The following is a 72089-nucleotide window of genomic DNA, read 5'->3' as shown; positions in this document are numbered from 1 at the left end:
ATTGGTGGGTGAATTTATCCACCAATCATCAAGAACAACCCAGGTTGTTCACCAAAAATGGGCCGGCATCTAAACTTTCTTGCTTTTCAAATAAAGATACCAAGAGAATGAAGAAGAAAGTTGTTTAAAATTGCATGCTCTATCTGAATCACGAAAGAAAAAATTTGGGTTCAGTGTCCCTTTAAAGTGACATGAAACCCAAAATATTTTTTGTGTGATTCAGATAGAGAATACAATTTTAACCCCTTAGTGACCAGATCACTTTTCCATTTGTTGACTGTTTGGGAACAAGGCTATTTTTTCATTTCTGCAGTGTTTGTGTTTAGCTATAATTTTCCTCTTACTCATTTACTGTACCCACACATATTATATACCGTTTTTCTCACAATTAAATGGACTTTCTAAAGATATCATTATTTTCATCTTATCTTATAATTTACTATAAAAAATATTATAAAATATGATGAAAAATGGAAAGAAAACACACTTTTTCTAACATTGACCCCCAAAATCTACACATCTACAACCACTAAAAAACACCCATGCTAAATAGTTTCTAAACTTTGTCTTAAGTTTAGAAATACCCAATATTTACATGTTCTTTGCTTTTTTTGCAAGTTATAGGGCCATAAGTACAAGTAGCACTTTGCTAATTCCAAAACATTTTTTTTCAAAAGTTACATTGGAACACTGATATCTGTCAGGAATCCCTGAATATCCCTTGACATGTATATATTTTTGTTTAGTAGACAACCCAAAGTATTGATCTAGGCCCATTTTGGTATATTTCATACCACCATTTCACCGCCAAATGCGAGCAAATAAAACATTTGTTTAACTTTTTCACAAACTTTAGGTTTCTCACTGAAATTATTTACAAACAACTTGTGCAATTATGGCACAAATGGTTGCAAATGCTTCTCTGGGATCCCCTTTGTTCAGAAATAGGAGACATTTATGGCTGTGGCATTACTTTTTGGTAATTAGAAGGCTGCTAAATGCTGCTGCGCACCACACTTGTATTAGGCCCAGCAGCGAAGGGGTTAATTTGGGAGCTTGTAGGGTTAATTTCAGCTTTAGTGTAGTGTAGTAGACAACCCAAAGTATTGATCTAGGCCCATTTTGATATATTTCAAATTCGATCAAATAAAAAAAAGAAGTTAACTTTTCACTAACTTTGGGTTTCTCACTAAAATTATTTACAAGCAACTTGTGCAATTATGGCACAAATGGTTGTAAATGCTTCTCTGAGATCCCCTTTGTTCAGAAATAGCAGACATATATGGCTTTGGCATTGCTTTTTAGTAATTAGGAGGCCATTGTCCCGCCATCTTAAGTACTGGCAGAAATTCAGTACTAAAATAAAAGGCTTCTTTTCATTTTTGTTTTTAAATATATATATATATATATATATATTCTGCTGTGTAGGATCCCCACCTTAGCTCCCAACCTCATTGATCCCCCCGAAAGAGCTCTCTAACCCTCCCCCCACTAACTATTTTCCACCATTTTGTGTACTGGCAGCTCCTGCGCGCACCCGACAATAGTTTCCGACTGCTGGCCGGAAGATTGCCAGTGATGGACCGCCCACCCGACTCCCTGCAGCTGCTCCCACCCACCAACGATCGGCACCATCACTGGCCGATGCAGAGAGAGGGCCACAGAGTTGCTCTCTCTGCATCTCTCTGCATCAGTGTGCCAAAAAAAGTATTGCAGTGATGCTTCAATATCGAGGCATCACTGCAATACCTTAAAAGCTGCAGGATCGCTTCCAGAGCTTCAAACCCCAGATGATGTGCCAGGCACATCCTTGGTCGTTAAGTGACATCCTATGGAGGACGTGCCTGGCACATCCTTGGTCATTAAGGGGTTAAGCAGCATTCCAATTTACTTCTTTTATCTAATTTGTTTCATTCTTTAGATATCCTTTGATGAAGAAATAGCAATGCACATGGGTGAGCCAATCACACGAGGTATATATGTCCAGCCACCAATCAGCAGCTACTGAACCTATATATATCAAATATATATATATATGCTTTTCAACAAAGGATAGTAAGAGAATGAAGCAAATTAGATAATACAAATACATTTGAAAGTTGTTTAAACTTGCAAGCTCTATCTAAATAATGGGTTTCATGTCCATTTAATGTTAAAAGGGATGTTAAATCCACACTGTTATTTGTCTTATATATAGTTGTAGTCATAAAACACTCAAACAAAAATAAAAAAAACTTTATTTTTGCCTTCATGGAAATACATTTTTTTTTTTTATTCTACAAACTAAATTCAGAAACAAGGTTTATTAAAAGTTATCCGTGAACAGTATAATATATTTTATATTTTTATACTATGAAATTGTGCAAAACATACATAGCTATAAAGGACAACAACAAAAAAAAGATATAGAGCTGAGTCGCAGATACTTTGCAGAAATTTGGTGCATGACATATTTGTTTTAATATGTATATTAGGGGCCATAAGTGGTGGCATAACGGCTAGTATGGGAGGAGACTCCTCTGAAATATAGAGAGGCAGGGCAGCCAGAACAGCTGGAAGCATCTGGCTGAAATACCTCACTGCACAGGCCCTGCGCTTTCTGCAAAACTTTATTGAAGATGGTGTAGCCAATAACAGCAAGGGGACTCCACCCACAGCCTAATGGGTGTTACTGGGGCTGATGGGCACTCGTAGGAGCATTGATAATCCTCTATATACTGCTAGATATCAGTGCACTATCGATACTTGTCATAATTATACAGTGTGTTCATTCCCCCCCCAGTGTATTAATGTTCAGAATCATTATACAGGGCAGCCTGTCTGTTTTTTAGTGTATGGACCCTTAACATCATTATACAGTGCAGCATATACAGTATGTTATATATGTTATCAGTGTACAGGTACTCTATATTAATTATACAGTGCAGTATATATGTTATCAGTGTATTGGTACTCTGCAGTAATTATATAGTGCAGCATATATGTTATCAACGTATTGGTACTCTACATTAATTATACAGTGCAGCATATATGTTATCAATGTACAGGTACTCTATATTAATTATACAGTGCAGTATATATGTCATCAGTGTATTGGTACTCTACATTAATTATATCAGTGTATTGGTACTCTACATTAATTATACAGTGCAGTATATATGTTATCAGTGTATTGGTACTCTGCAGTAATTATATAGTGCAGCATATATGTTATCATTGTATTGGTACTCTGCATTAATTATACAGTGCAGCATATATGTTATCAATGTATTGGTACTCTATATTAATTATATAGTGCAGCATATATGTTATCAGTGTATTGGTACTCTGCAATAATTATACAGTGCAGCATATATGTTATCAGCGTATTGGTACTCTGCAATAATTATACAGTGCAGCATATATGTTATCAATGTATTGGTGCTCTGCATTAATTATACAGTGCAGCATATATGTTATCAGTGTATTGGTATTCTGCAATAATTATACAGTGCAGCATATATGTTATCAGTGTATTGGTGCTCTGCATTAATTATACAGTGCAGCATATATGTTATCAGTGTATTGGTATTCTGCAATAATTATACAGTGCAGCATATATGTTATCAGTGTATTGGTGCTCTGCATTAATTATACAGTGCAGCATATATGTTATCAGTGTATTGGTATTCTGCATTAATTATATAGTGCAGCATATATGTTATCAGTGTATTGGTACTCTGCAATAATTATACAGTGCAGCATATATGTTATCAGTGTCCACGTACTCTACATTAATTATACAGTGCAGCATATATGTTATCAGAGTATAGGTACTCTGCATTAATTATACAGTGCAGCATATATGTTATCAATGTATTAGTACTCTACGTTAATTATACAGTTCAGGTTGGCGAGGCCTGTTCTGATTGGAGCCTGTCCTGTGAAATCGCTGTATGTTCTTGCCCACCGTGCTGCAGCTCAGTTTCAGGGTCTTGGCAATCTTCTTATAGCTTAGGCCATCTTTATGTAGAGCAACAATTCTTTTTTTCAGATCCTCAGAGAGTTCTTTGCCATGAAGTGCCATGTTGAACTTCTAGTGACCAGTATGAAGAGTGATAACACCAAATTTAACACACCTGCTCCCCATTCACACCTGAGACCTTGTAACACTAACGAGTCACATGACACCGGGGAGGGAAAATGGCTAATTGGGCCCAATTTGGACATTTCCACTTAGGGGTGTACTCACTTTTATTGCCAACGGTTTAGACATTAATGGCTGTATGTTGAGTTACTTTGAAGGGACAGCATATTTACACGGTTATACAGGCTGTACACTCACTACTTTACATTGTAGCATTTCTTCAGTGTTGTCACATGAAAAGATATAATAAAATATTTACAAATATGTGAGGGGTGTACTCACTTTTGTGAGATACTGTATGTTATAACTGTATAGGTACTCTGCTCTAATTATACAGTGCAGTATATATATATATATACTGTATGTTATCAGTGTACAGGTACTCTACATTAATTATACAGTGCAGTATATATGTTATAAGTGTATACAGAAGGTATTCTGCGTTAATTATACAGTGCAGCATATATGTTATCAGTCTATTGGTATTCTGCATTAATTATACAGTGCAGCATATATGTTATCAGTGCATTGGTATTCTGCATTAATTATACAGTGCAGCATATATGTTATCAGTGTATTGGTACTCTGCATTAATTATACACTGCAGCATATATGTTATCAGTGTATTGGTATTCTGCATTAATTATACAGTGCAGCATATATGTTATCAGTGCATTGGTATTCTGCATTAATTATACAGTGCAGCATATATGTTATCAGTGTATTGGTACTCTGCATTAATTATACAGTGCAGCATATATGTTATCAGTGTATTGGTACTCTGCATTAATTATACAGTGCAGCATATATGTTATCAGTGTATTGGTATTCTGCATTAATTATACAGTGCAGCATATATGTTATCAGTGTATTGGTACTCTGCATTAATTATACAGTGCAGCATATATGTTATCAGTGTATTGGTACTCTGCATTAATTATACAGTGCAGCATATATGTTATCAGTGCATTGGTATTCTGCATTAATTATACAGTGCATCATATATGTTATCAGTGTATTGGTACTCTGCATTAACTATACAGTGCAGCATATATGTTATCAGTGTATTGGTATTCTGCCTTAATTATACAGTGCAGCATATATGTTATCAGTGTATTGGTGCTCTGCATTAATTATACAGTGCAGCATATATGTTATCAGTGCATTGGTATTCTGCATTAATTATACAGTGCATCATATATGTTATCAGTGTATTGGTACTCTGCATTAATTATACAGTGCAGCATATATGTTATCAGTGTATTGGTATTCTGCATTAATTATACAGTGCAGCATATATGTTATCAGTGTATTGGTACTCTGCATTAATTATACAGTGCAGCATATATGTTATCAGTGCATTGGTATTCTGCATTAATTATACAGTGCATCATATATGTTATCAGTGTATTGGTACTCTGCATTAATTATACAGTGCAGCATATATGTTATCAGTGTATTGGTACTCTGCAATAATTATACAGTGCAGCATATATGTTATCAGCGTATTGGTACTCTGCAATAATTATACAGTGCAGCATATATGTTATCAATGTATTGGTGCTCTGCATTAATTATACAGTGCAGCATATATGTTATCAGTGTATTGGTATTCTGCATTAATTATACAGTGCAGCATATATGTTATCAGTGTATTGGTATTTTGCATTAATTATACAGTGCAGCATATATGTTATCAGTGCATTGGTACTCTGCAATATTTATACACTGCAGCATATATGTTATGTTATCAGTGTATTGGTACTCTGCATTAATTATACAGTGCAGTATATATGTTATAAGTGTATTGGTACTCTGCATTAATTATACAGTGCAGCATATATGTTATCAGTGCATTGGTACTCTGCATTAATTATACAGTGCAGCATATATGTTATGTTATCAATGCATTGGTATTCTGCATTAATTATACAGTGCAGCATATATGTTATAAGTGTATTGGTACTCTGCATTAATTATACAGTGCAGCATTTATTACCATATAGTGCAGAGTATTGTGTTTATTAGTGTATAAATGTTCATTATCATCATTATACAGGGTATATCAAAATTGTTTTGAAAGGGCAGCAAATTGTGTTGTCGCCTATGTAGCCAAAAATCATAGCACCGGCCCTGCCCAGCATATATCCATTCCATCCTGATGCATGACATTCCATATTTGGGCTACATCACACATGTGAAATATAGATAGTTCTATAATGAAGTAAATAATTTTCAATATAATCACCTACTGTGTTAATATTTAGATCCCAGTGCCTAATTATGTTTTAGAAAAAAAAAAAATATTGTCTGTCCAGTCTACAAACTAATGTTATTCTGTTGTTAAAGTGTATGAAAAAAAGCTTTTAATTGCCCTTAAAAAGGCACAGAATTTAAAATTCAATTTTAATGATTTATAGTGTACAATTAAAAAGAAAAAGAAATTATGTTTATGATCAAATTTACCTCTTTCATTTGGCATTCTTTGTTCAAATCTTGATCCTTTTCATGTGTGCATATTGAGGAAGGCTTACACAAAGCATATTCATTGGGAATTCTCTTAAACCCTCTTAAAGGGACAGGAAACCTCAAAATTTTTTGTTTATGATTCAGATAGAACATGCCATTTCAAACAACTTTCCAATTTACTTCTATTATCAAATTTAATTAATTATCTTGTTATCCATTTTGAAGGAACAGCATTGCACTGCTGGCAGCTAGCTGAAAACATTTAGTTATCTAATCACAAAAGACAAATGTGTGCAGGCACCAATCAGCAGCTAGCTCCCACAAGTGTAGGATATGTGCATATTCTTTTTCAACAAGGGAGACCAAGAGAACGAAGCACATCTGAATTTAGAAGTGAATTTAAAAGTGTCTTAAAATGTCATGCTCTATCTGAATCAGGCAAGTTTAATTGTGACTTTCCTATCCCTTTAAGTGTGTGGAACAACACAAAGTTGTTATCTGCATAATGCCTAGAGTTATGACGACTATTTGTTGTCCATCTGTAGAAGGAGAGGAGCTTTCTGAGCTAATAGTTGCCCCACTGCACCCCAGGCAGCTATGAGGTGGTCAAGTATGTTCGTCATTACCAGGGAAATCTGGGCATTCAGTGATGTCACAAACCTGGGAAACCCCTAAGTTCCATGATGCCGCAGGCTAAGTTGTATCACATGTTTTTTTGGTTTTTTTTTAAAAACAACATAAAAAATAAACACTTTTGCCATCTAAACCATTGCCAGGGTTAAATGGATAATCCAGTCAAAATTAAACTTTCATGATTCAGATAGAGAATGCAATTTTAAGCAACTTTCTAATTTACTCCTATTATCAATTTTTCTTTGTCTAAATGTAGCCACCAATCAGCAAGCGCTACCCAGGTGCTGAACCAAAAAATGGGCTGGCTCCTAAGCTTTACATTCCAGCCTTTTCAAATAAAGATTCCAAAAGAAGAAAGAAAATGATAATAGGAGTAAATTAGAAAGTTGCATAAAATTGCATGCTCTATTTGAGTCATGCAAGTTTAATTTTGACTATCCCTTTAAGGAGAGAAATAGGGACATAAAGAGTTTAGAGAGGGACAGCAGAACACAGGTCCCAATTTAGGAATAGAAGCTTTATCCTGTGTATATATATATATATATATATATATATATATATATATATATATATATATATATATATATATATATATATATATATATATACTGTATAAATATATATATATATATCAGGGATGAAACTACAGGGGGTGCAGAGCACGCAATTACTACTGGGCCACCAAGGGTGGGGCCCCAGCTTCTAAAAAAAAAAAAAAAAATGTTGACCTGCCTGCACTGATATCATGTGAGTGTGATGTGATGCTTCACTAGTGTCTCTGACTACAGGGGTTAGTGTTTCTGTTTTACCCATTGGTGTTTATGTGCGTGTGTGTATGTATGTATGTGACTGTGTGTATATTTATACATGTATGTGTCTGTATGTTTGTGGAACCAGCAAAATACAGACCTTGTTACTACAGCATGGGGGGCGGGGGTAAACAGTGTTACTATACAGTTCCACTATATAGAGTACAGGGGGGCTGGACCATCTCACAGACTACTGTGGTCACTTTATAAACTACTGGAGCGGGTAGGGTCAGGCCAGCATTCTCACCAGCAGATTACAGACTGTGTCACTGACTCACTATATACAGTACTGGTGGGTTAAACAGTGTCACTATATACAGTAATAGGGGGTCAGACCATCTCACAGACTGTGGGCACATGGTACCTCCTTTTGCAGATATGTAATCTGATTCACATTTTTTTTTGTGTTAAATGTTAAAAAAAAAAATTAAAAAAAAATTATATGTATCAAATTCACATTTTTGGGGTGGGGGGGCCCTTCTCAGATTCTTGCACCTGGGCCCGATGGTGTCTAGTTATGCCTCTGAATATATATATATATACATAGTCCTCTAGTCCTGGATGAAACACATTGTAGCAGATCAGTAAAAAAATTGACTTTTCCTATCTTTAAAGGGACAGTAAACCTTAAAAATAATGTTATATAATTCTGCACATAGTGCAGAATTATATAACATTACATTAGCCAAACTTTTTAAATCATAATATTGCCTTTTTATTTTGAAAAAATATCGCTGTTTTACAGACCCGCTCTCTGGGCTCTGCTGAGCGGGTCTGTTGTTTTTACTGAGCGCATCGGGCCAGCTGTATAGTCACAGCCCGGCCCGACCGCGCCATTAGACACAGTGCAGCTCGCTCCCGCTGTCAGACAGAGCAGGAGCGAGCTGCACTGTGTCTAATGGCGCGGTCGGGCCGGGCTGTGACTATACAGCAGGCCCGATGCGCTCAGTAAAAACAACAGACCCGCTCAGCAGAGCCCAGAGAGCGGGTCTGTAAAACGGCGATATTTTTTCAAAATAAAAAGGCAATATTATGATTTAAAAAGTTTGGCTAATGTAATGTTATATAATTCTGCACTATGTGCAGAATTATATAACATTATTTTTAAGGTTTACTGACCCTTTAACATTGAGTGGACTAGTAACTTTTTCCATAAATCCAAATTTATTCTGAATCACAAATGTATATTTTCTTTGCCTGTAAGTCACAATATTATCTACTTGTGTCTTTGGTGGGGGATTCAGTTTTTTTCCCTTCTAATATGCAAAGATTTTTCTATATTTATTTAAAACAATAAATATTACATTTTCTGATTAAAGTACTGTACTATCTTTTTGAGGGTACTATATATACAAAAGTATTAAAAGTTATATAAAACTACCTTTAGGTTACAAGTATAAGCTGTATTATGACATGTAAATATTGCCTAAATGACATAAGATATTGTTTACACTTGGTTCCATCTATAGATAGATGATAGTGATGATAGATAGATAGATAGATAGATAGATAGATAGATAGATAGATAGATAGATAGATAGATAGATAGATAGACATACATCCACACACACAATATTACTGAAAGCATATCTAAGTAAGTTCTTTAAACAATATCCTTTTATAGGAGTGTTGAAAACATGCAACTTAACTTTTATACGATATAGTTTCCCTTTCAGAAGGATAAATGTGAGCCATAAATAGTTAATAGTATTTAACACAGTAACGTCTTCCTAATGAGAGACAATATATATTAGATTCATCTCTCACTCACTTTTGCTACTTAAATATGCTATTATGTTTTGAAGTAAGTGCTAAATACAAAACACACACACACACCTATTCTGATAGTGTTACTAATTTTGAAACTTGGGTAATTTCATCTAAAAAAGATACACATGTAATTTAATCAGCAGTGGTACTTCCTCTGATGGAACATTAGGTAACACAAAGGAGAGAGGCTGAATCAAACTTAGAACGCTATGGATATTATGAGTATATCCTGTTCTAAAAATACTTGTCTACAACTATATTTGGTTTGGCTGGATCACAATCTGCTTTCTAAAATAAACCCGTCCGTCTTGTAGTGAATGGGATCTGTGCTATCTCAATCCCAGAGAGCTAATTTTAGCAACATCATCTACGTCAATCACGTGTTTACCTGCGTAAGCACTGGGGTTCACTCTATTCCGCCCCTGGAACAGATTACAATACATTCCGTATCAGGATTGGATCCTGTGACAACAGGATGGTATCACATGGTCTATGTGTGTGATCTGTTATTGGACAAAGGGCGTGACTTCTTGCAGTTAATTTTGTGTTTACCCCCATCGCCTATGTCTTTTTTTTTTATATACAGAAGTAGTTTGCACTTTCAGTGTTTCTATTTACATCCAGCAATTTTAATGCTTAAGCACAAGCCATACTTGTGTTCAGCATAAACAGGAAACATTTTTTTTTATTATCTGTGATAAACACAGTTGCATAGTAGTTAGCATTGGTTTTGGCATTGGCAATATCATTCTGACACATAATATCACAGTTTTAATTAAAAATGACATATGACAATAGTTAAAGAAATATAAAAGTGCAAAAAGAAAATAATATGGTTGAGCATGTTATTATTTTACTATTGCTTTAATATAAATCTGACAAGAGAGATTGCACACAGTAGGATATGTAAATAGTCTATTGCAACAAAGGATACCAAGAAAACACAGTACATTTGATTATAGAAGTTAAAGGGACAGTATACCATAAAGTGTTTTTCCCTTAATGTGTTTCCAATTACCTTTTTTAGCATCTGCAGAGTATAAAATGTATCAGATTTGCTTTTTAAGGTTTATTTGGGTATATTAAATAGCTGATTTTGTGTTTTGAAGCCACAACCTACTAAAATGGTTTGAGCTTGTATGTATAATCAGTTCTAATTACTTTATCACATTGTGTAAATATACCTGCTTCTTTATCTTATATCTATCCATAAACTAATCACCAATACTTGGAGAGGGAACAAGGTAAAATTAACATTTTATTACCTTATCTCTTCTATACCCCACTGTGAGTGTAATTTCTTCTACTGGCTGTGTTAACACAGCTTGGCCTTAAAGGGACACTGAACCCAAATGTATTCTTTCGTGATTCAGATAGAGCATGCAATTTTAAGCAACTTTCTAATTTACTCCTATTATCAATTTTCTTTGTTCTCTTGCTATCTTTATTTGAAAAAGAAGGCATCTAAGCTTTTTTTTTTTTCAGAATTCTGGACAGCACTTTTTTTATCGGTTGATGAATTTATCCACCAATTCACCAAAAATGGGTCGGCATCTAAACTTACATTCTTGCATTTCAAATAAAGATACCAAGAAAATAAAGAAAATTCGATAATAGGAGTAAATTAGAAAGTTGTTTAAAATTCCATGCTCTATCTGAATCACAAAAGAAATAAATTGGGTTCAGTGTCCTTTTAAGGCCAAAAACTTTCAGAATAGGTGGGATACCACAGGCTAAATCAACTATTTTAAATGCCAATATAAGTGTAATGGAAACACCAGTAAACAATTTAATACACTCCAGCAGGTAAAATGGATCATTGGGAACAAATTAGAGTGGAGAACATTTTTGAGTAAACTGTCCCTTTAATTTAAATGTCTTCAAATGAAAAATGGCATGCTCTGTCTGAAGAAGGCATTTTCTATCCCTATAACTAATATAACTGTATATACTACTCATATTTACATAATGTTACAAAAACAGAGCCATTACTGTTGTCAAGTGTGGAACTGTTTTTTTTTCTAGCAAATTCTTATGTCTGCTTTTCCCCAGTAGTGCTAATGGCACACACAAAAATCGCACAGAGGGCTACTTGTGGCTGCACTGAACTAAATACAGTAATAAAGTTTTAGTATCATAGTCTATGAATGATTTTTCAAAACTTGTTACTGTATTAATGTATTATGTATTAAGTAGCTATATTGTAGTTTATTCCACCCCCCCCCCCCAACACACACACACGTGCGCTGCAGACTTTGTTTCTGATAAGCTGCAAAGGTGTGCAAATATGAAATATGCCCTCTATGCCAATAATGACATCATGTGAAACTGACAATGTGTTTTACAGTATATGATATGTGTATTAGGAGATAAAAAGATTTTGCTTAGTAAACATGCTAATTTAAGCATAGCATAGACCATTTAAAGAACATCATTAAATGGCCATAATAGTTTACATGCTCTAATTGATATACTGTAGTTTGTAATGTTAAGACTAGTGACCCTGCATTACTGTATGTTTAACCCCACGAAAGGGGTTAAATGCACAGTGGAAGTACCGCTCAGGACCAGAAACCGCTGCTGATCCAATCAGCAGCACTAGCTACACAGCAAAGTCGTACATGGAGGTACATGGAGTGTGGGTACTGAAAAACAAATGCAGCAAACAAGATGTTAATTTGTTTTAAAAATGTTTAGATCTGTCAGATATGATATTGTATAGTAAGACAACATAAATGTCTGACACACCAATTCCTTTACAGCAGTGGTGCCCAAACTAATAGTCGCAACTCAAATGAGGGTCGTGAGCATCCTCCTGAGGTTCGCGGATGGCTTTTGGAGTGTGCGCCCGCACACTCCAAACATGTGCCAATCGCGCTTGGATCCGGGAACTGCCGTGGAGGTGCAGAGTTACTCTCTTACCTCCTCCGCAGCTTCCAGTACCCAAGATGGCGCACAATAAGGTAGAGGGGGAGGGTTAGAGAGCTGTTTGGGGGGGGGGGATCAGGGAGGTTGGGGGCTAAGGGGGGATCCTACACAGCAGAATATGGTTTAAAAAACAAACAAAAAAAACTTATTTTAGTACTGGCAGACTTTCTGCCAGTACTTAAGATGGCAGGGACAATTGTGGGGTGGGGGAGGGAAGAGAGCTGTTTGGTAAGGATCAGAGGGTGTGATGTGTCAGGTGGGAGGCTGATCTCTACACTAAAGCTAAAAGTAACCCTGCAAGCTCCCTACATGCTAACTTATTAACCCCTTCACTGCTGGGCATAAAACAAGTGTGGTGCGCAGCATCATTTAGCAGCATTCTAATTGCCAAAAAGCAACACAAAGGGGATCCCAGAGAAGAATTTACAACCATTTGTGCCATAATTGCACAAGCTGTATGTAAATAATTTCAGTGAGAAACCTAAAGTTTGTGAAAAAGTTAACAAGTTTTTTTATTTGATCGCATTAGGTGGTGAAATGGTGGCATGAAATATACCAATACTTTGGGTTGTCTTCTAAAAAATAATATATACATGTCAAGGGATATTCAGGGATTCCTGACAGATATCAGTGTTCAAATGTAACTATCACTAATTTTGAAAAAAAAAAAGTTAAGAAATAGCAAAGTGCTACTTGTATTTATCGCCCTACAACTTGCAAAAAAAGCAAAGAACATGTAAACATTGGGTATTTCTAAACTCAGGACAAAATTTAGAAATTATTTAACATGGGTGTTTTTTTTATAGTAAGTTATAAGATATGATGAAAATAATGGTATCTTTAGAAAGTCTGTTTAATGGCGAGAAAAACGGTATATAATATGTGTGGGTACAGTAAATGAGTAAGAGGAAAATTACAGCTAAACACAAACACCGCAGAAATATAAAAATAGCTTTGGTCCCTGTGCTGTGGGGTTAGCGGACACAGGCATGTGCACTTAAAGATGTAAGGAAATTTTCACGCTGTCATATAATATTGAAATACACACGTTTTTGATCGGGCACGCCACATATGTAAATAAAATTAACTAAATGTCATCACAATAAAAACATACTCCTAAATTTATTATTTTACGCTGTGTAATCTCGTCTGCTTGATGAGCTCCTGTAGCATACAGTTAAAGGGATAGTAAAGTCCAAATTAAAGTGATGGTAAAGTTTAGCTGTTAACTAGCAATCTCTAGGCAGTCTGTCCATTTTTTAGCTTAATCGCTAAGTTTTTAAAAGTATAATATGTTTGTGAAGAAAATATTTTAATGTATAAAATCCTCTATTTTACCGGTAGTCGCTCCTACCATCTGTTACTTCCTGCTCCGATAACTCAGTAAACTAGAGGGCGGTCCCACCTGCTCCCTACGTCACCACTCTATGCTCGCTCCCGTGCTTAATCATTAGCCAGCTATCATCATTACCCAGTAATTTCATTAAAGTACAGCAGGTTATAAATATATTAAGACATAATTAAGTATTATGTTTTAAATACAGTGATGCGATGCACTCGTTCATATCATTTACCCGATGCCGCTATAAGGGATTCCCAATTGTGAAAACCACGCATGCGTAACACGGAAGTGCGCATGGTGTTCAATAGCATGAAAAAGGAAATCACGCATGCGCTGTTTATTTAGTGGGCGGAAGACAGAGTGACGGCCGCCTAATGGCCTAAATTTCAACAGGAGGATCGAAACACGTGACAAAAATGTAAAAAAACAACAAAAAAAACAGGATGAATAAAAGACGCTAAGAATCTTGCACTTATAACTATGTTTATATATAAAATTATAGAAAACGATGAATGAAACTTATGTTTGATTTAATCATTTGATGTGATAGTTGATAGTGAAGATCGTAACTTTACCTTCACTTTAACTTTCATGATTCAGACAGGGCATGCAATTTTAAACAACTTTCTAATTTATTTTTATCATCAAATTTGCTTTGTTCTCTTGTTATTCTTAGTTGAAAGCTAAACCTAGGTAGACTCATATGCTAATTTCTAAGCCCTTGAAGGCCGCCTCAGTTTTTCACAGCTAGAGGGCGTTAGTTCATGTGTTTCATAGAGATAACACTGTGCTCACGCACGTGAAGTTATTTAAGAGTCAGCACTAATTGCCTGAAATGCAAGCCTGTCAAAAGATCTGAGATAAGGAGGCAGTCAGCAGAAGCTTAGATACAAGGTAATCAAAGAGGTAAAACGTATATCAATATAACTCTGTTGGTTATGGAAAACTGTGAAATAGTAAATAAAGGGATTATCTATCTTTTTAAACAATATCATTTTTGGAGTTTACTATCCCTTTAATAAATTTAAGAGTAAGCTTTTATTATGATGACATTTAGTTAATTTTATTTACATATGGGGGTGTATTTCCATAACATATGACAAAGTGAAAATTTCCTAGCATCTTCAAGTGCGCATGCCTGTGTCTGCATTGAAATTTGCTACCTCCATATGCGCATGTTTGTCATTACCCTTTTGTTTCTGGAAAGGTATCAAACTTATTCCTTCATAACAGCGCTGCGGAATCTGTTGGCGCTCTACAAATACCTGATAATAATAATAATAATAATAATTACGTAATCGCATTCCACACATTCTTTTCAAACATATATGGAGTTCAATTACTTAAAGGGACACTGAACCCAAATTTTTTCTTTCATGATTCAGATAGAGCATGCAAATTTAAGTAACTTTCTAATTTATGTCTAATATAATTTTTTCTTTGTTCTCTTGCTATCTTTATTTGAAAAATAAGGCATCTATGCCATTTGTTTGGTTCAGGACGCTGGATAGCACTTGTTCATTGGTGGATGAATGTATCCACCAATCAGCAAGAACAACCCAGGTTGTTCACCAAAAATGGGCCGGCATCTAAACTTACATTCTTGCATTTCAAATAAAGATAACAAGAGAACAAAGAAAAATTGATAACAGGAGTAAATTAGAAAGTTGCTTAAAATCGCATGCTCTATCTGAATCACGAAAGAAAAAATTTGGGTTCAGTGTCCCTTTAATTCTGAGCATGCACACATCCAGGTAGCAAATCTTGACGAGGGAGCAAAATCTGACAGAACACTGGCCCTACCTGCATGCTGAGCTGAGGTTTAAATGAACACCCAAAAGTCAGCCCCTTTTTTGTGTCTGCGAGTTTGCTAAGACAAACATTGTTCTCTCCAGCAAAACTAGTTTAACAAAACAGACATGCAAATATATTGACAATTAGACATTTACCCATTCGTGGTTGCCATTTTTATTTCTCTGCATTGCTAAGGTTCTTGTTTGCTGTACGAGATATAATTCACTGGGTGATTTAAAGGGACATTCTTCTTGAAAAATGTTGCTGTTTAAAAAGACAGATAATCACTTTATTACCCATTCCGCAGTTTTGCATAACCAATACTTATATTAATACACTTTTTACCTTTATGATTACCTTCTATCTAAGCCTCTACAGACTGCCCCCTTATGTCAGTTCTTCTCATAGACATGCATTTTAACCAATCAGTGTTGACTTATAAATAATTCCACGGGCGTTAGCATAATGTTATCTCTAACTGTCAATAACTGTCAAAATGAACTGAGATAAGAGTCGGCCTTCAACGGCTTAGAAGTTAATGAGCCTACCTAGGTTTAGCTTTCAACAAAGAATACCAAGAGAAGAAAGCAAATTTGATGATAAAAGTAAATTGGAAAGTTGTTTAAAATCTCATGCCCTATCTGAATCATGAAAGTTTAATTTAGTTTTGACTGTCCCTTTAACATAACTATAACTTATATGTTAATGGAAATGGTGATAAACTAGAAAATAGCCTCAATTAATCTGGAACATGATCTCACTTAAACAACGATATCCCTCAGCAGCCTATGTGAATCTAGCCCATTGCGTAGTTCAGTTCTCAAACTTTACAAAAAGTACTATTAAATGGTTAATAAAGCCATAATATAATGTTAAAATTAGACTAAAAAATAAATACACTCAATCAAAATTAAAGGGACACTAACCCCAATTTTTTTCTTTCATGTTTCAGATAGAGCATGCAATTTTAAGCAACTTTCTAATTTACTCCTATTATCAATTTTTCTTTGTGCTCTTGCTATCTTTATTTGAAAAAGAAGGTATCTAAGCTTTTTTGGTTCAGACTCTGGACAGCACTTTTTTATTGGTGGATGAATTTATCCACCAATCAGCAAGAACAACCCATGTTGTTCACCAAAAATGGGCCGGCATCTAAACTTACATTCTTGCATTTCCAATAAAGATACCAAGAGAATGAAGAAAATGTGATAATAGGAGTAAATTAGAAAGTTGATTCAAATTTCATGCTCTATCTGAATCACAAAAGAAAAAATTTGGGTTCAGTGTCCCTTTAAACATTCATGATTCAGATAGAGCAGGCAATTTTAAACAACTTTCCAATATACTTTTATTATCCTTTGTTGAAAAACATACATAGGTAGGTGCACTACTGGGAGCTAGCTGCTAAATGGTGGCTGCATATATATACCTCTTGTCATTAGCTCTCCAGATGTGTTCAGCTAGCTCACAGTAGTGCATTGCTGCTCTTTCAACAAAAGATACCAAAAGAAAGATGCAATTCTGATAACAGAAGTACATTGGAAAGTTGTTTAAATTGTATGCTGTATCTGAATCATGAAAGACAAATGTTGCATTTCATGTGCATTTATAGAAACATCACTTTACAATAACTTCTTTATATCAATAAATATTTACAATAAGAAATTGCAATTTTTTAAGGAGTAATGACAGCTTCTTCTAAAGCTATAACCTCCCCCCCACCCCCCCCCCCCCCCCCTCATACATTATCTACCTATAAATATAGGCACTATAAGTAGCAGAAAGCTAAACCATGAGAAAGAGGATTGCCTATTGCATCAAATCTTGTTTGCTGTATGTCACAATTCATGCTATTGCTAGGTGCGTTGCAGATTGTTCTATGTATCTGAGCGTAACAGGCAATTTGTCCGTTGTCATTACTTTCCTGTACGCAACTTATTTTGAATCACTCACTAGAACTTAAAGGGACAGTAAACTCAAAATTAAACTTTTATGATTCAGACAGAACAGGAAATTTGAAACAATTTTCCATTTTATTTCTTTTATCAAATTTGTTTTTTTTTTTTTGTATCCATTGCTGAAAAGTCAGCTCCAGAACAACAATAAGCTACTGGGAGCTAGCTGAGCACATTAGTTAAGCCAATGACAAAAGGCATATAAATGCAGCCACCAATTGCCAGCTAGATCCCAGTAGTGTATTGCTTCTTCAAAAAGGATACTAAGAAAATGAAGAAAATTTGATAACAGAAATACATTGAAACGTTATTTTAAAATGACATGCTCTACCTGAATCATGAAAATGTAATTTTGACTTTACATTTGCATAGTACAACTAGTAAGTGCAAATTGTTTGTTGTATAATGTTAGCCATGTGTTAAGGATTTTAAATTCACATTAAACCCATTATATATATTCATACAATATATCAGCAATTAACCTCTTTTATCTTATCACCTTGGCTGAAGCCACTTAAAGGGACATTATACACTAGATTTTTCTTTGAATAAATGTTTTGTAGATGATATATTTAAATAGCCCATCTGGGAGTGTTTTTGGAACAATGTATAGTTTTGCTTATTTTTTTAAGAACATTGTGCTGATTATCAGACTCCTACCCAAGCCCCAAAGTTTTAGATGCATACTGATGTCTACAGGTTCCTGTTTGTATAATCTGTATTTTCATATGCAACCTAACCTCATCAACAGTGCTAAACTGGGAGCTTCTAAGTAAGTTTTGAAACTGGATTTTTATATCAATATCTGTGCATATTCTACTTTATAGTAGTGTCTATTACATACAGTTATATGAAAATTGGTGTATACTGTGCCTTTAAGGATAGATGTAAATCAGCACTTACAATTATGAAGCAATCATTGTGTGTGGCATGTTGCAGGGTCATTACAACTAAATACTTTCTGAAGTCAAATTACAGACAAATTAAGAAAAATAAATTATGCGTGAATTGCAAAGTTGATGTTCTTTTTACTATGCATAATAAAAACATTTCACCAAAGATATTCAATTTCATATGGGGTTGTCTTTAAGACAATAACAAATGGGAGTTACAATATATATATATATTATTTTTTTTAACAATGAAGATAAACGGCTTATTGCTTTATTTGTACCTCAAAGTTTATTGCCATTAAAGTATTGATAAATCTTACTTAAACAACATCATTCTTGAATTGCTACTTTTTTTCTGTACAACAATATCACCAACTAGGTGAGTTTCATACTTTAGTTATTCACCTCTATAGAAATTAGAGTTCTTAAGTGAATTTATGTCACTGTAAGCTTTTTAGATATTTTAGACATAGTCTGTTGAAAGCCAGCTATAAATTACCACGTATATTATGTTTGATTTTTTTAAAGGGACAGTCAAATAAAAAATTAAACTTTCATGATTCAGATAGAGCACACAATTGTAAACAACTTTCCAATTCATATCCATTATCTAAATGTGCACAATCTTTTTATATTCACACTTTCTGAACCACCAGCTCCTATTGAGCATGTGCAAGATTTACAAGATATATGTATATGCATTTTGTGATTGGCAGGTGGCTGTCACATGATGCATTAGAACGGAAAATGTAACTAACTTTGACATTCGTCCGAAAAAAATCTATTACACATAATTTGAAATTCAAACTAATTGATTTTGCATTGTCTCATTATTATGCATTTATTGATTATTCTATTCTACTATGATAATGGCCCTTTAAGGAAAACACACAAAAATTTGTATTCTAAAAGCTTTTATTCCGCCTGGTATCCAACTTTTATTCCATCATGATAAAATACAATATCCAGTGCATACAGTTATGAAGATTTTCCACTAGTGTGTCACAGCCCTAGAAAAAAAAAATTGTCACCAAATATAAATGTGACTTGAGGACTTGAGAATAACTAATTGATTTTTAGGAAATACAACAAGATGCATATAATGCTTTGCACACAATTGTCTTTTTGTTTTGGTTTTATGCTAATGACACATTTATAATCCCATGTTTCAGTATTCAAGCTATTATGATAGGCAGTTATAATATAACATTTGAGGCAGGGAAGTCACAAAGCACAGGGAACCATTTATTTAAACTATCCTCCCTCTTTTGATTTCCACAAATCTCCTTTCAACAATCTAAAAATTTAAGGGTCTGGGCAGATGATGGCACTGTAGAGCTGTAATGCTACTGTATATCAGTTCCTCTTTTGGAACACACACACAGTAAATTTATAAAGCAGCAGACACGCGGGGAATAAAGGGGAGGGATGCCAGCAGTGACGTCATCCTCCCATAGTGTCATTACTGACGTCTCCACATTCCAGCCACTCTATGGAAGCCTGTCTCATAAATGATGTTCACACAGAGAGAGAGAGTGAGGGAAAGCTACTATACAGCTGCGCTCAGTCAGAATACATTTACTCCAGTCTGTCTTACTGCATGAAGAAAAGGATGAACATGATAATAGTTTAATACTTTATTGTTGTATTTTTTTATTTAATTTATTCTATTCTAACCTGGATAATGATGTTGACCTGCTTTACAGAAACCAAGAAAGACTTTTGCTAAAAAAAAAAAAAAAAAGAACTGATCACAACTTTTTATTTATTTATATTTTTTCTTTATTTTATTTTTATTTTTTACAAAGTGTAAAGACGGAATCATCACAGGAACCAAGTACGTATGGAGGAATATATCACTTCTTTAGAAGTTGTAGAAGGTGGAACATCAGCCTTTTTTATTATAGATTATTATAGTGATGAATAACAATTTACTTGATTTTGTTTATATTAAAATAATTGTCACATATATAGGATTTACTAATAAGGAAAAAAAAATATTAGTATAATGAAATTGTTTGCAAAATATATTACATTATTATTATTATTTTTATTATTATTATTATTAATATATAAATATGTATTTTTGTGATTTTTTGATCTACACAAAAATATGTTTTATTATTAATTACATAGGAAAAAAGTTTCAGACTGAAGTTAGATAATTTAGATATGTGATTTGCAGCAAGACTTTTTAATTTAAGCAGAAGAGTTGGATTTGTACAAGGCAATACTAAGGCATTCTGAGCAGTTGCCATGGTAATGATGCTGTTTGCTAGGACTTCACAGTTCCAGTGATGAATGGCAGTAATTTGTATCTCCTTTTAAGTATGCTTGAAAACGAGAGCTTTTGTTTGTACAAGTTAGCGATGTACAAATCAGCCTGGGTTAAACTGATATTGCTTTGGGGGAATGACAGTATGCCTTGTGAAAATCAGATAATTGATGTAATAGCATGCAAAGCAATTAAATGCTATAAAATTCTCTGTTAGCTAGGGATGTGCAGTTTTTACTTTGCTGGTAATTCACTTTAATTTAATAATTTAGCCTTTATCCACGTATGGCAAATGCAATATTGTAGAAAATTAAAACGTTCTACTATTGTTATCTAAGTCTGTTTCATGTTGTTTTATTTGAAGTAGATTTTTTTTTTTAATATGAGCAGATAGTTTTGTTATAGCTTAAAAAGCATTGCTATTGGATATTCATTTTTTTTGTTTGTTTCTGTAAGGTTAAAAGCTAACGTTATGTGTCATGTGACATTCTAAAATCAAAATTGTATAATGCGTAAATTTAACGTAACCAGCCAAACGATAAACACAGAACAGCCAGGCAGCAATAGAGTATCATGTGACAAGTGTGGTTTTTAAACCTTTCTGTAATCTGAGATACTCCATAGTCCGAAGTAACTCTGTATTTTTCTAGTCTTAGTTTAAGGTGTCTTTTGTCTGAATACTATTCTATAAATCTCATTAGTCACAGCGAATACATTCTTACGGGTTACCTTTTTAAATACTAATACTGATCAGTTCAGTCCAGTCATTAAATTATTGCAAGATTCTCCTCTCTTCAAATGAATCAGAACGCCACATAAATGACAACGTATAACAGGCCACATATTTTCATGTTTTTCCACATTCCCTTGGTTTTATTTGTTTCTGTGTAAAAAGTTGGAATACAAATAAAAGAGTCATGAACAAGGGTAGTTACCCCTCACTAATTTACAGCACTTGAGGATCTATTCAGCTATTTGATGAATACACAGCCTGGCAGAGCTGATTAGAGTTTTGGTGGGGGCAAAGTGGGGGCTGCAGCAGTAATTAGGTGGATGTTTAAAGGCCCATTGACTGTTCCTTAGGTAACCAAGTGATTTGATCGCTGCTTCAGCGGACGACAAGCCAGCAGTACGCTTAGCTCAGTGAGTGAGAAGCAGCCTTTGAAGAGCCAGGCTGGAGAGGTAAATCTTAAAATAAAATCCATTCATATTTTTTTTTGTCAAAATCTCATTACATCATTTTTAGAACGTTAAGACATTGAGGACACATAAAAGTTCATTTCAACAAAGAAAAATAAATACACAACCATAAGCTTTAAAAAGAACAATAACATAGAATAATGGTCAGGGAGCATCTCATAAATGGCTGGTGATTTTTCTTTACTCTTTTTTAAATAGTTTGGGAGGCATATAGAATGCTATATGTATCAATATATAAAAAAGCAGATTGAGGCGTTCATAGGTTTATATTTTATTTATATATATATATATATATATATATATATATATATATATATATATATATATATATATATATATATATATATATATATATATATATACACAGTACATTATTAAAAAATATTGTGATACAATTATGTAGGAAAAACAAGATATATATATATATATATATATATATATATATATATATATATATATATATATATATATATATATATATATATAATGGTTGTATTTTTTTCCTTGAGGATTTATTTATTAATAATAATAAATTTAATTTACACACTTGTTTCTCAATGTCTTTGAATAAGGAATTTTAAATGTTTTTACTAGATGAGAAGTGCTCAGCAACCATTTCATATGTTTATTGACTTGTAGCCTTATTACTATTTGCAAAAATATACAATCTTTATCATCTTTTAAGTTTAATGTGCAATAATGACACATAGTTTGAAGCTTCGTTTAAAGGGACACTGAACCCAAATTTTTTTCTTTCGTGATTCAGATAGAGCATGAAATTTTAAGTAACTTTCTAATTTACTCCTATTATCAAATTTTCTTAATTCTCTTGGTATCTTCATTTGAAATGCAAGAATGTAAGTTTAGATGCCGGCCCATTTTTGGTGAACAACCTGGGTTGTTCTTGCTGATTGGTGGATAAATCCAGAGTTCTGAGCAAAAAAAAGCTGAGATGCATTCTTTTTCAGATAAAGATAGCAAGACAACGAAGAAAAAATGATAATAGGAGTAAATTAGAAAGTTGCTTAAAATTGCATGCTCTATCTGAATCACGAAAGACAAAATTTGGGTTCAGTGTCCCTTAAATAATTTGCTTTAATGTGGAATTTTAACATTCTTGTTGAGCTCAACCATACAAGGTTGTTGGCTGAATTTTTAAAATATTGTTAGTTATTATCAAGGAGATAATTTCCAATACTGTTGTATAATTTAAAAAGTTTGATGGTTCACAGTGTTATGGCAAACTATTTTGACTCTAAATATTTCCATGTTTTCATGTTTTTCTCCATTTCTTAATTTATAGTTATGTTTATGTCTCCATACTAAGATTTCACTACAAATGGCATCTCTCTGATTTATCCAAATATTTTATGGTTTGTTTGTTTTTGTTTTTTTGCCAGAGTGTAGGTCGAAGGAGCGACCACTGAAAAGCTCTGACATCATTCACACTTCTCTCCAATCAGACACTGATTTTGTTCCTCTTCAACATCCGACTCATACCAGCCAGCCAAACGTCTCCACCATTCAGCGAGAAAGATACCCTCCAGGTAACTCTGCACTTCATAATAATAGCCTGTATGCATATATCTTCTTTTCAGGGTGCACTCCAACTATAATCCAATCAGCTAGGGGTGCTGAAGTCATAATACTTTCACATATCAATCAAACAAACTCAAAATTCTCTTTTAAGTCATTTATTGTTGTGTGTATGTATATATATATATATATATATATATATATATATATATATATATGTGTGTGTGTGTATATTTATATATATATATATATATATATATATATATATATATATATATATATATATATATATATATATTTTATTTCTTTTTAATGGGGCTTAAAGGGACATGAAACCCAAAATATTTCATTCATGATTCAGATAGAGAATACAATTTTAAACAACTTTCCAATTTACTTCTATCATTTAATTTGCTTCCTTCTCTTGTTATCCTTTGCTGAAAGGTTTATCTAGGCAAGCTCAGTAGCAGCAGAGAACCTAGGTTCTAGCTGTTGATTGGTGGCTGCATATATATATCAATTGTGACTGGCTCACCCATGTGTTCGGTTAGAAACCAGTAATGCATTGCTGCTCCTTCAACATATGATACCAAGATAATGAAACAAATTAGATAATAGAAGTAAATTAGAAAGTTGTTTAAAATGGTATTCTCTATCTGAATCATGAAATAACAAATTTGGGTTTTATGTCTCTTTAATTGTTTTGGTTAATTATTATCTGACCCTTTACTGGAAATATATATATATTTATAATATATTTGTTAGTACAGTTTAAATATTTTTAGAAAATAGCTGTAGGATAACTTAAATATATGAAAAAGGTGATAATGGATTACCAATGTTTGTCATTATTTATATTGCTCTCATTGTTGCCTATTTAAAGATTGTGTAAATGTAATAAAAAACATGTAATTTAAATGAGAACTACTCTTAAACACAAAGTAATATACTAATGAATATTGAATGGATCAATTTGAAAGGAGTTCTTTGCTAATTAATGTTTCATATTATATATTAAAAAAACATGCAATTTTGTGACCTAATGTATAATGCAATGTGTAGTTAATCTAACCATGTGATATAGAATATTTTAATACATACTCATGATACATTGATATTTTAGGGGGCACCTGTAGTTCAAAACATGATCATTGACGATAAAATAAGACTTAGAAGATTAACTAATAAAGAGAACTGGACTTGTTTACTTTTTGCTTTTCCTTTGTTTTATTAACACTTAGGGCCCCATTTAACAAAGCCCAGACAGACATGGATTGTTTCCGCGAATATGTCTGCCTAGGGATCTCATCAAGTGGGCAGTAGTACGCTGACACATTTAACATTTCACAAGCATCTGCTTGTGCAATGCAGCACTTGGCTCACGCTAGGCGAATGTCGTGCAAGTAGGGACTGTCAATTAATCCGCAAGCTAAAAGCTGGCGTACAGGTTAGAAAGCAGCAGTTAATTATCAGCTGCAGGCTCGCTCATGCATCGAAGGCTCTCCAAAGATGCATACGCAGCTTGGTAAATGGAGCCCTACGTGATCGATCCCAATCTTTAAGAGAAATGTATCTAATGATTTATCTGCAAAAAAATACTTTAATGAGGGTTTTCAGCTGAAAATCATTAGATAAGTTTTCCTAAATTATTGCGATCAACTTCTTTGTGTCTTGGTATACAGACGAATATATTACCATTGTTCCTTACACTATAATTAAGTTCTACTTTTTGGTTAAATAAATAAAAATTTTGAATCACAGACATTGTCTGGATTTTTTTTCAGCACAAAATTTCAATATTAATAGAATATCTGTTACCTATTAGAACATTTTCAAAGAGCTTTGAAGTAATCAGGACTACTAAGATATGTGTAGCACTGTTAAAATAGACAGTAATGTGTATTAATATAGCAAAAGCACAATATACATATGTAAAAATAAAAATGTATTTTTATTCGCAGATATGCCCTGTGTACAAGCACAGTATAGTCCCACACCACCTGGTTCCAGTTATGTAACTCAGACGTATGCCCATGGCTCAGAATTTAGTACTGAAGCAATGAATCCGAGCTGTACAAAATTTAGTATGGACCTGACCAGCACAGAAATTACAGCTTCAGCAACCACATCCTTGCCAAGCTTTAGCACTTTTATGGAAGGATATTCAGGAAGCTATGAACTTAAGCCATCCTGCTTGTATCAAATGCAAACTTCCAGCCAGAGACCTCTGATAAAGATGGAAAACCCTCATGCACACAGCTACCAGAGTCCAGTTCCACAGCAAGCAGAAGATATTATGCCCAGCACATCAATGTATTTTAAACAATCACCCCCATCAACTCCAACAACACCTGGATTTCCAACTCATCATCCAACCTTATGGGATGAGCCACATACCATGGGATCTACACAGTCATGTATGACCACTGGCCATTTGATGGAAGCTTCACTTAAAACTGCTCCTTCACGGTTTCCACTTTTTCACTTCAAGCACTCTCCTCCACATACTTCACAAATGTGCTACAATCCTTCTCATAATATACCAGTAGGCCCTGAAAGAGTATCAGTGCAGGTACCAATGGACTCCCTATCATACAATTTGCCACTTACTAAAGGATCTAATATTGTTTTTCCCCCACCTGCAACTAGCCAAACTGTTAGTATGGTGGGAGAGGGAAGCCTTCCATCACCCTCTAGTAGGAGCTCATCATCTGGAGAAGGAACATGTGCGGTGTGTGGAGATAACGCAGCATGTCAACATTATGGGGTTAGGACATGTGAAGGATGTAAAGGTTTCTTTAAGGTAAGATTGTAATATTCATATAGCTAATTATATTGATATCCTGATTACAAATTATTTAAACCATTTTTTATGAAATAAAAATGCTTCTACTTTAAATTGTGATTAAAAAATAACTAAAAAAGGAACTCTGAAAAGCAGTATTAATTTTATTAAGCAAGTAGTTGTTATTTACATGGAATAATATATTTAACATAAAGATCTAGCAAATACCTAAAAGAAAGTTAGCATTTACGGGAATTGTGGTGCTGTTTTTTGTTTGTTTTTAAATTTGTACAGTAGCTTACTTTATTATTTTACTCTTTTTTGTGTTTTGCATTTACCTTAAAAATTTTTTTACTTCAGTTCTACTTGTAGAAAATATTAATTAAATTTTGACTCTCTAAATATATTGTTACACATTGTGCATAAACAGAAAAATGAGAAATTTATATTTTACCTGTTATGATTTTTAATTCATGGCAAATTACAAAATAATGATAATCATTACAAGGAAACAACACCCTATATGTATGTTTCTTATATTAAAGTGTGTAGAAGTAATCAAGTAAATGAGCCAAGAAGAAAATTGTTCCCAAAGGGATAATAGAAAGAAATTCTATAATTCCAAACGGTATAATTCAATGACCTGGTAATTTCAGATATGATTTTATCATTCAAACTTGGTTGTCTCTTGAGACTTCCTTCAGAACCAGTCTAGATAATTTCCAATGTCAGCAAGCTAACACTAATAAAATTGTTTTTCCTGCAGGCAAGTGTGTTAGGAAATTAATTTTATCTAATTATACGAATTGCACTGTCGCTTATCACATTGCAATTAAAATAGGGTTTGTCAGTTATAAGTCTCTTGAAAATGTATTATTTGATGTATTTTTCAGAGAACAGTACAAAAAAATGCCAAATATGTTTGTTTGGCAAATAAAAACTGCCCAGTGGACAAAAGACGGCGAAATCGTTGCCAGTACTGCAGATTTCAAAAATGTCTAAGTGTTGGCATGGTTAAAGAAGGTAAGATATATGTTGAAATGTATCACATAATAGGAAAGTCAACAATTTGTTTAGGAACCTTACATATTTTATAGCTTGTTTTATTTTTATACATTATATAAAGCTACGAATAATAAAATAAAATAATTTAAAAAAAGCTTTGCTTTTTAGATAAGAACACAAATGAAGTTAACTAGTTTAACTAATGCAATTTTTTTATTAATAGTTGTTATTGAAATTCTTTAGTTATGTTTGTTTAAAATAAATTGATTTTTTATTAAAATGCATTCTTACATTTAAAAGGGGTAGCTGTATATATTAATACATTAAAACATTTTATACAGTCATTTCTTAATTTATTTATTAATTCAGTGGTACGTACTGATAGTCTTAAAGGACGAAGAGGTCGGCTGCCTTCCAAACCGAAGAGTCCTTTGCAACAAGAACCATCTCAACAGTCTCCACCATCTCCTTCAATCAACATGTTAAATGCATTGGTTAGAGCAATGACAGACACAGCTCCAAGAGATCTTGATTACTCAACAGTAAGAAAATTACTAATCTTTATATATTTTTTATAAAAGAACAAAAAATAAACTTAGACATGAAAAACTGTATCTTAATAAAAGAATAATAATAAAAAAAAACTTAATGGACATGTGGATAGCAAACTTTACACACAATTCTGGATTTTTAGACTTAGTTATGTAAAAATGTATACTTGATAACGTCTATAACAATCTCAGAATTCATAAACACATTTTGTATCAGTGGGAGTTGTATTTACATATATATATATATATAACAGCTTATTCTACATAGGAAGAAAAACATATATAGAAGAGATTATAACACTGGTGCGCCTCTGCTTTTAAGCACCGTGGAGTTAGGGAGAAAAAAAAAGTAAAGAAATTCTAGATCCTGGGATTATATACTAATGCACTGTTTCTATTTAATTCATTTTTAACTGTATTTAATTTACTGGAACGAACATTTTAGTAAATGCTTTGTAGTGATCAGTTGTTAAATTTAGACAATATATGTTAAAAAGTATTTCCTATATATAAGTTATACTTTAATAGCAACACATATAATTATTATGAGTTATATATATATATATACAGTATATATATATATATATATATATATATATATATATATATACAGGCAGTCCCCGGGTTACAGACATCCGACTTAAGTACAACTCGTACTTACATACAGAGAAAATAGAGCTTTATCGACAATCCTTCTTTCCAGGATAATCCAAAATACTGAAAAACCAATTGTCACAAGGACAGAAAGTGATGTGAATTTTTCTGAACAGGGGCACAGATAGCAAAACAAACTTTATCCTATGCTATCCAAAACTAAAAAAAAAAATGTTTGGCTAGAGTTTCACCTAAAACAAGTGCCTGTTCCAACTTACATACAAATTCAACTTAAGAACAAACCTACAGAACCTATCTTGTTCGTAACCTGGGGACTGCCTGTATATATATATATATATATATATATATATATATATATATATATATATATATATATATATATATATATATATATATATATATATATATATATATATATATATAATGATATATATAGATAGATAGATAGATAGATATAGATTTTTTTCTTTGAGACTATATTCCATTGTAATAGATAAATGCTTACTATTTAACACACAGTGGAGGTTATGCTAACTACTCTCTAGAAAGCATCAACTCTATCAGTTGTCTATTGAGTCAAATTTGAAGCATTTATTAAAGATCATAATTATGACCTTAGCTGTATAAACACAAAAATCATTCCTATGTTTCAGAATCAAAAAGTTTTTTTTTTTATTGGGCTAATTTTGTTTTGATAGTGTTTAGTTATTGGTTTGATTTATTTTAATCTATTGTGGTTATTTTTATGAGTTGTTGGTAATATATTTTTGCTTATTTGAACTTTTTGAATTGGGCATGTTCTTTCATGGTTTAGAAAGATCATACACTTTTATACAACTTCTACCAGGAAAACAAAGCAAATTAGGTAATAGAAGTAAATTGGGAAGATGTTTAACATTTAATGCTCTCTCTCTATATATATATATCGGGAAAGTTTAAAGGGACAGTCAACACCAGAATTTTTGTTGTTTTAAAAGATAGATAATCCCTTAATTACCCATTCCCCAGTTTTGCATAACCAACACAATTATAATTATACACGTTTTACCTCTGTGATTATCTTGTATCTAAGACTCTGCAGACTGCCCCCTTATTTCAGTTCTTTTGACAGACTTTCATTTTAGCCAATCAGTGCTCACTCCTTGGTAAATTCACATGCATGAGGTCAATGTTATCTATATGAAACACATGAACTAATGCCCTCTAGTGTTGAAAAACTGTCAAAATGCTTTCAGATTAGAGGCGGCCTTCAAGGTCTAAGAAATTAGCATATGAACCTCCCAGGTTTAGCTTTCAACTAAGAATATCAAGAGAACAAAGCAAAATTGGTGAAAAGTAAATTGGAAAGTTGTTTAAAATTGCATAGTAACATAGTAGATGAGTTTGAAAAAAGACCAAAGTCCATCGAGTTCAACCTATACAAATCTAAAATATATACAAAAAACTCCAGTTAAGCTTAAATAATCCCACTAAAAGGTGACCCATTTAATGCTAGCAATCATATCAATGAATTTTGTTTATAGACAGAAATGTATCCAAATAATTTTTAAATGTATCTAGGGTATTGGCATTCACTACCTCCTTTGGTAACGAGTTCCACAATTTTATTGCTCTTACAGTGAAAAAACGTTTCTGTTGCAAGAGATTAAATCTCCTTTCCTCCAACCTTAAATTGTGACCTCTGGTCACAAACAATTTTCTTGGAATAAACAGAGCTTCTGCCATCTCTGTATATGGGCCTTGAATATATTTATATAAACTAATTATGTCACCTCTTAAGCGCCTTTTTTCTAAAGAAAACAGACCCAGTTTGGCTAGCCTCTCCTCATAGGTTAAATTCTCCGATCCCCTTATTAGCTTTGTGGCCCTTCTCTGAACTTTTTCTAGTTCTGCAATATCTTTTTTTGCGATTGGTCCCCAGAACTGCACTCCATACTCAAGGTGAGGTCTTACCAGGGCTTTATATAGTGACAGAATTATGCTTTCCTCCCTTGAGTCAATGCCTCTTTTAATACATGCTAGTATCTTATTAGCCTTTGAAGCTGCTGCCCTGCATTGTGCACCCATCTTTAGCTTGTTATCTATTACTACCCCCAAATCCCTTTCCTCCTGTGTTTGGCTAAGTCTTGTCCCATTTAAATAATACGTTGCCTGCTTATTTTTACTTCCAAAATGTAGAACCTTGCATTTTTCCGTATTAAATCTCATTTTCCATTTACCTGCCCATACTTCTAATTTTTGCAGGTCCCTTTGTAACGAAAGTTCATCCTGCTCTGACCTAATGACCTTACTTAACTTAGTATCATCTGCAAAAATAGAGATGTCGCTATTTAATCCTAGCTCAAAGTCATTTATAAAAATATTAAAAAGAATAGGGCCCAGCACTGATCCTTGGGGTACTCCACTGATTACCTTTGTCCAATCTGAGTATGATCCATTTACTACTACTCGTTGCTCCCTATCTTTTATCCAGTTATTTATCCACAAACTAACATTTTCAGCTATTCCCAGTCCCTTAATTTTGTGCATTAATCTCTCATGTGGCACTGTATCAAACGCCTTTGCAAAATCCAAGTATATCACATCAACTGATTCCCCTTTATCTATATTTTTACTTACTTCCTCATAGAATCTAATTAGATTAGTTTGACATGATCTATTTCTCATAAAACCATGCTGATTAGAACTCATAATCTTGTTTACACGAATATGCTCATCAATATAATCCTTTATAATCCCTTCAAATATCTTCCCCACTATTGATGTCAGACTAACTGGTCTATAGCTTCCTGGATCATCCCTACTTCCCTTTTTGAAGAGTGGCACCACATCAGCTTTACGCCAATCCTTGGGTACCATGCCTGAGGATAATGAGTCTTGAAAAATTAAGAGTAGAGGTTTGTCTATAACAGTGCTAAGTTCCCTTAACACCATTGTTTTCATTGAATCATGAAAGTTTTTTTTGTACTTGACTGTCCCTTTAATTTTGACTTCACTATCCCTTTAACATTCTGGTGCATTAATTTAATTGTATTTAATTGTAATGCAATAATATTTATATTACACCATTTTTGGTGGCAGTATTTTACAGTGAACCAAACTATACAAAAAGCTTCCATCTCATTCTAAAATGTAAATCAGATGTAACTTGTTCAGATAATGGCCTCTAGTTATTAAGGTCTGTCGGACCTGATCCGACAGTGCGGATCAGGTCCGACAGACCTCGCTGAATACGGCGAGCAATACGCTCGCCGTATTCAGCATTGCACCAGCAGCTCACAAGAGCTGCTGGTGCAACGCCGCCCCCTGCAGACTCGCGGCCAATAGGCCGCCAGCAGGGGGGTGTCAATCAACCCGATCGTACTCGATCGGGTTTATTTCCGGTGATGTCTGTCCGCCTGCTCAGAGCAGGCGGACAGGTTATGGAGCAGCGGTCTTTGTGACCGCTGCTTCATAACTGCTGTTTCTGGCGAGTCTGAAGACTCGACAGAAACAGGGGCCGTCAAGCTCCATCCGGAGCTTGATAACTAGAGGCCAATGTGTTAACCATTTAAGGAGTAAACTTAAAGGACAGTCTATTCAAAATTAATTTATGATTCAGATAGGGCATGCAATTTTAAACAACTTTTCATTCACTTTTATCATCAAACTGTCTTTGTTCTCTTGGTATAGTTGAAAGATAAACCTAGGTAGGCCCATATGCTAATTCCTGAGCCATTGAAGGCCACCTCTTATATAAATGCATTTGACAGTTTTTCACAGCTAGAGGGCATTAGGTTATGTGTGCCATACAGATAACAATGTGCACACACTCATGGAGTTACTTAAAAGAAGGCACTGATTGGCTAAAATGCAAGTCTGTCAAAAGAACTTAAATAAGGGGGCAGTCTGCAGAGGCTTAGATACAAGGTAAAAAGTATATTTATATAACCATGTCGGTTATACAAAACTGGGGAATGGTTAATAAAGGGATTATCTATCTTTTTAAATAAAAAGTAGACTGTTCCTTTAACATTAATTTTATTTTTGAATACTCGTATTTAAATAGAAATTGCACTGATGTTGCACTGAGCTTCAAAAATAATGATTATTTCACTTCATTAATATCTATGAATATAATATACATAGTATTGTATTTCATTATATTTTATAAAATTCTGTTCATGATTGTTATTTTAATTTAATTTGTATCTTCTCTTTATGGGAAGAAATCTTGTTCTTATTGTGAAAATGTATGAGATTACATACAATGAATACTTAAAAATATACATAAATTGAAAATGCCATTAACCATGGCTTTCTGAACAAAGTCACAAAATCATTTCAATACAAACAAATATATAGATAAAAGTGTATTTTCAGGTGATCTTAGAAAACTCAAATTAAGACTGGCAATATTAGTTGTGTGAAAGCTGCTGCTTTGGAAATTCGATAAAGCATTAGTGAATGTCAACCACTAAATTTCTAATTGTCATAGTTATGTTCCTGTTTAAAGGATTAATTAATAAAGTAGAGAGTCTTAAATCCCTATATTATTAGAATACAAAATTAGGCGCCAGCGGCTATAAATAGTTTTTAGTTATATACATACAGTATATCCAGATATATCTTAAGCATATCATGTTTGTGTATAATCTTAAATCATCAAGTCATTATTAAATAAAGAACAATACAGAAAACAAATACAGGTATTAGAGTATTAGATGTCAGATAATTATATGTCTAGTTAAAGTGTATTGATTGTTTGGTACCTTGAAATAATAGATCTTGTGACCACTCATTAAAGAAAGAATAACCCTCAGAGACTATACATATAAGATGGTATAAATCCTTCAGCTGAATCATAATATCGTGAAAACGTCTGCTACCCTGTTATGCTGACTAGGCCTTATTAGCCTGTGTGACATTTTATCTTCATTGCATTGAGGGCAATGTGTGCCATATATATATCGTGATAGAGGCGGCACACATACATTTAAAAACGTAATATTCATACTATGTTTATAATTTTTTAGGATCTATGTGCCGCATATAATAATAGTATGTGGGAAAAAAAAGAAAAAGGAAAAAGTTTGTATGGCAGTGAAATAAGAGTGTAAAACAGATGGGATGAATAAGAACCATTATATTATTGACAAAAAATGTAGCAATTCTTTCTAACCAAAAATACCTGTAATATCCAAGTATTACGTTTGGTGTTTTATGATTTTTTTTTACTTTGTTGTTAAAAGTTGTACTTTTAATATTTTTGTGTTTTCTTTAAAAAAAAATGTGTTCACCTTATTATCAATTTATTTAGGCCTCTTGCAACAATTGTACCCCATTATGGCTTAGAACCACCTAGTGTTGGTTGTATGTCTAAGTGTTTGTCTAAGTGTTCTTTGTAGTGTTTGGAAACACATTGGATTATTCATAGGCTTCACAATTTTTTTTTTTTTTAAAGCTTTGTTTCAATTTTATTTGCAACATAACATAAAACACGTTGAAACCCTCACTTTCCTTTTTGTTTTACCCCAGTTGTCTGGGAAAATATAACCGTATAAAATATGCTGCTCACATATGTAATTTTAGTGTAGTGTAATTTTGTTTTGTAACTAACATATATGGACAGATACCTAAATATCTTCGGAATCATTCCATGTTGTTAACTTTAACCTTTGAGACAGATGGCACTAGAATGATCACCACCAGATTTTTTTATTTGTACTTCAACAATATAATTTTATTTCAATATCTTAATAACACTACAGCTATTGCAGCTATCTCATTATATAACTGATTTTCTTTTTTAATTTGTATAAAATAATTAAAGATAAAGGATGTTGAAATAATGGTTAGGTTATGTTTTTTTTTTTTTTAATCTGATAAATTGTAATCTGAAAATAATTTGTTCAGGTTTATGCAAGTCAACGTAACCAATTAATGAAAATCTAAAAAATAGATTCATGTGCGTTTTATTTCTGATAAAATAACTCATATTATATTGATTTAGGCGAGCTTGTCTGAAAAGTGAAAAATCCTAGAAATAATGTAGGACTAGTCACAACAGTTGCTATTACTCTAAGAGTTGCTTTTTTCTTTGTCTATTTTTAATTCATTTCCTGTTAATTAAATATAACTTTAATACTCTGTATATGATTCAATTGTAGTACTCTGCAAACACAGACCAGGCAGCAGCAGGCACGGACAGTGAATGCATTCAACAATTCTATAATCTCTTAACTATCTCCATTGATGTCTCCAAGACTTGGGCAGAAAAACTTCCTGGGTTTGATGAACTTCCAAAAGATGATCAGACGTTATTGATAGAATCAACATTTTTGGAGTTGTTTGTACTAAGGCTTTCAATCAGGTATGATTATTTCTGTTTTTCTTATTTATTTAATTAATTAATTTTCATTTTGATGGAATGTAATTGCAATAATGACTAATAATTAATATTAATGATTAATAATTACAACTGCATGTGCTGAATATATTAAGTGTAAAAAAAATCTGCAGATATTATGCCTGTGCTATATTTTATTGACAGGCTAAGTGGTTTCTTTCTTTATATTTCTAACATCTTATTCAGTAGTTATTTGTATGATTCTTCATTTACATAAAAGAGGTCACTAGGGAGCTGATGACCAAAAGCTCGGACCGGCATGGACAGAAATCATGTAAAATCTTTGGTGGCCTTTTTTATTAGCATTATATTGTAATATAGGTGTCTCTCCTTCAAATCCAGAACCCTGCATAGCAGGATAAATAGCTCTCAAGATACAATTTGACTCTTTAAAACTCTTTAAGGGACGTCACAGTACTGACGAGACCTCTTAGATAATCTTGCCAGAGCGATGAGCTTTAGATAATCAGACCTAGGTGTGAAAACTACAGTATATAAAGAGGCGATGCCTAGATAGTTAACGGACCAGTAAATACAGTAGATTTGCACAACAAATGAATGATAAAAAGACAATGCAATAGCAGTTTGAACATCAAATTAGTAGTAGATTTTTTTCTGACAAATTTCAAAGTTATGTCTATTTCCACTCCCCCTGTATCATGTGACAGCCATCAGCCAATCACAAATGCATATAAGTATATTGTGTGAATTCTTGCACATGGTCAGTAGGAACTGGTGACTCAAAAAGTGTTAATATAAAAAGATTGTGCACATTTTGTTAATGGAAGTAATTTGAAAGTTGTTTAAAATTGCTGCTTTATCTGAATCATGAAAGTTTAATTTTGACTTGAGTGTCCCTTTAAAGAAAATTCTTGTATAGGATGCTTAGGGATGGATTTACATTTTTTGGTGCTTTAAGAAACTGGTTTCTTATATGTATCATGAACTTTTGCTTCATGCGGATATTGCCACTCTCTTTGGCAATCTCTAAAACTGTTTTCTTAAAAGGACATTAAATTCACGAAACGTGATAATGGATAGGAAATTGTACCAATTTAAACATACTGAAAATTATTTTTTGCATGATAAATGTTAAAGCAAAATAGTTTATTTAAGTATTGAATTATCACAACACATGACAAGAAGTGGATACTATGGTGAATACTTTTTTAAACTTTGTAAAGTGCAATAATAATCTGTAAAATATTTGTTTAAAGACTATGATAGAGTAAAGCTCTGATATAATGATTCTGAATTTATGTTTTCTTGGAAAGTCACATCTTCTAAGTATTCCATACTGGTACAAAAAAGATGATGGGGCCCGATTTACTAAGCAGGCAATGCTGCTTATTTTGCGCGAGTCTTCAGGCTCGCCGGAATCTAGTTAAGAAGCAGTGGTCTTAAGACCGCTCCTTAACTCATCCGCCACCTCTGAGGCGGCGGACAGCAATGACCCCGATCAGATACAATTGGAATGATTAACACCCCTGCAAGCGGCCAATTGGCCGCGAATCTGCAGGGGACGGCATTGCACAAGCATTTCACTAGAAATGCTTGTGCAATGTTAAATGCTGACAGTGTATGCTGTCGGCATTTAGCGATGTCGGACGGACATGATCCGTCCGTCCGACATTTAGTAAATCATCCCCGATATATCAATATTTATCAAATAAACATATATTTTAATTTATTGATCTTGTAAATGCTTCCGTGGGAAAACATAAGAAACTAAAGATTTGCCTTTTTTTTGTCTAGATCTAATATTGCTGAAGATGAATTTGTATTTTGTAATGGACTTGTGCTACATAGACTTCAGTGCCTTCGTGGATTTGGGGAGTGGCTGGACGCAATTAGAAATTTTACCTTAAATTTACAGAGCCTTAACCTGGATGTATCAACTTTAGCTTGTTTAAGTGCTGCATGTCTTGTTACAGGTAAGTTTTATGTCTATAAAGAATTGATATCCGTGAATGGTACCCAATTGTCTTCTTCGTTCCTTTCACTATGCTGTGTTGGATCTAATAGCAGATAAGATGTTAATATTGTAGTCTAAAAAAAGGGTCTTCTAAGATAAACATTCTTTTTTCAGAAGGAACTGCCAGTGTCAATCAGTAGGTCATATGTTCTGCTGTGCACACTATTTAACATGCTAGAATTATATTTATTTATGTTTTATGGATTTGTTTGCATGGAAAGGAAAACTAACAGGAGGCCTAATTGCTCACTAGTTGATAAGCAGTACTCCATTTTTATTAATTCAGGAACATCTGTTTTACAAAAACTAAAAAAAAAAAAAAACTGTAAAAGATTTTGAAATGCCCTTTTTAGATTCAAAAAGTAAAAATACTTTTGTGCCCCTAAGTCAGAATCCAAAAATGTTTGCTGCTGATATATTCTTATACATAATGCATGTGGTCTCTGTCCCTCATGATTGGGGAATGCAGAAGGCCTCCTCTGGACAGGGAGGTAATGGTAATAATAAAGTATAAAGTAGTAAAGCTATCCCTAAATGGTTGGATAACCATACAGAGGAAAACATTCTGGACTGTTTCCTATAGCTCATATCAGCACATGTCAGGCCTGCCCTTTGGGACGGATGAGAGGGGCACCCGACCAGGGCCCTGCTGTTTGGTGGGCCCGCACTTTCAGGGGTGAGGCTATGAGAAGGTGCAATGTATATCCTGAAGAAGTGTATATGGTATCAGGAGGTGTAATATATACTGTTACTCTTTATATAGGTAAAACTGAATGTTGTGATAGTGATGGGCCATTGGACCATACTGGGGGGCATGGCATACAGATGGAGTGTAATAAGAGTGCTGGGCTGTGGGGCCCCGAAAATGCTAAGGGTGTCCCCCTGTAACCTTTGGGGTTATATATCAAAGAGTTTTCTAAAAAGTGATATTCAACACCTCAACTTTATATGTGATTCTTTGTAACCAAATTATCCACACACAAAAAAATCCATTTACTATTTCATTGGAAACACTCGCAACATTCAGCTCTTTTTGGAGTTGGATTTCTTCTTGTGATAGTAAAACACTCAAAGATCTGAATTTGCACAGATCTTAGTGTGTTGCGCTTTCACAAGAAAGAATCTGGCTAAAAAAAAAAAGCCAAATGGTGCGAGCGGCCACCTTTTTCTGCATTCGGATCACAAATGATCCTAATGCTCATGCCTTATGTTAACCATGGTAATTAGTATAACTGTTCTCACTGACAGGCATCATCCTCTCTCTGTTGGTGGATAGTATTTAAAAGGAGGAACCTCATTGTATTGATGGATTTTTTTATTTTTTTAGATGATCTCAGTGGGGAGCTTTTCAGATTGATACAATAGTGAAAAGGAGAGAATTTGTTTGCTAATCAAATGCTCTAATGGAAAATAACTTTTTATTACTAGAATGTCCCTTTAAATTGATGGATTCCAGGGACATTCCAGGGAAAAAGTTAATTGTAATATATTTGTTGTTTTGTAATGCTGCATAATCAAAGAGATAGGAAGTTTTCTGACTTAAAGTGAATGTAAATTTAGATGATAAAGTGACCGGTATTTAAAAATCCAATTAAAAACAGGGGCACTTTAATTCATCAAAATTTACATTTCACTTGTGTTGTGAAAATACTTACCTTTTAATCTTGACAGCCACTGCATCGCTTCCCCCGTCCGTTGCAAAGCCTCTTTCCGTATCTAAAATGAGGAACCCGGCTTCCTCCAATCACGGCGTTGAATAAGACACTGATTCCCCTGGGGGGGAAGCCGTGATTGGAGGATGACCGATCTGTCATTTCTGACGTATGAAGAGGCTTGCAACACCCGGGGGAATCGCTGGAGCGGCTGTCAATATTAAAAAGTAAGTACTTTCACAACACGTATGAAATGTAAAATTTTATGAATTAAAGTGCCCCTGTTTTTAATCAGATTTTTAAAAACCGGGCACTTTATCATCAAAATTTACATTCACTTTAAAGTTACATTAAAAGACTGTTGCTTTTGTGTAAAATAAAAAATAAAAACCTGAAGAATTGTGCTTTTCTCACATTCCCCAGAGAAGCAAAAAATTACTCTTTAAACTAGGTTATCAAAATTCTGCATAAAGCCTAAATCTGCTATTTGATTTGCACCATTTTGAACTGCAGGAGTTCTCCTTATCGGACGGTAAGCAATCAGTCCTTAAGGGCCAGTTGTAGACAGAAAAGCAGTTCAAAATTTTCATGGTAAAAATATTTTCTAACATGTTTTTCAGCCCACATTCCATTAACTGGATCTCCTGTAAATGGCATTTAGAGGCATGTTTGTGAATTAATTGGTTGTTTAAAAACATGGGGAAAAGAAGCAAAAGGTTTTGGGTTTTAGAACACAGGAAGAAGAATATTTCTGTTGTATTGTATTGCTGTTATTAAATTGTACAAATAGTCGGTTTGCACCATGTGAAGAGCTTTGTTCACAATTTTGCAATAGTTCGCACTCTTAAAACTAATTTTATACAGTATGTAATCTTAAGACCCGAGCAACAAGAACAGTACTTATTAGACTTGTGCGTGGCAGAAAAATTATTTTCGGAACGATTCAGTTTTTTTCGAATTTCGTTTTTGAAACGATTTAAATTCAGATACGTTCGAATGCATTAGTTTCGGATTCATTCGGATTCGAATAAATTCGGATGTATTCGGTTTGGATTCGATTCGTAAATTCGGAAGTTCGGTATGTGTTAGGTGGGATGTGCTGTGTATTATGTACTGTAATATTAGGTGTAACCAATATCAGAGTGATATAACCTAATATACTGTACAATACTAGTGTAATTGTGATTAGTCCATGGCCATTCGAATGTAACGAATAAATCCAAACTAATTCGGATTTATTCGTTAGATTCGTTGCTACGGTAATTAGAAAATTTGAATTGATCCAAAGCTCTGAATTTGACAAGTTTGTCCAAATGTCTAGTACTTATTCTAACAAGGCAAAAAGGAAAACACAAGATAATCCTTTTGTAAAAGTCAGAGATAGTTTTAATGTAATATTAAGCTGCAAAAGTAAATTAAAATTAAATGTAAGCCAATTAGTTTTGATGTCCTACAACAGACATATTGAAGTATACGATAAAAATGGAAACAGACAGTAAAAGGAACTGCTCACAATATGTTGTGATAGAGATTTAACTACTGAGTAAAGTACAACCACATTAAATCTAGTAATGGAAAACAGCACACTTAAATGTATGGGGCACGGAAAAAAGACTTGCCAAGTCTTAATAGAACAATGTCCACACACTTTCCAGACTCCAAAATAATTAAACAGACCTTTATTTCTTATAAATTGAGTCCATAGGCATAATTACAATGTTTCAGACCTATCACAGGCCTGAAACATTGTAATTATGCCTATGGACCCAACTTATAAGAACTATAGGTATTTTTAATCATTTTGGAGACTGGAAAGTGTGTGGATATTGTTCTTCTATAAAGTACAACCACAACCACACAGCATGTTTACTTGAAAATCACATCAATTAATTAGATACAAAAGTAAAAATAAAAAGTTAAAAAGGCCCCATTTTGAACCTTTATCAAGACAAGATTACCCCTTTAAAGTGCAACAACCAAATGTATACCAAAATTGACCAATCATAATCCAGAGTCACACGTATCTAATGCAACTAACCAATAACATTTAAAAAAAACCTATGTATATTTGATGCTTTATTTATATATACAGGACAGGTAATCATTTTTTTTATTGTTATTAAGTTCATAGTCAATCTGGTCTGTTAACATTGTAGTAACACAGAATGGCAAACTGGAATCAAAACCACACATTGTTCTAGTTTTGATAAAACTCTGGAAAGTGACCTTGCAAAAGTAATCCCTACTGAATTCATGCATTTATAAATGCATCAGGATTGAATCAATACATTACAGAACATCTGCATACAAAATCAGTATTTTAAACACATTTAAAACTTTTATTTTGTTAGAAAAATTTGTATTGTTTTGGTATTGCTATCATCTTTGCGGACACATGTAAATGAGCTCCTGCACTATTCTTGCAGTCAATGTAAAGCATGTATGTATGTCATAGTTCTAAATATCATGGACTGCAATCAGCCTCTCTTGAAGTAGTGTTAAAAACAATGTTCAAATGTAAATTACAGTTAAATGAGGCAAAGTAAACAATAAAAGTATATTACAAAGTTGTTTCATTAGGGGGAAAATGTATCAAGATTGCAGGCAGGTTCTTAAAGGGACATAAAACAGGTTGAGGTATGTGCATATCCTGAAAGGGCTAATTAATTAAAAATAGTTTGCATAAAAAAAGTTTACATTTTTTAAAAACAAGTATTTTAAAATAATTTTAAAAAATAAGCAAAGTGAATTACATAGCTAAGCTGCCTGGAGAAGCCAACTCCACCCTCCTTATCAGTGTTTAGGCACAGGCATTGTATTTCAAGTAAGTTTACAGCTTCTAGGCATGCTCCAGCAGATAATCCCTATGCATGTTTGCATTCTACCAAAGCAACAATAGATATAGATAAAGCCGTAGAAGGAAATGTGTGGCGGGAGTTAGAGCTTTACCATTCAGAAACTAAAAAGAAAGGGTTAATGGCGATGCACTGCAGTATAAATTTGCAGGTAAAGTAATTTATGTACATATTATTATATTTTGTCTCTATCCCAACTTATTTTATGTCCCTTTAAGTAGAATACTAGCCTGTCCACAACCGTCACTTGTGATTTAGCATCACGTGTCAAAATAACATTGTACAAGACCTCGCTTGTGGAATGTTGCCCCCTGCTTGCACCAGAGCAGGGCATGCCAATCACTAAACAAGCAAGTGTGATGGTGATTTATCTCACCACCTCTAAGGTGGAGGAGAGGCTAAAGACGTAGTTTCTGCTTCTTATATTTGTGGAGGAACCGACTCCTATTGAGCAGTGTGGTTTGTTGGTGGCTGTCACATAATACAGGGGTCAGGGAAATGGAAGGAAAGATTGAAATTTGTCAGAAGAAAATGTGCTGTTCATATGAAATTCAGAATAAGTGCTACTGCGTATTTAATGGTCTTCTAAGAAAGGAGGCTGAACCTAAAACTGACAGCGAGCTGCTTCCCATAGCAACTAATAGAATAAGGTAGAAAGCTGTTTCTTTCAAGAGATTGCAAAGATTAACATGGCATCCAAAATTAAATAAAGTTTTCTGATTTGTTACAAATATAAACCAAACTGCAATGCTTTTAGTGCTCTTTTGTTGATATTTGGCTATATATTTGTATATTATTTGTTTTTTTAAATTATTGTTATTTTTTATTTGAAACTGTGATGTTCTGCAAATATAAAGGGCTTTTTAAATATACTGAGAGCTGCAAGAGCAATTCAAACACATTCAAGGATTCCCCCAAACTACACATCAAGTATTGCTAATTGGAAAGTTTTTTAATACATTTGTTTTAGTACAAATGTTACACTAAAATATACAAAGTATGAACTGTAAAGCAAATAAAACTCATTTATTTATGTAAACTAATCAGTGAACTGAGAATTATATATAGATTTTGATTTTTTTATAGCAGTGTAGTTTAAGTGATTGTAAAGTTTAATTATTTAAAACCCAGTATCTAAAAATAATCTTAAAAACATGGGCACTTTAATTAACCCCTTAATGACCACAGCACTTTTCCATTTTCTGTCCGTTTGGGACCAAGGCTATTTTTACATTTTTGCGGTGTTTGTGTTTAGCTGTAATTTTCCTCTTACTCATTTACTGTACCCACACATATTATATACCGTTTTTCTCGCCATTAAATGGACTTTCTAAAGATACCATTATTTTCATCATATCTTATAATTTACTATAAAAAAAATATAAAATATGAGGAAAAATTGAAAAAAAATACACTTTTTCTAACTTTGACCCCCAAAATCTGTTACACATCTACAACCACCAAAAAACACCCATGCTAAATAGTTTCTAAATTTTGTCCTGAGTTTAGAAATACCCAATGTTTACATGTTCTTTACTTTTTTTGCAAGTTATAGGGCCATAAATACAAATAGCACTTTGCTATTTCCAAACCATTTTTTTTTCAAAATTAGCGCTAGTTACATTAGAACACTAATATCTTTCAAGAATCTCTGAATATCTATTGACATATATATATTTTTTTTTAGTAGACATCCCAAAGTATTGATCTAGGCCCATTTTTGTATATTTCATGCCACCATTTCACCGCCAAATGCGATCAAATAAAAAAAATTGTTCACTTTTTCACAAATTTTTTCACAAACTTTAGGTTTCTCACTGAAATTATTTACAAACAGCTTGTGCAATTATGGCACAAATGGTTGTAAATTGTTCTCTGGGATCCCCTTTGTTCAGAAATAGCAGACTTATATGGCTTTGGTGTTGCTTTTTGGTAATTAGAATGCCACTAAATGCCACTGCGCACCACACGTGTATTATGCCCAGCAGTGAAGGGGCTAATTAGGGAGCATGTAGGGAGCTTTTTGGGGTAATTTTAGCTTTAGTGTAGTGTAGTAGACAACCCCAAGTATTGATCTAGGCCCATTTTGGTATATTTCATGCCACCATTTCACCGCCAAATGCGATCAAATTAAAAAAAAACGTAACATTTTTCACAATTTTAGGTTTCTCACTGAAATCATTTACAAACAGCTTGTGCAGTTATGGCACAAATGGTTGTAAATGCTTCTCTGGGATCCCCTTTGTTCAGAAATAGCAGACATATATGGCTTTGGCGTTGCTTTTTGGTATTTAGAAGGCCGCTAAATGCCGCTGCGCATCACACGTGTATTATAGCTAGCAGTGAAGGGGTTAATTAGGTAGCTTGTAGGGAGCTTGCAGGGTTAATATCACATTTAGAGTAGAGCTCAGCCTCCCACCTGAAACATCAGACCCCCTGATCCCTCCCAAACAGCTCTCTTCCCTCCCCCACCCCACAATTGTCCCCGCCATCTTAAGTACTGGCAGAAAGCCTGCCAGTACTAAAATAAAAGCTATATTTGGTTTTTTTGTGTGTTTTTAAAAAAAGCATATTTACATATGCTGCTGTGTACTATCCCCCCTTAGCCCCTAACCTCACTGATCCCCCCCAAACAGCTCTATAACCCTCCCACTCTAACTTAATCTGCGCCATCTTGGGTACTGGCAGCTGTCTGCCAGTACCCAGTTTAGAAGAAAACATGCTTTTTTTTAATTTTTACTAATTTTTTCTGTAGTGTAGCTTCCCCCCACACCAAACCAACCCCCCACCCCTCCATGATCTCTTTTTGTGCTTTTGCACAAACAAGATTTGGGCATTTCTTATTAAAGATATTTTCCGTAGTGTAGCGGTTCCCACCCGCTCCCGCCCGTGCACGCGCCCCTTGACTTCACAGCACACACCGATGGCCGCCCACCCGCCTCCCAAGCCGGCTCCCACCCACCAACGATACCGGCCATCGATGTCCGGTGCAGAGAGGGCCACAGAGTGGCTCTCTCTGCACCGGAAGGCCATGTAAGGTTATTGCAGGATGCCTCCATATCGAGGCATCACTGCAATAACCGGAAAGCAGCTGGAAGCGATCAGGATCGCTTCCAGCTGCTTTCCACACAGAGGACGTGCAGGGTACGTCCTCAGGCATTAACTGCCTTTTTTTTTGAGGACGTACCCTGCACGTCCTCGGTCATTAAGGGGTTAATTAAACTTTACAAAGACGCATTTTTTTAAAAATAATTACCATTTTGTTACAGTAAACAGACAACCGCCCCTCCACTCGCATCTCCTTCTGTATTGAGCATATCAATGATGAATCTGGCTTCCTCCAATTGTTGTGTGCCCCCTTTGGGGTCCAGCTCGGGAGGCACGCAACGATTGAAGGAAGCTAGATTCGTCATCGATCTGCTAAATACAGAAAGAGAAGCGGGCGGAGAATAGGTGGTCTATTTACCGTAACGAAATGGTAAGTATTTTAAAAAAGAAGAGTCTTTAATGACTTAAAGTGCCCCTGTTTTTTAAGATTATTTTTAAATACTGGCCTTTAAATCATTAAACTTTACAATCACTTTAAGAATACAAATAAAATAAACTCAATCTGAATTTTTGTTCCTGTGTAAAATGCATAAGGTTCACAGGTCTAGATATAATGAAAAGCATTAAAATGAAAGATCTACACCAAAATAATAATAATAATAATAATAGTGCTTTCTTGTGTCCTATTTTATGCTCAGAATCACACTCGTTGTGAGGCAGGTACTGCTAGGTGGTGTTATAAAAGTCTTTAAAACTCATTTGTTTGTTTTTTAAGTAATTGTAATAAAACAATGTTTTTTTATATACTTTCTATCACATTTAGAAAAGAAAAAAAAAGATATGCATTATAAATAATATACTTTAAAAATAAAATATAATTAAATTCTAATGTAACATAATACAAGTAATATCAGATTCCATTTTAAGATAATGCAATTTACTGTTTTACTTTCATGTATTTTCATTTAACTTTATTAGTAATTTATTTAAATGAACATTAGTGGTGGTGAACCCAAACTACACCACCTATAGAAAATAAGTGGGTAGTCCTTGCTGAATGCAAACCTGCCGCATTGTAGTGACCACTATAAGGTAAGGTCACTACAATACATTCAGAAAGTCCATAGACAGTATGGGTTTTTGCTTTCCTGCACTTACTTGCTTTCACTACCATATGTAATGATCTTAGGTTCTTGCACTACTTGTACCACCTGCTGGTAGATAACTGGCATTACAGGTAGGACTTACCATAGGATCTGGGCAACAGTTGGAAAGTAATGTATTCCACTGCATTATTCGCAGAGGGAATGTAGTGAACATGCCCAGAGCGCTACAAGTATTTTATTTCTGTAATGAATCTTTGCAAAAGTCCTCTCTAACTCAGCACACCTTGCAGAATTAGCTTTGTTTAAAAACATTAGGTTTAATAAATCAATGTCAGTATGCAATGCAATCCCCAATGGCAAAACCACTTGGTTTTCATTATAGTCAATAGTGGCACTGCATTCTTCCCTTTGTGCTGTAATTTATAACTTTTGTAAAAGAGCCATCAATTTAAAACTTAGTCCATCAGTTAATGTAGCATTCAATTTCAGTAAACGTTATTGTTTTTTATAACCAGATGATTTAAACTAATACCAGATTACATTTTAATTAATTCCAAACCTTTAGCGTTAAAATGCTTGTTCTCTACTTTCTGCTGTTTAATGGAACTTGTATTTTTCTTTAAAAGACATTCTAGCCTAATTATTAAATGGTGTATTTAATTTTTAAATAAATTCCCTTTTTATTACTATGGCCAACACTCTAATATATCAGAATTCCACTATGAGCTGCTGTTTACACCACTAAAATGAGTAAAAAGATACAGAAAAAATGTAGTTAAAAAATGCAAAAACTATTAGAAGCAGACATATCTCACAATTTTTAAAGACCTTCACAGAAGCAGATCATGTTTTACAGTAAAACATTATGGCTGGTTCATTTAATATTGGTAACTGCCTGATGTTTTTGAAAGGAATTTTTTGCCAGCTATTTAAAGTGAAAGTAAACTTGCCTGGTTTGCAATGTTAAATAACATTCTTAGTGCCAAAATAATATGACTTTCATTCATTTTTTTTTTTTTAATTTACAGGTAAAAAGTTATCGCCGCAATTAATCATTTTCTTTTACTCTCCTAATTCAACCCGTTAATTAATTATTTTTTTCTCTACTGGTCACGTTGTTCGCATACCCAATTGCAAATCTGACCGTTAGGCGGCCGTCAAACCACGTCATCCGCCTACTTCTAGTTCTGGGCATGCGCAACTATTTTTCAGCCCTTACTATATTAGGAGCGCACTCCCATTTCGCGCATGCGCACTTGCTTTATATGTAAAGAACCACGTCATCCACCTACTTATAGTTCTGGGCATGCGCAACGATTTATCAGGCCATACTATATTAGGAGCGCGCTCCTGTTTCGCGCATGCGCACTCGCTTATTTTGAAACAAACACGGTTTTACAGATAAGCGCACGCACGGTAGACTGAGAAAGCGCCGATTTGCGCATGCAATGTTATTTGTGAAAGTGCTTTTAAGATACGTATAGAGCGGGTGGGACCGCTCTATACGTCACCACACAGAAAGATTAGGAAGTAGAGGATGGGAGGAGTTAGCATGGTACTGGTAGGAAATTTAATAATTAATAAAACTTTAAATAATAAAGAAATTGAAAAATTCAACTTAGCAATCTTAGTAGTACAATGTAATAGAATATATTGATGTGTTATAAACGGACTAACTTTACTTTCACTTTAATAATGCCATTCCATGAGTTTTGCAGTTTAATATCATTTTGAATAGTTTTGTCATTCAAATTTTGTTTAACTTCAAAACACTTAATTCCCATCATAAATGGACATTCTGATGATTCTATTTAAAGGGACAGTCTACACCAGAATTTTTATTGTTTAAAAAGATAGATAATCCCTTTATTACCCATTCCCTAGTTTTGCATAACCAAAACAGTTATAAAAATATACTTTTACCTCTGTGATTACCTTGTATCTAATCCTCTGCAAACTGCCCCCTTATTTCAGTTCTTTTGACAGACATCCATTTTAGCCAATCAGGGCTGGCTCATCTGAACTCCATGTGCGTAAGCACAGTGCTATCTATATGGCACACATGAACTAACACCCTCTAGTAGTGAACAACTGTCAAAATGCCCTGAGAGAAGAGGTGGCCTTCAAGGGCTTAGAAATTAGCATATGAACCTCCTAGGTTTAGCTTTCAACTAAGAATACCAAGAGAACAAAGCAAAATTGGTGATAAAAGTAAATTGGAAAATTGTTTAAAATTCTCTATCTGAATCATGAAAGTTTATTTTGGACTAGTCTGTCCCTTTAAATTGAGTGAAAGTTTCAGTATTCAAAAGCTCAATTTGAGCAATATTTGTTTTTAAAAAAAATCTATTTATTTATATCTGAACTGAACATGCACAAAAACTTTAACAAAAAAACTATCCAAACATCCAATATATATATATATATATATATATATATATATATATATATATATATATATATATATATATATATATATATATATATATATATATATATATATTATATGTATATATATATATATATCAACTTCTTCTCTTAGGAAGGCACTCACAGGATTGAGGCTGATTAGGCTTGTCTCATGGGAGAATGGCTGCGATGCCGCTAGGAAGGTCCTGTCCGTATGGATAACTTAATATTTTTGTCTTGAGAAAGGCCCAATCAGGGGCCGAAACGTTGACTTATGATTTATTAGTGTGTGAGTGCCCTCCTAAGAGAAGAAATTGATATATGTTTAATATAGATGTTAGCACCCAGGTGGTAAACACACCACAAAGGTTGGAGTGCTGGGCTGCCGGCTAATTGATATATATATATATATATATATATATATATATATATATATATATATATATATATATATATATATATATATATATATATATATATATATATTATAGAGAGAGTCAAAAATCAATGTGTGTGTTTAATTAACAGACACACTGATTTTTGCGCTCTCTCTCTCTATAATATATATCTATATAGAGAGGAGCGGGCAGAGGGAGAGGGTGTGCAGGGTCGGGGGCGTCACCCCTCCCTACCTTTTTCTCTCTCCCCCGGGCAGCTTCCCCCCAACAACAAAAATGAACCCTCTTCTTTACAACTTACTTTGACTTATTCCTATCCTCTCTTGTTGGACTTAGTGTTTATATTCTAGATCTCTATTTATATTGAGTTTTGTGGCACTAAAGTTAATTTAAAATTACAATATGACCTCTCATTTATGTTGGCGCTCTACTACAAATAATAATAAAGGGACATGAAACCCCAACATTTTCTTTCATGATTCAGGTAGAGCATGCAAATTTGAATCAACTTTCCAATTTACTTCTATTATCACGTTTTTTTTATTCACTTGGTATCCTTTGCCTACCGAGGTATTCTTTTCAACACAGGATACCAACAAAAGAAAGCAAATTAGATAAAAAGAAGTACATTGGAAAGTTCTTTAAAATGAAAAGCTCTATCTGAATCAATTTTGACTTTACTGTCCTTTTAAACTATCCTATTGAAGTGCAACAACATAATGATTTTTTTGGGGGGTTGGCGCTAGTTTAATGAAGTTAAATGTGTTAGTCGGTCAATGTAAGTCATGACAATAGCACTTAGGTGCGGTTAGTTTGGTGGGTTGCACTATGGTTAAGGATAAGTCTGGCGTTCGTGTCACTGGGTTTTTTTTTAAGGTAGTGTAAAGGATGACACCCCTTATTATCAGAGACTTATAATAACCAATGTAATATATAGTTAATGAGATTGATCTTCACAGGGACATTCACAGCACACAAGTGCAAAAAGAAAATGCTCTTATGTGTTAGAGCAATTTATCATTGCACTGTTGCAATGCAGCTTCAGAACAGCAATGCAAATCTGGTAAACCAATGGAGAGATGCATATGCATGTAGCCACCAGTTTATAGCTTGCTTCCGGTAGTGCCTTGCTGCTACTGAGCCTACCTAGGAATGCTTTTCAACAAATTATATGAAAGAGAAGAAAGTATTTGATTAAAAAATCACGTGTTCTACTAAATCATCAACCTTTAACTTTGGCTTCATGCCTCTTTAAAGGGATACTAAACCCAATTTTATTTTCTTACATGATTCAGACAGAGCATGCAGTTTTAAGCAAATTTCTAATTTACTCCTATTATTTTTTTTTCTTTGTTCTCTTGCTATCTTTATTTGAAAAAGCAGTAATGTAAGTTTTAAAGCCGCCCAACTTTTGGTTCAGCACCTGGGTAGTGCTTGCTGATTGGTGGCTAAATGTTGCCACCAATCAGCAAGCGCTACCCAGGTGCTGAACCAAAAATGGGCTGGCTCCTATACTTATTATTCCTGCTTTTTCAAATAAAGATGGCAAGAGAACAAAGAAGAATTGATAATAGGAGTAAATTAGAAAGTTTCTTAAAATTGCATGCTCACTCTGAATCACGAAAGAAAAAATTTAGGTTTAGTATCCCATTAACTCTCAATAAATATTTTAATCATACTTAGTGAAAAAAAATCCTATAATGTAAATCTGAAGCACATTATGAGGAATTTAGAACCCTGACCCACCTACATGCTGTACAGTGATTGCTTGACCTATGCAGGAGTTTATTTATATATCTTCCTAATTGGCCACAGCACAGGAGATAAGAAAAATAAAAAAAATAATTTAATGAGTAAATCCATGGATTGCAAAAGACTTTAAACTGTGCTTACAACATGACAAGCGTAAATGCTTATAAAACATTGATTTTTGTATGCAGATATTTTACTAACCAGTGAATAATTTCTGATGCATAAAAAAAATATGACTTTAAGATATTAAGTGTCTGACTCTAAAATGGTTAATCTACTTTGTGCTAATTTCAAAAGCGGCAATTTAAAAAACAGAATACCATAGCATAATTGCCGCTATTGTTTGATAGACACAAGGCTGAGATGCAGTAAAATTGCTAACTGTTTGCTATCTCTATTTTTTGGACAGCTAGATATTGATTGTATTTCATCCTTTATTAAAGGGACATGAAACCCTCAAAAAATTATTTCATGATTTAGACAGAGCATACAATTTTTAAAAAGCTTCAAATTTAGTTATATATCTTCAAATTTGCTTCCTTCTCATGTTATTCTTTGTTAAAGAAATATCTAGATAGGCAGCATGCACGTCTGGGCACTAAATAACAGGGAATAGTGCTGCCATCTAGTGTTCTTTAATATATAACATTGTTGCAAAACTGCTGCTATATAGTGCTGCAGACACATGCACACTCCTGAAATTACCTTCCTGCTTTTCTACAAAGAAAATGAAGAAAATTTGTTAATATGTATGTCCCTTTAATAGCAACGTCGCTCCAGTGTAATGCCTCCAGTTTTATGAGAAGTGACACGTGTCTAGCTTTTTGTTCTTGAAAGAAATGGAAAAAAATGTGATGAATACTATTTTGTTGTTTTAGGGAAATATGAGCTTCAAATTAAACTTTCATGATTCATATAGAGCAATCAGATACTTTTCAAATGATTTCTCATATGAAATTTACTTCATTTCATCAGCATCCTTTGTTTTAAAAGCATATCTATATAGTCCCAGGAGCAGCAATGCACTACTGGAAGCTAGTTGGGGATTTGTGGTTACACGCATATGTGTCTTGTCATTGGCTCACCTGACGTGTTCATCTAGGACCCAGTAGTGCATTGCTGCTGACTTTAACTGTGTGTTTAACTCCTTAAATGGACATTATATACTCATTTTTTCTTTGCATAAATGTTTGTAGATGATCTATTTATATAGCACATAAAGTTGTTTTTTTTAAATGTATAGTTTTGCTTATTTTTAAATAACATTGCTCAGATTTTCAGACTCCTAACCAAGCCCCATAGTTTTATGAGAATATCGTCGTATACCTACTCCAGCTTGCTCCTGTTTATGTAAGGGTCTTGTCATATGCAAAAGAAGGGGGAGGGGGGAAGGGTCTTATTTCCCACTTGCAGTGGGCTTTCCATCTGCCTTTTCAACAGAGCAAATTGAGAGCTTGTAAGTAAGTTTTTAAACATTTTTATATTGGATTTTTATATCAGTATCTGTGCATCTTATTCTTTATAGTAGTGTCTATTACATGCAGTTACATGAAAATGAGTGTATACTGTCCCTTTAATCAGTATTGCCATAATACAATGCTCTAACACATTAGATAATATGTGTGCATTTTTATGTCCCTTTAATTTTAGAATTAAATAGAAGCACAGCTACTTACATTCAAGGGACATAAAACACAATTTTTTTTCCCTTAATGATTCAGATACAGTTTTAAACAACTTCCGAATTTACTTCTCTGGTCTAATTTGCTTAGCTCTCTTGGTATCCTTTGCTCAAAAGTACACCTAGGTAGGCTCAGGAGGTGGGAGATAGTGATTTGTGGCTGCACATATCTGCCTCTTGCCATTGGCTTAACAATGTGTTCTGCTAGCTCACAGTAGTGCATTGCTGCTCCTTCAATAAAGGATACCAAAGAGAAGTAAGCAAAATTGTCAATATAAGTAAATTGGAAACATTTTAAATATTTATACTCTATTTGAATCTCAAAAGATAAAACTGGGGGTTTATGTCCCTTTAGTAAGTTATACATATGCCTGCATACAATACATAGGCACATTTAAAAAAAAAATCTAATTGAGAAATAAGCATAACTATAAGGAAAATGGCTTTTCACAGCATTTTTTTCCCACAGGGTTTTCTACAGACCTACAAGTGAGCTTAATATATGCACCAAAGCAAAAGTAAAACATTGCAGCTAGTTTGTTTAACATTGATAATAGCTACCTAATGGGACTGAATGAACGTTTTAATACATAACCAATAATATCAACTGATGATGTGAGCAATTAACAGTTTTGCATCATTTGATGTAATTTTAGAATTAACATTTTTAAAATGTCTGAACACTTAAAGTGAAGGTAAACTTAAACGTTGTGTAGTAAATAAATAAATATATCAAAGCAAAATAATAGTACTTTCATTCATCATTTTTTTTATATCTCAATATTACCTTCGATATATTATATTATTTGCATCGATCCGGCTCACAGAAAATCAACCCGTTATATATATTTTTTTTCTAAACAACGATCACGTTGTTTAAAGAGCTAATTGATTCTTTGGCCGTTAGGCGGCCGTCAGTTGACGTAAGCATGGTATCGATAGTTATGCGCATGCGTAGCATTTTGTAGTTCTTTGTGGCCAAGCGAGCGCGTCCACGTTTCACGCATGCGCACTAAGAAATTTGTCAATCACAGTGAAAGCTCATCGCAACACGAACGGCAACTAAAGGTGCAACATTTGTATCGCGCTCCTTAAAATAATAACCTCATTTTTGCTAATAACGGTAAGTGCATAATCATAATCTTTGAGAGTGTAGAAGGGATGCGCATGCGCGGTGAGTAGATGCTCAATGTGCACGAGCTTGGATGACACGTATAGAGCGGGTGGGACCGTTCTATACGTCACTGTCTCAGAAATTCGGAAAAGCTAGATGGGAGGAGATACGGAAGGCAACGGTAACTAACATTTACTTTTAAAACTATATAAATAACTAATGTTTGATTAAAAAAAAACATAGCAACTGGATTTAACACAATAAAAGGAATATAAATATTAATTTGCAATGTAAAAAATTTACCTTCACTTTAATTGCAACTATAAATGAATATCCTGATGATTTGTATTGTAGTTGTGTAAAAGATAAAAAGCATAACCCCGTCCCGCCGTTAGGGCGTTCCATGCTGTTCTAACTGCGCTGGGCTTTAGCCTAGTTAGGACAGCATGGAACATCCTAGTCGTTTGGCTGTGCTCAAAATCCCAAAATACAGCAAGCGAAGGAAACCAAAATGGGTTTCTAAATGATCAAGGTTGTTGAATAAGATAAATACAAAATAAATTAGGAAACTTGAGTTAGACAGTGTGTGCTAATAGACTGGAATGCTGTTGATGAGGAGTCTCAGTGTAAAGTCTCAGAAAGTTTTCTTGACATGACAAAAAAAATAGACATCTATGAAACCATTGCAAAAGATTTGCATACACAATCAATATTTTAATAAATTGTAAAATGTATTTAATTTCCAAAGTTTGTATTGTTTTGTAGTACAGACTGAGATACAATCTATGAAAATCCTGTGTTGTTAATCTTTTCTTCTTTTCCATTTCCAGTTAGGAATAGGATTACCAGGTGTCCAGTATTCAACTGGACAGTCCAGTATTTTACTTTTTTTAAAGTGTCTGTGTGTTAGCATTAGAAATATGGAACAGAAAAAAAGTGCATGGGGTGGGGCAATTAAGGGAGTTAAATCACTGTTTACATGCGTTACTGGCAGCTATAGAAGTAAAATGATTGATTTGTATGTTACTGGCAGCCAAAGGGTAAAATGACTGGTCAATTGTTAAAACAAAATACATGTGGAATTAAAAGTGGGGCTAAGGTAGACCTTTTGGGGGAGCATTGTGTGGCCCCCACCTACCATCATGCTCAATCATGCTCAATCACCAACAGGATTGTCCAGTATTTTTGTGGAGAACAGCTGGCGACCCTAATTATGGACAGATATACATGATCTTCTGCCCATATTAAACAATCACTATGCAGTATGTAGGCTGTTTAGTGTTCAGAATTCCCTAGAGTTTTCTTCAGCCTTTCAGGGGCCAGTGGAAAAAAAAATAATTTACAAATTTAAATTACAGGCAAAGAATATAAAATAAATAATGAAAGTGCATTACATTTTTCATACAGGTTATCCAAATCCACAATACATTACTCCTGGGAATTACGCTTCCCTACCACTAGGAGGAGGCAAAGATTCCCAAACCCAAAAAATTCTATAAAACCCCTCCCACCTCACCAATACCCCAGTCTTGTCTTTGCCTCCGCTGGAGGTGGTGATTTTTTTTTCCTCACTACACATACGTAAACATTTTTTACTCTCACTTTAATGCATTTCTTAAACAAATATCCTAGACATTTTTTTTTTATAATTTAGCAATATTTTATTTTTAAGTTTAAAATCTAATAATTTCTTTTAAAATGATGTTCTAATTATTTATTATGCAATCAACAGATTCAAATAAAAAATAATAATGTTATCTTTTTTTTTTTTTAAAACAAATCGGAAAGGTGACAAAGGTATCACTTTCTTACTGAACTGTGTATAAATTCCTTATGGAATTCTAGTTGCAGCGCTGACATAGCTGGCAGGCTATATTGATCTGCACTTGAATTCACTGAATAAATAATGGTTGCCATAGTTATTGAGCATTCATGACAAGTAGGGAAGCAGGAAAAAAAATCCAAAGCACCTCATGTGTCAACTGTGTCATAAAAACAACCACACTGATATCATGTAGCTTTATTAAATATGCAACTCTGAGGAGAAAATATAGTTAAGGTGAAAGAAATTATATTGTATGACACTTTTCATTTAATATAAGATTTATGGTGACCAATAGCATTTCAGTTACTGCCAATAAAATATAATATAGACTTCTTATGTGAGCGAGTTCAGTTTAATTTTACTTAAATATATTCAATCATCAAATAAAGTATAACATTTTTCATTTATATTATTTGAAACATGTTTTATACCACAAAAATGTTCAATTTAAAATATAGGTAGTTGAATGTCAACATCCTATTATAAATTAATATTATATACATTTTCATTCATTACCTTAAATTTCTTCATATTCAAGATTATCCAGAATATCAGCAAATTAAATTTAAAATTCTTAAATTAACATCTGAGCATGTAACCATGCTTAAAGGGACATTAAAGCCATATTTTTTCTTTCATGATTTAGATAGAGGATGCAATTTTAAACAACTTTCTAATTTACGTCTATTACCTAATATGCTTCATTCTCTTGATATCCTTTGCCGAAAAGCATATCTAGATAGGCATATTAGCTGTTGATTGGCGGTTGCACATAGATGCCTCGTGTGATTTTCTCACCCATATGCATTGCTATGTCTTCAACAAAGGATATCTGAAAAATGAAGCAAATTAAATAATAGAAGTACATTGGAAAGTTGTTTAAAATTGTATTCCCTATCTGTATCATGAAAGACATTTTTTTAGTTTAATGTCCCTTTAAAGGGACAGTCAACACCAGAATTTTTATTGTTTTAAAAGATAGATAATCCCTTTATTACCCGTTCCCCAGTTTTGCATAACCAACACAGTTATATTAATATACTTTTTACCTCTGTGATTACCTTGTATCTAAGCCTCTTCTGACAGCCTCCTGATCACATGGCTATTTATTTATTATCTATTGACTTTCATTTTAGCCAATTAGTGCAGTGTCTGCCACAATCCACGTGCGTGATCACAATGTTATCTATATGGTTTACATGAACTAGCTCTCCCCTGTTGTGAAAAGCAAATAAAAAACATGTGATAAGAGGCGGCCTTCAATGGCTTAGAAAGGATCATATGAGCCTTCCTAAGTTTAGTTTTCATCTAAGAATACCAAGAGAACAAAGCAAAATTGGTGATAACAGTAAATTTGAAAGCTGTTTAAAATTACATGCTCTATCTGAAACATGAAAGTTTTTTTGGGACTTTCCTATCCCTTTAAGATGAAGGAAGTTGTATTTGATAATTAAATAACAATACAACATTGCTTCTATTTAATTTTTTAGGATTGCTGCAGGTGTCTAAACTGATTTTCAAATAACCTTTCTTGTGTTGTTTTTGAGAATTACAGTATTTTGTTTCGTTGTTTGATCTGTACTACAGATAGTTAACTTATAAAGTTAAAATATAGCACTTTTACATTTTTTTTAGATTTTCTGGATTTTTTTTCTTATCCTTTTGCAATATTTAGCATTGTTTGAATTGTTTCACCTAAAGGGGGCAGTAATTTAAAGGGACATGAAAACCACAATTTTTTCTTTCAAGATTCAAATAGAGAATACAATTTTAGAGAAGTTTCCCATTTACTTATATTATCAAATTTGCTTTATTATCCTATTATTCGTTGTTGAAGAGCTATCTAGATAGGTAGCGTGCACATATCTGGAGCACTACATGACAGGGAATAGTGCTGCCATCTAGTGCTCTTGCTAATGTATAACATTTTTGCAAAACTTCTGTGATATAGTACTGCAGGCACGTACACACTCCTGAACTTAGCTTCCTGCTTTTCAACAAAGAAAATTTGTTAATAGAAGTACATTGGAAATTCGTTTAAGATTGTATGTTCTATCTTAATCATAAAAGAAAAAAAGTGGGTTTTATGTCCCTTTAATAGCAACGTAGCTCCTGTGTAATGCCTCCAGCCTTATGAGAAGTGGCACATGTCTAGCCTTTCGTTCTTAAAAGAAGGGGCGGAATTGTGATAACTATTTTGTTGTATTAAAGGCCCATAATACCCAATTGTTTAAACACTTGAAAGTGATGCAGCATAGCTGTAAAAAGCTGACTAGAAAATATCACCTGAACATCTCTATGTAAAAAAGAAAGATATTTTACCTCAAATGTTTCTCAGTAGCCACATCCCATTGTAAAGGACGTCTAAGCAGCATATCAGTATGTCTGTCCCAGGACAGCCGAAGGGATGAGCCTTGTGCACTCTCATCTTATTTCCCTATTCAGTGTAAGGAAGTTTACAATGAAATCTCAGGAGAGTTAAGTGAAATCTCATGAGATCACAGTAAAAGAGTTCATGACCTCAGCACTGCTGATGCTGATTGGCTGCTGTTCATTTCTTCATTTTTTATTTTTTTTTACCTGCAGCTGGGAGCAGCTGAGTATAACTTTTTACACAGCACTTACTCTGCTGAGCTGAGGAGATTGTGAGGTAAAATATCTTCCTTTTTTACATAGAGATGCTCAGGTGATATTTTCCTGTCAGCTTTTTACAGTTATGCTGCATCAGTTTCAAGTGATTTAGCATATGAGTATTATGTCCCTTTAAGGAAACTTTACATTGGAACTTTGTTCCGATGTGAACACTGTTGTACCACCACAAAGGGGTTAATTGTTGCAATGAGAACTCACTTTGCTTTCTTAAATGTAAAGAGACAGGCAAGTCAGAATCCAACTTCCATGACTCAGAGCATACAATTTTAAACAAATTACCATTTTGTTTCTATTATCTAATGTACTTTGTCCTTTGATATCCTTTGTTGAAAAGCATACCTAGGTAGGCTCAGGAGCAGAAACGCTACTGGGAGCTAGCTGCTGATTGGTCACTGAACATAAGTAAATTTGTATTTATATAAACTGTATATAACAATGTATGCTATATGTACATTAGCTAATTGACATACAGAGCTGTAATTGGAGATTTTTTTTTCAAGAAAAGATTGATAATTTTTTCAGCTGAAATAGAATCTGCATGTTAATTACAAGCAATTTACGCTTTTATAATGCAATGCTAATAAGGCTTATATGGATTTTGGTGGAGGCAACTTTAAAGGGACATTGAAATGAAATGTATACTATTGGTTATACCATTGTTTCTCAACCGCGGTCCTCAATTCCCGCCAACAGGCCAAGGTTTCATTGTAGCTGAATTAGTGTACAGGTGAAATAATCAGCTGATGGGTGAGAGCAGGTTAGTAACCATGGTTACTGATCAGCTGATTACTTAACCTGTGCACTGGTTCAGCTATAATGAAAACCTGACCTGCTAGGGTATTTGAAGACCGCGTTTGAGAAACACTGGGCTATACATCATTCTTTATCAAGACTCTCTGCAGTGACAAGAGTGTTTAAAATAGCTGCTTTAGACTTTCTTCAGCACTAGATCAGAAAAACGTGCACATGCTGGATGACGATCTTTCAGTTCACCAGTATGCTGATTGGTAGGTGTACACGGCACATGGAAGGCACCCACCAATCTGCACCTGGCTAAACTGTAAGATGAACATTTATAAGGACACAATTATTGGGTCAATTTATCAAGCTCCGTATGGAGACCGCTGCTCTATTACCTGTACGCTTCCTCTGAGGCGGTGGACAGAAATTAACCTGATCGAATACGATCGGGTTGATTGACACCCCCTGCTAGCGGCTGACTGGCTGCGAATCAGCAGGGGGCGGTATTGCACCAGCAGTTCACAAGAACTGCTGGTGCAATGATAAATGCTGACAGTGTATGCTGTCGGCATTTATCTATGTGCAGCGGACATGATACGCTACTACATCGTATCATGTCCGCTCGCACTATAATAAATTGACCCCTATTTATTTCATGATTCAGAGCATGTGATTTAAACAAATTTCCAATTTACTTATATGGTCACGTTTTTTTATTCTTTTGGCATCAATGCACTACTGGGAGCTAGCTGTACACATCTGGTGAACCAGTGACAAGTGGCATATATGTGCAGCCACCGATCAGCTGCTAACTCCTAGTAGTGCATTACTGCCCCTGAGCATACCTAGGTATGTTTTTCAACACAGGATACCAAGAAAACAAAGCAAATTAGATTAAAAAAAAAGTAAATTGGAAAGTCGTTTAAAATTGCATGCTCTATCTGAATAGACCTAGCTAAACTGTAAGATCTATATTTATAAGGACATGAAACCCACATTTTTTTCTTTCATGATTTAGATAGAGCATGTCATTTTAAACAACTTTCCAATTTACTTCTATTATCTAATTTGTTTTGTTCTCTTGTTGAAAAGGATAGATTGGCAGCCTCAGGAGCTGCTGATTAATGGCTGTACATATACGCCTCGTGCTATTTGCTCACAAAAGGCGTTCAGCTAGTTCTCAGTAGTGCATTGCTGCTTCTTCAACAAAGGATGCAAAGATAATGAAGTAAATTAGATTATAGAAATACATTGGAAAGTTATTTACAATTGTATTCTCTGTCTGAATCAGTAAAGAATATTTTTGTGATGTCAAGTCCCTTTTACCAAGTTCAGTTAACTAAGTTCACAGTTGGTTCAAACTCACTACACTATGAACAGATCCCATAGTGAATGAAATTTAAAGTGACATGAAACCCCCCACAAAATTATTTCATGATTAGATAGAGCATGTAATTTTAAACGTTCCAATTTACTTCTATTATCAATAATGCTTCATTCTTTTGGTATCCTTTGTTGAAAGAGCAGCAATGCACTGCTGGGAGCAAGATAAACACATTTGGTGAGCCAATCAAAAGAGGCATAAATGTGCAGCCACCAATCAGCAGCTAGCTCCCAGTTTCTGAGCCTACCTAGGTATCCTTTTCAACAAAGGATAACAAGAGAATTTTTAAAATTGTATGCTCTATCGGAATCCTTAAAAAAAATGTTTGGGTTTCATGTACCTTTAAGTCTATCAGAAGAAACAAAATATAAAATGTTAAATATGTGTCTTTTAAATGTATTGATCAATTCAAAACAGCAAATGTTACATTTTATAAATATTTTTTTAAAGAAACATTCAATGGCACAACATTAATTTTCAAGTTTACATTTGTGCTGACATTAAAATGTATTTTTTTATTTTGCATTCTTTTGTCCATATTGTATATATTCACCAACTATGCAATGTTCTTTCCTGCATAGTTTACTTTGTTTATAAGTAAGGGCTTCATCAGTATAGACCAGTGCTGGCGAAACTTGGCACTCCAGATGTTTCAGAACTACATTTCCCATGATGCTTAGGCACTCTGAAGTCCAATAGAGCATCATGGGAAATATAGTTCTGAAACATCTGGAGTGCCAAGGTTCACCTTCACTGGTATAGACCATTGTTTCTCAGCCGGGGTCCTCAACTACTCCCAACAGGCCAGGTTTTCATTATAGCTGAACTAGTGCACAGGTGAAATAATCAGCTGATGGGTGAGAGCAGGTTAGTAACCATGGTGTTACTGGTCAGCTGATTACTTCAGCTGTGCACTGGTTCAGCTATAATGAAAACCTGGCTTGTTGGGAGTAGTTGAGGACGGCGGTTGAGAAACAATGGAATAGACAATGTAATTTACGTCTAAAAATAAGTAAATAAATCAACGCTTACTAGATCACCTGAGAGAGAATACAAGTGTCTGGGACATTAAGGTCAATTATTAGACAGATATGACCCAATTTCACCATTTCTGTTTAGTAGTTATGCGAATATGAAATTTAGGATTTATGCTTTGTTTTCCCAATCGTAGCTGAATAATTAAATCCAGCTGTACTGCATATTCAACAAGTGCATAATAAAAATACAGACTGTCAGACCTACTTTGAATTTCAAATGAGCAGTAGATTTTTTTTTTCTGACAACTTTCAAAGTTTCTTTTAATTTCCCTGTCCCCTGAATCACTTGACAACCGTCAGCCAATCACAGGCTGATATATATATATATGAGTTGTGAACTCATGCTCATAGAGAAGCTGGTGCTTCATAAAATGTAAACATAAAAAGAAAATGTGCTCTCCTCCAAGAATGAGCAGCTGTCCTTTTACAATAGTTTTTTTTGTACTAGCTCTTTTACAAACTAATAGGTATATTTATGAAGCAGCGGATGCTGCATATTCCGCACAAGCCTTCAGGCTCGCCGGAAATGTAAGTTAAGAAGCAACCGCTGCTCCTTAACTCATCGGGCAGCTATCATCCCAATCAGATACGATCGGGATGATTGACACCCCCTGCTAGAGGCCGATTGGCCACGAATGTGCAGGGGGCGGCATTGCACAAGCATTACACTAGAAACGCGCATTTAGCGATGTCGGGCGGACATGATCTGCTACAGCGGATCATGTCCGTCCGAGAGTTGTTAAATCTACCCCTAAGGCTTCTGTCAAACTCTGTATAATATTGTTGTATAATATTGCAGTTACAAATACTGCCGCTATTTAGTGCTAAATACATGTGCACACTCCTAAGTCTATCTATGTATGCTCTTCAACAATGGATACCAAGAGAACAAATTAAATTAATAATAGAATTTTTTTTTTTATTGCACACTCTATCTGAATTGTGAAAAATAAATATTGACTTTCATGTCGATTAACCGGTTTTAGACTGTGTGATTCATGGAAAACATTCAAAATTATATTTTGAATCACTTTTAAATGAAATAATTAATGTAAATTATAGTAACCAAAATGTGATTTTTTGTGCAAAATGCAGATGACAATTTAAAGGGCCACTTAAGTCAAAATAAAGTTTTATGATTCAGATAAAGCATGTAATTTAAAAACAACAACAAAAAACTTTGCAAAATACTTTAATTATCAAAATGTGCTATTTTGGGGATCTAGCTCTACTGAGTACAAAAGTGCACAGTATATACGTACATGCATTTTGTGATTGGCTGATGGCTGTCACATGATACATGGTGAGGGAAAATTGGATTAACTTTGAAAATTGCCAGACAATATTCAACTGTTCATTTCAAAATCAGAATCAAGTGAAGTTGCATTGTCTTTTTATATGTATTTGTCAATTATTAAATGATACTGTATGTAGTGTTCCTTTCAATTTAGACTGGAATATCTGAGCCTACCTTGTATGTATCAAACATGTGATCATAGAACACTGAGCAGTAAAAAGGGATATTCTTTCAAATTGAAATGATTTTTGTTCAGTTTACTAGTTCCTCATCTTTAAAGGATCAGCTGACAACCTCCAAAAGAGGTTACCTTGTATGTATGCATTGATAATACAGTGCATTGTGATATGGTATGGTTTACTTTGCTATATTAATGGCCATCTGCAGAACTTTTTCAAGGGGAGGGGCCAAAATAAATAATGTCCCAAAAATATTGTCATAAATGGCAACATTTGCAACAATAGATAGTTGCTTGTTGTCCATTTGTGATGGACAATATTTCTAAAATGGTAACTCAAGTGCATCATTTCTGGGAGGGGGGATGATGTTTGCTCTCTCAACCCCCCCCCCACACACACACACACACACACACCACAGGACAACCAATGTTATGTATACTATTTTTTTATATACTTACTATATGCACATGTGACCTAAAATAATTTTTGTTCTCTGCTTTCCAGAACGACATGGACTGAAAGAACCAAAGAAAGTAGAAGAACTACATAGCAAAATTATTTGTTGGTTGAAAGAACATTTAGCTTTGACGGTAGAAAGCAAAGTTCAACAGCTGGATTTTACTGATGTACTGGGCGTTCTTACTGATTTACGGTCTCTTTGCACATTGGGACTGCAACGTATATTTTACCTGAAACTGGAAGATTTGGTTCCCCCTCCACCTATCATTGACAAGTTATTTCTAGACACATTACCCTACTGAAGCAATTGTCTCATAGCACATCATTCATTTAGGCTTGATATTTATAAGCCAACAATATTTTCATATTTGTTTAAAAAGATAAAGATTCATTGCTCTAAAATAGAATTTATTATTATTATTATTATTATTATTATTATTATTTTCACTCAATTTGCCACATTTAAACCTCTCCAGCAAAATTTTATAATTCTATATATAGATGTCCTATAATCAGGATAAATATCAACAAGACTTGGGATATTGACTATGAAAATATATAAAAAAAAAATGAAATGCTGGTAAATGAACTTGTGTGTGAAATAATGGTATACATTGAGTATTTGCGGTAGAAAAAAAAAGAAGTGTTTTAGGTTTTTAACACAAACCAGTTTCAGTGACAAATGACAAAAGGCTGTTAAATCTGTTAAGTGCAATTTTTTTTTAACTCATTTTGTGCTAGAAATGCCAGCAAAACAATACAGGAACATTGTTTTGTTTTTGTGCGTAGATTTTGGAATTATTTTACAAATATGTTTTCCTTATTTGTAATATAACATTGACTTAATAGGATTACGAGACTTGGTAGAAGAAATAGGTTTTATTTTCATAAAAAAAAATTAAAAAAAAAATAGAATAACAAAAATAGCTCATTTTTGAAAAGTCCTTTCATGGAGAACAAGTTCCAAAATATAGTTTAAGAGTGCACCATAAAAATATTCCATGAAGGTGCTCTGTTTTTATATGTTTATACAACTGATACAATATTAATATGAAAAATGTAGTTGTATAGTGTCTTTATTTGTATACGTTTGTATGCATGAAACACTGCTGTGTTGTACAGGCTTTATCTATATTTATTGTATTGACTGCCAGCTCATTTGAGCCGTGATACGGAGTTCACTAAAAATAGGGAGGTCACAACAATCCATAACTATCACTTTAAAAAAATTCATCTGCATATTCATTTTCCTAACCATGTGTAAAATATATACTATCTCACAAGATTTTTTACTGTTCATTTTGCAGTGTCTCCTAAAGCACTTGTGTTTAGCACTTTGCCATTAAAATATTGTTCATGTTTTGCTAAAATGACTTGATATTTGGGAATTTTAGATTAAAGAAATATTTTTTCCTATTATGCACTAAATCATTTTGTTGGGTCATTTTGAAGAGAGAATTTTGAATGTCAACCTAAATGTTACTGTATTTTATGTTAGTTTTCAATGTTTTGGCTTTTTATTATTGTTTTTAAAAAGACAACTTTGTTTATATGAAAAATTAAATTATATGCAATTTGAAACTTGTTAGTTTGATTAATTCAGAGCTCAACACAGTTTTGGTAAACTGATATTTACAACACACATTAAACTTTTTTTTTGTTTGTAGATTTATTGTCACATGTTTATTTGTAATAGTTTTGTGGTATATCAATTGAGTTTAGAATTTCTGGAGTTTATTGGGTATAAACTGACATTTATTTTTAACTATGCCATTCTTGTTAAACAGTAGTGCAGCATTTGTTCAAAGTCTCGATTAATGGGGGGGTGGAAATACTCATTCCTTAAAGGGACAGTAAAGTCATAATTAGACATTCATAATTTAGACAGGGCACACAATTTTAAACAACGTTCCAATTTTCTTCTTTTATTTAATTTGCTTCCTTCTCTTGTTATCCTTTGCTGAAAGGTTCATCTAGGAAAGCTAGGAGCAGCAAAGAACCTAGGTTCTAGCTACTGATTGGTGGCTGCATATATACACCGATTGTCATTGCCTCACCCATTTGTTCAGTAAGAAACCAGTAGTGCATTGCTGCTCCAACAAATGATACCAAGAGAATGAAGCAAATTTGATAATAGACGTAAACTGGGAAGTTACTTAAAATTGTATGTTCTACCTAAATCATGAAAGAAAATTTCTCGGTTTCATGTCTTTTTAACCCTTTGAGTGCTAAGCACTTTCCCACCTGGGTGCTAAGATTTTTTAATGTTTTTTTTTATTTTTTTATTTTTTGAACAATTTTTTTTAAACTTTTTTTAATTTTTTTTCAGACCCCCAAGACTTACACTGTTGGAAAGGGGGGTCTGTAGCTGCATAGATGCCTGAGATACAGGCTTCTAAGCAGCATGCCCCCTGCTCCTATACCTAACATTGTTAAGTATAAATAAAGTTGCGCTGTGACGTCATCACGTTATTGCGTGTGACATCACCACGCAAAACGGGAAGCCTCGGTGATGCCTGTCACTCCAGCGGGTTGGAGCCCCCAGATCTCCATCAAGGTGGGAGAGTGCTAGCGACGGCTCTGAGCCGTCGTTAGCACCAGAGTGGGAAACTCTGCGACGGCTAATAGCCGTCGTTAGCACTCAAGGGGTTAAAGGGACACTGAACCCAAATTTTATCTTTCATGATTCAGATAAAGCAGCAATTTTAAGCAACTTTCTAATTTACTCCTATTGTCAATGTTTCTTCATTCTCTTGCTATCTTTGTTTGAAAAGCAAGAATTTAAGTTTAGAAGCCGGCCCATTTTTGGTTCACAACCTGGGTTGTCCTTGCTGATTAATGGATAAATGCTGTCCTCATATCTGAACCAAAAATTGGCTGGCTTCTTAGCTTAGATGCCATCTTTTTCAAATATAGAGAACAAAAAAATGATATTAAGAGTAAATTAGAAAGTTGCTTAAAATTGCATGCTCTATCTGAATCATTAAAGAAAATTTTTGGGTTTAGTGTCCTTTTAAGCTTAAACTATATTAATATTTAAATGGAATTAAACACTTTGAGATGGTAATATAAAATGATACATCGTATATATATATATATATATATATATAAATAAAAAAATCTTTGCAATACACTTTCATTATTTACTTTGTTCCCTTTTCCTGTAATTCCTGCTAGAGATGGAAGTGCAGAACACTGTTATATTCTACACAACCACTGGCTGCACACGCTAGTGACCTATTTATAACTGTCCCTAATTGGCCACAGCAGAGAAGATAACCTAAGTTACAACATTGCAGCTCCCATTGTTTTATAGACACTAAGGGGCCGATTTAACAATGTCTGGCGGACGCTGTCGGCATTAAGCATCGCACAAGCAGTTCTGGTGAACTGCTTGTGCAATGCTGCCCCCTGCAGACTCGCGACCGCTAGCAGGAAGTGTCAATCAGCCCAATCATATAGGATTGGGCGGATTGATGTCCGCAGCCTGGAGGCAGTGGATCAATTAAAGAGCAGCGGTCTTAAGACTGCTGCTTCATAACTGCTGTTTCCGTCGAGCCTAAAGGCTCATGCGGAAACAAGGGGAACAGGGGACATTCGCCCCTTGTTAAATCGGCCAACAAAACTTTACACTTATTTTGCCAATATTTAAACAACTAATGAAACTTTAAAAAATACATCTACATGTTATTCTCAGGTTAATCTTTTCTTTGAATGCATAATTATATTTAGCATTTTTCTTAGTGTTTAATGTCCCTTTAAGAAAATACTTTCCATATAATGTTTATACCACAGCTTGACAAATAATGGGTTTCAGAGTGCCATGGTAACTAGATATTTGGACCCAGCAAATTCTAAATTGTCCTACTCTGCTATATATGGTGGATCTTTGGTTTAAGCTCACAACAGCACCTCTCCCCTTTAAGTGGTATGCATGGGGTCAGCAACATTTCGGACCTCAGGGACCACTAAACTCACAATTTTAAATCCAGTGGACCACTAACATGATTTTTTTTTAAAAAGGTACAAACCTTTATAATGTGTGTGTGTGTATATAAATATATATATATATATATATATATATATATATATTTATATACACTGTATATACACACACATACTGTACACAATTAGTATAACTATAGCTAAGTTTACATTATGTATATATTGACACATTTTTAAGAATTATTTTTTGGAATTAACTAACTGAATGACAGAACTGAGAGAATACTTCCAATTGACATATAAAGGGTGAGTGCCAACTTTTGAGCTAGAAGCAGAGAGGCAGAAAGTGGGAAAAAAGAATTATGTTTAAAAGGACCACAAGACTTCCAAGTTACGTCCCCAGTTAGGAATTATTCAAAACTTCTTATGATCATGGACAGACATCGGAGTCATAAATTAAAGGGACACTAAACCCAAATTTTTTTCTTTCGTGATTTAGATAGAGCATGCAATTTTAAGCAACTTTCTAATTTACTCCTATTATCAATTTTTCTTCATTCTCTTGGTATCTTTATTTGAAAAGCAAGAATGTAAGTTCAGATGCCGGCCCATTTTTTTTTAACAACCTGGGTTGTTATTGCTGATTGGTGGATAAATTCAACCTCCAATAAACAAGTGCTGTCCAGGGTTCTGGATAAAAAAAATAGCTTAGATGCCTTCTTTTTCAAATAAAGATAGCAAGAGAACAAAGAAAAAATGATAATAGGAGTAAATTAGAAAGTTGCTTAAAATTGCATGCTCTATCTGAATCACGAGAAAAAAAAATTGTGTTCAGTGTCCCTTTAAGTTTATATCATAAAGCTCTCAATATGGATGTGAGCTAACCACGACTGATGTTACTGACAATTACTATAATAAAGGTGGGATATGGCTGATCTTCTGGATGGCGATTACTGGAATTTAGGTGGAATAAAATTATTAGAATGAAAAAAAAAAGAATATTTAATAAAAAAAGAAAGAAGATGGAGGGGAGGAAGACAAACAGTGACGTAAGTGCATCTGAAGGAATTAGAAAAACTACTACAAAAACAGGTAAAGGGAAGAAAATAAATGAAATATAAAAAATATATATTTTTTTAATATTTTCTTTTTTTATATACTGTACTTTAATTCCACTATTTCAAGCCAAGACTATACCAACCTCTGCTGGCTTTAGAATGGAAGCATCTTCCTTTTGAGCACCGCGCCGGACAAGAGGAGTTAAAAATACAATCTAGCTACGCAAGTTGCGCAGTACTACGCAACATGCATAGGGAGATTGAAATTTAACTCCTCCTCCGTCGGTTTTCACTGATGTCCACTGTAGGGAGTTGCAGTGCGACGGGGTGACTCCATCAGAGGTGTCAGGGTTTTTTCCCTGTTTTGTTTGCCATGTGCTGCTGCCATTTTACTCACCTATCTTGCTGACTTTGGTACATACTGTGTGATGCTGCTCATTTCCTGCACTTCCTTTTATGGCCAGACTGGTGTACATCATCCGTGTGAGACAGGATGCAGTCTCAGAATTGTGATGTCATCACTTATTATTTAAAGGGCCTCTATTTGTGAGACCTCCTGTGTATTACCTGGCTGTCGGACGTCCCTCCTGGTTCCTGATCCCTGGCTTGTTCCTGACTCTGTTGTTCTCCTTGTTCCTGATTCCGGCTCGTCTGACTACTCGCTTTGGCTCCTGACTCGGCTTGTCTGACTATTCGATTTGGCTCCTGACTCAGCTCGTCTGACTACCAGCTCTGGTTTTGATTTCTGGCTTGTTATTTGACTTGTGGACTTTTTATTATTTTTTGTTATTAATAAAGGTGTGATTATTTTTGCACTTCTCGTCTCAGTCTGATTCCTAACATCCTGACATTACGCAAGGGCCATGAATCCTGATGGTGCTAATAATTCCCCTTTACCTGCCATAATTTCCAGGATGGATGAATAGGATCACCACTTGGATCAATTTGCACTAGCCCTGCAAACCCTGCTGACTCGCACTGCACATTTGGACCAAAATGTCCCTCAAGTTATGGCTGCTCCTGTTTCCGCTGCTGCACCTAGTCCTACCAGGAGCATGTCCAGTTCTGCACCTCTACCTCAGCGATATGGAGGCGATCCTAATCAGTGCAGATGGTTTTTGAACCAGGTGGGCATTTACTTTGAGATGTTACCTCAGGCGTTTCCCTCTGACAGAGCTAAGGTGGGATTTCTCATCTCGTTACTCTCTGACACAGCTCTTGCCTGGGCTAATCCCTTGTGGGAGACTAATAAACCTGTGATTTCAAATTACCCTGAATTTGTGGCCTCCTTTCGAAGGGTATTTGATGCTCCGGCTCGCTCCTCCTCTGCTGCTAAACGACTCATGTCCATTCAGCAAGGTACAAGATCTGTTGCTCAGTATGCCATTGAGTTCCGTACGCTTGCAGCAGAGGTAGGTTGGAACAATGAAGCCCTTGTTGCCTCCTTTCATGGACTCTCTGATGCGATTAAAGACGAAGTTGCTGCCAGAGATTTATCAGAGGATTTCGAGGCATTGGTGTCTTTTTTGATCCTAACTGACATCAGACTCGGAGAGAGGCCCTCTTTCAGGGAGCGCTTGCGGAAGCCTCCTTTTTCGTTGTCTCCTACGTGTTCGTTCCCACCCATGCCTCCCTCTCCTCCCATGCCTCCTGGTCCCGAATCACCAGGTACTGCTGAGCCGATGCAGTTGGGATTCACGCGTCTCTCCGCGGCGGAGAGGGCCTTTAGGAGGAGGGAGGGGCTCTGCCTCTATTGTGGGTTACAGGGCCACCTTTTGAAGTCTTGTCCTACACGGCCGGGAAACGCTCACACCTAAGGTCCTGTTGGGGGCAGACCTTGGGTGGTTTATCCTCGTCCCCGGAACCGCTAAAGGAGAAATCTTTGGTCACGGTTGTCCTTTCCTGGGTGGACTCCTCCATAGTCACCCAGGCTCTTGTTGACTCCGGTGCTGCGGGCTATTTCATTGACAGTGCTTTTGTATCAAAGCACTCCATTCCTGTTTTGCCTCGGTCCGTTCCGCTTGCTATTGAGGCCATTGGTGGCAGGCCCCTTCAGCCCGCACTCGTTACTCACGAAACTGCTCCGTTATCCATGGCTGTTGGGGCTCTCCATTTTGAAACCCTCCAGTTCCAGGTGATAAACTCTCCGCATTTTCCGGTTGTTCTGGGTTATCCCTGGCTCCAAAAGCACAATCCCAGTCTCGACTGGCGCAGGTCCGAAATTTCATCATGGTCTCCGCAATGTATTTCCACTTGTCTTCGGAAACCAGTTAAAGTCTTCTGCACTTTTTCGGTATCTCAATTGCCAGAGGAGTACTAAGAGTTGCTAGACGTTTTTGACAAGGTGCGTGCCGGTACGTTGCCTCCTCACCGGTCTTATGATTGGGCCATAAACCTGCAACCCGGAGCCATTCCTCCTCGGGGCCGGGTTTACCCTCTGTCTGTTGTGGAGAATTGTGCTATGGAGGAGTATGTTGTCGATGCTCTGTCTCGGGGGATCATCCACAAATTCTGCTCTCCTGCAGGGGCTGGCTTCTTCTTTGTGAAGAAAAAGGGTGGTGAGTTAAGACCATGCATTGGTTATAGGGGTCTTTATCGTCTTACCATTAAGAATGCTTACCCTATTCCGCTCATTATGGAACTCTTTGACCGCCTGAAGGGAGCTACAGTCTTTACTAAACTTGATTTTTAGAGGAGCGTGCATTCTCGTTAGGATCAAGGAGGGCCACGAATGGAAAAGAGCCTTTAACACCAGGAGTGGGCATTATGAGTATCTTGTAATGCCCTTTGGCCTATGTAATGCTCCTGCTGCTTTCCAGGAATTTATTAATGATGTCCTACGAGATATGTTGCAACAGTGTGTTGTGGTGTACTTAGACGACATCCTCATACACTCACCCACACTTGAGGCTCATCGTTCTGATGTTACACAGGTTCTTCAGAGACTACATGAGAATGGCCTGTTTTGTAAACTCGAGAAATGTGAGTTCCATCAGACTCAAGTAACCTTCCTAGGTTATGTTATCTCCATTGCAGGGTTCTCCATGGATCCTGACAAGTTATCTGCAGTTATGCAGTATACTCGCCCAGTTGGTCTTCGGTCTATTCAACGTTTTTTGGGGTTCGCAAATTACTATAGAAAGTTTATTAAAAACTTTTCTTCCTTGGTCAAACCTATCACAGACATGACCCATAAAGAGAATGATCCACTCCATTGGTCACCTACTGCCATTAAGGCCTTTGATTGTAAGACTGCATTTGCTGCCGCTCCAGTTCTGGCTCATCCTAACCCTGTCCTGCCTTTCGTTCTTGAGGTCAATGCGTTTGAGACTGGAGTAGGTGCCCTCTTGTCTCATTGTCCTACGCTTGACGGTTCCTTGCATCCATGTGGTTTCTTCTCTAAGAAATTGTCTCCAGCGGAGTGCAATTATGAAATTGGCGACAGGGAATTACTGGCCATATTTTTGGCACTCAAGGAATGGAGGCATCTACTCAAGGGTACTAGCGTGCCAGTGCTCATTCTTAATGACCACAAGAATTTAACTTATCTATCTGAAGCAAAATGTTTGTCGCCCCAACAGGCCAGATGGGCGCTATTTTTGTCTTGGTTTAATTATGTGGTCTCCTACCTGCCTGGTAGTAAGAATGTTAGGGCTGATGCCCTCTCTCGACAATTTTCGCCTCTATCCAAGGAGGAGTCTGTACCTACTCCAGTTATACCTCCTGACCATATTTTGGCTACCATACATACTAATTTGACTTCTACCTTGGGGGAGGAGATCCTGGTTGCACAAACCAATGCACCTCCTGAGAAACCTAGTGTTAAGTGTTTTGTTCCTGAGAATCTTCGAACTAAACTTTTGCACACTTACCACTATCCTAAAGCCGCAGGTCACCCAGGCAAGAACCAAATGATTTGGTCTGTCACTCGACAATTCTGGTGGCCAGGTCTTCGTTCTGATGTTGCTGCGTATGTTGCCTCCGGCTCAGTTTGTGCACAGAATAAGACTCCTCAAAGTCTTCCTGTGGGTCTTCTTCAACCTATTGCTAATGGTGAGCGTCCTTCGACACATCTTTCCATGGACTTCATTGTCGAGCTCCCTGTTTCCAATGGCAATACTGTTATCCTTATGGTGGTTGATCATTTTTCTAAAATGTCACATTGCATTCCCTTGAAGAAGTTGCCTACCGCTCAGGAGCTTGCTTCAATTTTTGCCCGGGAGGTCTTCCGTTTACATGGGTTACCCAAGGAGATAGTGTCGGACCAGGGTAGCCAGTTTGTCTCCAGAATTTGGCGTTCCTTTTGTGCTCAAATGGGGATCCAGATTTCCTTCTCCTCAGCATATCACCCTCAATCCAATGGGGCTGCGGAACGGTCTAATCAAGCTCTGGAACAGTCCCTCCGTTGCTATGTCTCAGATCACCACAATAATTGGTCTGAACTGTTA

At 34.8% G+C, this 72089-nt stretch overlaps 1 protein-coding gene across 2 annotated transcripts; it reads left to right on the top strand.

The window, feature by feature from the left end:
- Positions 1 to 20238: 20238 nt before the first annotated feature.
- NR4A3 (nuclear receptor subfamily 4 group A member 3) lies at positions 20239 to 64219 on the top strand. 2 transcript variants are annotated; one of them, XM_053714478.1, is made up of 9 exons: positions 20239 to 20556; positions 22078 to 22176; positions 23595 to 23741; positions 25692 to 26533; positions 27409 to 27538; positions 27890 to 28062; positions 34836 to 35038; positions 36830 to 37008; positions 62684 to 64219. In XM_053714478.1, the coding sequence occupies exons 4-9, from the start codon at positions 25694 to 25696 to the stop codon at positions 62938 to 62940; spliced, it is 1782 nt and encodes a 593-aa protein (XP_053570453.1). In that variant the 5' UTR covers positions 20239 to 20556; positions 22078 to 22176; positions 23595 to 23741; positions 25692 to 25693; the 3' UTR covers positions 62941 to 64219. The 2 variants fall into 2 exon arrangements, with proteins under 2 accessions (XP_053570453.1, XP_053570454.1); XM_053714479.1 differs by lacking the exon at positions 22078 to 22176.
- Positions 64220 to 72089: the final 7870 nt, after the last annotated feature.

Source organism: Bombina bombina, chromosome 5 (assembly GCF_027579735.1).
Source record: "Bombina bombina isolate aBomBom1 chromosome 5, aBomBom1.pri, whole genome shotgun sequence".
Taxonomy (NCBI): Eukaryota; Metazoa; Chordata; class Amphibia; order Anura; family Bombinatoridae; genus Bombina; species Bombina bombina.
This window is presented reverse-complemented; position numbering and strand designations above follow the sequence as displayed.

Bases quoted from the DNA above. Each gene is read 5' to 3' on its own strand.
- NR4A3 (XM_053714479.1), top strand. From the start codon at position 25,694: ATGCCCTGTGTACAAGCACAGTATAGTCCCACACCACCTGGTTCCAGT. The intron at 26,534-27,408 runs GTAAGATTGTAA...TGTATTTTTCAG, and splicing joins GATGTAAAGGTTTCTTTAAG to AGAACAGTACAAAAAAATGC. The intron at 37,009-62,683 runs GTAAGTTTTATG...TCTGCTTTCCAG, and splicing joins TGCTGCATGTCTTGTTACAG to AACGACATGGACTGAAAGAA.